This window comes from Bufo bufo, chromosome 1, assembly GCF_905171765.1.
Source record: "Bufo bufo chromosome 1, aBufBuf1.1, whole genome shotgun sequence".
Taxonomy (NCBI): Eukaryota; Metazoa; Chordata; class Amphibia; order Anura; family Bufonidae; genus Bufo; species Bufo bufo.
In genome coordinates this window covers 170,164,371-170,236,459 of record NC_053389.1, presented here as the reverse complement: position 1 = coordinate 170,236,459, position 72,089 = coordinate 170,164,371, and positions in this window count along the sequence as shown.

Below are 72,089 nucleotides of genomic sequence, written 5' to 3'. Positions count from 1 at the left end.
TGTGCAGGGCCACAAGGGGGGAGAGTAGTCTGTGACCGGTCTAATCATCAGGTCAAGCCGGTCCGGACTAACAGAGATTTTTACCTGACTTTGGGAAAAAGAACTGTCGTGAAGAGTGCGTCCCTGAGGATGGAACAATTCAGGAGAAGGGAGCACGGCTGCAGTGTAGATGGATCTGGGCCATGCAGAGCAAACATCAGATGTTTTGCATGTGGTGGCCTAGGTCACATAGCGAGACACTGCAAAACAGATAGGAACATAACACACAGGACAGGAAACCAAGTCACGTGTTTCAGGTGTGGGAACAAAGGACACATTGCAAGGAATTGCCCTTGTGCAAGTAATTGCAATGTGTCCAACAGTATCAGCCAGGTAACAAATTGTGCAGTGGGGTCTAGTCAGCTGGGCCATAACGGGGTTACCTCTCGGTAGCATCACCAGCTGCTGAGGAGTCAGTGGCCAAAGCTAGGCTAGGTGACACCCCTGTACTATTTGTTACACCGTTTGTTCCCTGTGTATGTCCATGTTGTGTGTTTTTGTTATCTGTTGGTAAGTTTTATTGATGTTGATGGTGGTAGTCCTTGTCTATGGATGTGTTCTACCATGCTGATTTATGTAGTGTTGTAAGTCCCGTCTGCTGTCTTTGTTTCATTCTGTGTCCCCTTGGAGTGGAACAGTGTTATACTGTGGATCGAGAACTTATAGGTTCGCGAGCAGATAATATCACACGGGAAATCCTGCTGGTCGGGAGAAGGCATAAGGACCTTCTCCATGCAGCACACAAAGGATGATGTGATATTATTCTGGGCAACCAGGGTCTCAGATCGATACGGATGGCGCTGTTGTGCTCCAGGTTTTCGGTAGAGCTGTGTTACACTGGGGACTGGGGCGGACAGACAACATTGGTGTAATGTTGTGCTGCGCACTTAATTCTAGTCCGAGCAGGCAGCACAGCTCTGATAGGGATTGGACGCGGAATGATTGGCAGCAGAGCGTGGACTGTGTTCTTGTGTTGTGGGGTCCTGGGGAGTCGGGGCATGACTATGCCATTGGTTCTGCGGGCCTCCACAAGACGGGATCACAGGGGGAAATCAGCCTGGGTACACATGAGTGGACAGGGATGCGGTGCCATCAATAACAAGATGGTGCTTTGTCCACAGAACTCCAGTTATCCTAACCTAGTAGGGTGGCCATCCTTATCTGTTGGTGCAGAGGGATGTGTAGCAGAGGATGCGATCCTCTGAAGGTAGGGTGTTCAGACACCAGTGTTGGGATAATGAGGAGCCCTGTGAGACAAAGGGCAGCCCAATACCTTTCTTTACCCATGGGTCAAAGGTATTGGTGCTGGAAATTTTCACATTTAATTGCACTGTTAGGGGAGAAATTCCCCTGGGAGCGCCTGGTGTTTTCTTCTGCCATAGGTGTGATTTTATATGGAGCGGAAGAAAAACCCAGGAGATGCCACAGAAGAGGCCAGCTATTCCCCCTGACACTTTTGTGAGGCTCCAGAGGATCCCACTGGATTTTGGCAACTAAGCGACCTCTGTCTGGAGGTGTTCTAGAGATGGACAGTGCCACAATCCAGCGGGAGCATTATTTAAGGCTCTGGAGGAAGACTTGGGAGACGTTCGGGTGGAAGAACTTATCACTTGTTTCACCCAGTGAAACTTCTTCTGGTTCTGGTCATCGTAATCGGAGGGTCAAGGGACTTACTGACCAAATACACCATAACCAGACAGAACTTTACAGAATTATCCGGAGGAGGAGGCTCAGGACATAACTCAAACATTGTTCCTGTAGCCGAATATTGTATGGACACACTTTGTTTCCTATGAGGGTTCGGGACGTATAACTTGTACTACCCTGAAACCCCATAGCACATTGTATTTATTGATTTTGTTTGTCGGTTGATTGTGTACCCATGGACACTCTAGGTACAAATGTGTGACAGCCTATATTTGGCTGTACACATTTGCATCCTATAGTCGTTTCTCATTGACACAGGGGTCTGCGACCTACCTGTGTCTTTGGAGGTGTAGAGATATGCCAGGTTGCATGAGTCTCTATGGGTACACATACATATAATGATTTTGGTGGTGTTGGGAGGGATGTGACATGTGTTTTGTGTGAATAGGGACAAGGTTAGGTCACGATAGGGACAGGCATCATTCATTTGCCACCTTGAACCCTGGAACGGTGAGGTTCTTAAGGGAAGGGCTGGAGGTGTAGTGTGGCGGAGGTGTTCTCCGCAGTAGAATTTAGGTACTATGACATCACTGCTTAAGAGTTTGACCTTCCTTGTAAAGACCTATTAATCTGTCCACGGGAGAACCGCTTTACACTTACCAAAACACTCAATCTTCTTTCTCCACATACTTTGAAAATGAGGTAATTTCACACATTATCCTTTTGCACATAACAAAAATTACGTTAGTATATCCCACCTAATTCTATGTATTTTGAAAATATAAGACCCCCATAGTAATAATACATACTAATACGTTTCACTGAATTAAACATATAAATGTTGCATATGATGTCATAATACAATAATAAGCCCCTTTTCTATTCATTAATAGAAAAAAACATCTTTAGAACATTCCGTCGTTTGTCCATTGTCTTTTGTAAAGGCATGAAGTGTCTTTTATGGTACCTGTTGGAATCCGGACAAAAACACAGAAATATAGTGGCAATACTGGAGGAGCGGCTCAACCCCTAACACTGTAGCGTGTTTTACATTGGGGGAGCAGCCCCACCGCATGTGGACCGCAGCAAACGACTATCCCCAGCAAAAAATGCATACGGTGGAGGATGTCGGCGCGGTCCACATGCACCACAAGGGCATCCTACACAAAACGGAGCATTGTGCGGATGTAAATACAATCATATAAATCACAGAAAAAATGCACCAAACGGATATGCCACTGACTATACTGGCTAGTCATAAATGCAGATATTAAAAGCTGAGACTTTCGCCAATATATTCCTGTCAGAAAAATATCGGAGCCCATCATTGCACCACGTCACGGTCACTCAGCATGGCAAAGGGTCCTACCACTACGCTACCTATGGTGTGAACACGGTCTGAAGGCGATGTAATCCAGCTCGCAGCCAGGCTTCCACACAAACGCCTAGCAGGACAACTAGTGCAATGTGAACAAAGCCAAGACTGCAAGCCACGCCCATATCAGACCCTGTGATGGAGGTCACCAGGTGCAAAAGAGTGTTTGAATGCCAGGTAACGGCACATACACTACATATGAAACAAGACAAAAACACAGAAATATAGTGGCAATACTGGAGGAGCGGCTCAACCCCTAACACTGTAGCGTGTTTTACATTGGGGGAGCAGCCCCACCGCATGTGGACCGCAGCAAACGACTATCCCCAGCAAAAAATGCATATGGTGGAGGATGTCGGCGCGGTCCACATGCACCACAAGGGCATCCTACACAAAACGGAGCATTGTGCGGATGTAAATACAATCATATAAATCACAGAAAAAATGCACCAAACGGATATGCCACTGACTATACTGGCTAGTCATAAATGCAGATATTGCCACTATATTTCTGTGTTTTTGTCTTGTTTCATATGTAGTGTATGTGCCGTTACCTGGCATTCAAACACTCTTTTGCACCTGGTGACCTCCATCACAGGCTCTGATATGGGCGTGGCTTGCAGTCTTGGCTTTGTTCACATTGCACTAGTTGTCCTGCTAGGCGTTTGTGTGGAAGCCTGGCTGCGAGCTGGATTACATCGCCTTCAGACCGTGTTCACACCATAGGTAGCGTAGTGGTAGGACCCTTTGCCATGCTGAGTGACCGTGACGTGGTGCAATGATGGGCTCCGATATTTTCCTGACAGGAATATATTGGCGAAAGTCTCAGCTTTTAATATCTGCATTTATGACTAGCCAGTATAGTCAGTGGCATATCCGTTTGGTGCATTTTTTCTGTGATTTACCTGTTGGAATCCCCCACAGTTTACAACCTGGGAATGTTTATGTAAAGATTTCTAAGGGCTGTTTCACACGAGCCAGTCCATTGCGGGAATCAAGCTCCGTGTGTGAGTGTCATCCTCCACTCTGGACTTGCAGGAGCGCACGGCATTATCATGATTTATAATGCTATGTGTCTCTGCATGGCCTTTTTCCACAGAATCATAGTGACATAAAGCTGTCAGTATGATTCTGTAGAAATAAGGTCAAGCAGAGGCACATAGCATTATAAATCATGATAATGCCGTGTGCTCCTGCAAGTCCAGAGCGGAGGATCACACTCACACACGGAGCGTGATTCCTGCAATGGACTGGCTCGTGTGAAACAGCTCCAAAGCTTTCCTAGTAATTCTCTGTCCAAGAAGATTAAACTTGCATTGACCTTCTAGAAAGCAGACAAAAATCACTACCATAATGTCCATATACCAATCTGTAAAGCAAGATGCATAGGCCTTTACAATATTGAGTCTTTTCTACCCAATATTTCTGACAAATCCCCCCCCCCCCTTCTTCCCATGTTATTCAGGTGTATAACTTTAGACATATCTGGGATGAAGGTCAGAAGAAATGTCATGTCCACCAAAAAAATATATATATACATTCTTACATCTCTTCAAGGGGAAATTGAGATATATTGTATTTTTTTCAATGGATATCCTTGGATCCAAACTCATAAAGATCTGAGATAAAATCTTCCACTCCGTCAATAAGAATCCTGGAGCATCTTGCAACATCATTCCTGATAAAGGACCCGGTTCGATGGCAGGTTCAGTCCTAAACTGGGCATCAAGGATCAACACCATCTATACGATAGCTGTGTCTTTTGTAGTCTCTTGGTGAATCAACGACTTGGTTTGGACTGCCACTCTTTTCTAGTAAAGAAACCAAGAGTATGAATACATGTTCTTTTCAATTGATATTTACAGTCTCCTAGCTATACTACGTACAAACATTTTGCAAAGAAGCACAAGGTTTGAAGAGCTGTAAGCTAAGAGAAAATATCAATTCAAATCATTTATCACATCATCTTGTAATACTTATTAAAGGGCTTCTGTCACCCCACTAAACTGATTATTTTTTTTTTGGTTACTTATAATCCCTATACTGCGATTTATGCATACATACTGTAATTAATCATTTTGGTTCTGCAGATTCTGTTAAAAACGTACTTTTAAAATATGCAAATTACCTTGCTACCAGCAAGTAGGGCGGCTACTTGCTGGTAGCAGCCGCATCCTCCTATCCTAAAGACGCCCCCTCCGCATGTTGATTGACAGGGCCAGCGGACGGGATCTTTCTCTGCTCTGCGGAATGCCTTTAGAAGTCTATAGCCTGCATAAAAAAACATTTAGTTACGCTGCCTTTTACTTATCTTCAGTGACCATCCCCTTTTACCATTATTTATGGGACCTACCTGCTCTGACTAGAGATAAGCGAATTTCCTATTTTGAAATTCGTTTGCGCTTTGTTTTGGTGGTAAAAGCAGAATTGCGTTATGGATACCACGAATCAATACGGAATTCTATAACGGAATGCCTTTAGAAGTCTATAGCCTGCATAACGGATCCGTCCCTTTTCCGTTATGCAGGGGAGTCCTCTCCTGCATAACAGAAACGGGACCGATCCGTTATGCAGGCCATAGACTTCTGTTATGACAGAATGAGTATGCATTCCGTCATAGAATTGCATTATGGTCTGTATTAACGGAATCCATAACGCAATTCTGCTTTTACCACCAAACGAAGTGTGAACGAATTTCATAACATGAAATTCACTCATCCCTAGCTCCGACCTTGGTTTTTTAGCATTTATATGCTTTAAAAAAAAAAAGTGGGATTTGTTTTGCTCTCTTTCACCACCTACTGTTATTTTTTTTTACAGATTTTATTAAGCTATTTGTAAATTTTAAAGGCTACAGCTAACCCCTCAAAATTGGATTTTTAAAATTCACTTTTTTTCATTTATTGTCCTTTTTACAGTAGCTGTAAGCCATGTGGGGTTTAATTTTAGCCATTGTAGGGGTTTAGCTCTTCTCCGGGGGTGATTCACACAAATATCATCGCCAGACACCAAGTTTCTGGTCCAAACATCACTTTATTTGGCTCCTCAGCAAACCAACCATAAATGGTACAAAATAAACACCTGCCCGGCTGGGCTCTAACTAAACATATAATATCCTGACTCACCTAAAGTCACAGTTCACACCCTGTGAACTCATGCGGCTTTGTCAGCCAATGTCCCACAGCCTCCTGGCTGTACAGAGCACAGTACGCCCACTGTCTCCAGTTCAGTATTTCTTGTGGGGGATTGGGGCTCAGTAGTCTGCCTGACTATGGCCCTGCGACCCTCCCAGGCGTCGCTGCGTCCCCCAACTCCAGGCTATCTCCCAGCCTTGTGGTCCCTCAGCCTTGCCCAGCTGAGACCACACAGACAGAGCCTCCAGGCCTCTGTCCACAGGTAACACACTACCCCCTTTCTGACACTCTGGGAGGTGCCTTATGCCAGGCTGATTACCTCCAGCTTCTCTCACCTGTGGTGGAACAGGGGTGTGGACCACACTATCCACCCCTTCCTTGCCTCTAACCTGAGTGAGACCTGTCACTGTCTCACACCATTTATACTTGTTACTTACAGGAATACATTTTGCAGTGCGGCATAGAAGGGTTTAATGTGCCGGCATCTGTGTTTTCACCGATGCCGGCGCATACAGCAGAGGTCCGGCTAACGGGAACAGCCGGTCCCCTGCAGCTGATCGGGTCTCCTGCAGCTGATCGGGTCTCCTGCGCCCGCCCGATCAATAATTACCCAATGTGGATTTAAAGCTTTCCCATTTATCTTCAGTATTATGCATATGCCTCTTAATAAATTAGGCGCAACTTATTACAGCGAAGGGGGATCAAGACTGGCATTCGGGTAATGATCATTTCCCCAGGGAATGATCATTACTTCCCTTGCAGATCCTGCACCGCTGCTGTCCTTGTTGTCCCAACCAGGATCTGTTTACCCAGCTGCAGCTAGCAAGGGTTTTTCTTTAAACTGCACTTTTATAATAATCCATGTAGCACATTCTGCTATTAAATAGATTGAATATGATTTGTGTTAACTATAAATGTATTATAATTCCACTGCACAGCATTGATTTCACTGCAGATTTGACCCTGCCCATCTGGTAAGAACAGAGGAGGAATGTAAACCACCGTCTTGCCACATGTGAGCTGGCAGGTGCGCTGGTGTTTTGGCTGCAGTTCACTTAGTAGACAGGAGCCTCATGCTTCCTTTTATATAAAACACTCATCACAATGTGGGTGGTATGTGCAGTATCACCGGGCGATAGTCATAACAACCTCTGTTTCCTAATGAACTCATTGTGCTCTTGAACATTAATTTAAAGCGAACAAGTTCTGTCTGCGCTCAGCACCTGTTCCCCTTTGTTTGTCCTCTCTTATATGACCTCAGCCATTATTTTACTATTATTTCCTGTGGGTGTGGAAGGGGACACGCCGGCAGGCCCTTCTCACTTACCATTTTCTACGCCTGTTTTAGGCATAGAAAATGGTCTAAATATAAGACAGCAAGGAAACGGTCTTAGATTTAGAACTGGCGCTGGATGCGCCAAAGTTATGGATAGGCCTGCGCCTCTTCATAACTTCAGACGATCCACCGCCAGATATAGGGGTTATTAAGACCGGCAGTGTGTCTTACCACCAGTATTTTTAATGGTGTTTTTCCCCGATGTTGAAGATGATATGAAAATGCCTGAAAACGCTTAAGCTGATATCTAGAGTTGGGGTTGTCACCAGCAGATTAAAAAGGTGTTCCTGTTTTATGCAGATGAACTTGGTATACTACAGTTCATATATTATTAGTGTACTTTGGGGGAGATTTATAAAAACCGGTGCTAAGGAAAACTAGCTTAGTTGCTCATAGCAACCAATCAGCTTTCTTTCCTTTTTCTAAGTTTTTCAGTTCTTTTGCCATCAGTTTATAGGACCATTATTGCTTACATACAAAGGCTGAAAACTGTTACAAACCTACGGCTGCATTCACACGACAAAGAAAAACAGCTGTGGGATGACCCGGACATCGTCCCTGACAAATTGGAACAGTAGTTTTGATCAAAGTGCTCCGGTGCTCTTGCCGAACACATCGGGATGTTCGGGTGCTCTACAGAGCACCCGAGCATTAAACCAGGCACCCCCTGCTCTGAAGAGAAGAGGGTGTCTGGTTCACATAAAAAATGTCTCCTAGTGCACAACGCTGCCATTGTAAGGTATGCTGATTGTATCTGTCTCATGGGTAGATTGTTGACTTGCACATACCAGGCTTTTGGCAAATAGCCTTTGTGTGGTTGTCTATTGTACGCTATAGCTAATGGGAGTCCAAGATGCATCCAGACATCCTCCCCATGCTGTTTCCAAACCAATTTCTAACTTTTTTCTGAGAACCAGACACCCTCTCTTTTTCAGAGCAGGGGGTGCCTGGTTTAATGCTCGGGTCTCCCACTGATTTTCATTCTGTTCAATTGTGCTTAATTATACACAGTATTCGGCCAAACACTGCGATGTGCCGAGCATAGCGATGCTCGAGCCAAACTGCTGTTCGGCCGAGCATGCTCGCTCAACACTAGAGAACAGGCATGCATGTTGGTGAAAAACGACTCCACCCAGGGGCTGCTGAAGGTGCACCTAATTAATAACAAGGCACACGCCCCGTCATAAATCATGCGCATCTTCCGGCAGCAAAGCCGGAGCAAAAGGGGAGGAAAAGAAATGACCCTCTATATGTTATATTTGAGTTCATGCTTGTGTTAGTTGTTTTACAACATCAGGACAGTGTAACATGCTATGTTATTGCTCTGCTTTAAAAAAAAAAAAGAGAAAAACTAATTTGTGAAATGTTTTATAACAGCCTTGTCATATCTGTCATGGATCCTGTAAATGTGTAACCCATAACACCATGGCGAGCAAAGCATTACCCTTGCTTGAAGACAAAGCTGAAAAGGGGCAATGCTGCGATAGACGGAGACAAGTTGCAAAATTTGGTTTTATATATCCCCTGTGGCGTTGATGGAATGTTGTCTAAGTGTGAAAAATGGGCGAATCAGCTACAAACACCGCCAGAAGTCAATTAGAGTGCCTTTGGTCATAAGGTCACATAAACATACTCAAGTACTCGTGTGAAAAACCCTAAAACAGAAACAACACAATTGATATGAACAAAAACATGGAACATGATGCCATAGTGGAAAAGGAGTCACAGCCGTATGTACAATATGCACCCATGGCACCAGTGTCATTTTCTGTTATATCACAGAGTCATATAAGAGTATATAAGAAAATTAGAATACTATATAACATCAATTAAAAAGGATTTTTGATACAGAAATGTTGGCCTTATCAAAAGTATGTACAGTATATGCACTCAATACTTTCGTGTCGGACCAGGCTGTCTAGGGCCCACCTTACGGATATGTCCAAATATTACCTTGCCTAGCAGAAAATAGCCGCAAGACACTAGGATGATTCATTATGGGGTCTCTGCAACAACTTTGAGTAGGCAGAGTCCTGGGAAAGAAGAATGTTGGCCTGCCTCTGTACCTATAAGTCATCTCAGCCACATGATCGTGTCTATAATAATAAACAGGGTAGTTTCTTAAATATTTCATCCATTTTTTTTATATGAACTTAGGTTGGTGGAGGTGCTGTATACTGCCTATCTATATGTAGTGTGGTAAGTCTACGGTGTTATTTGGCACTTGAGGTGGGAGACAAGGGGTCCACCAGGGGATTCACCTATTCCCCATGTGGGCCAGTCTGAGCCTGCAATACTTGGTTGGGGCTCCTTTTGCATGAATTACTGCATCAGTGCAGTCAGTGGTGTAACTAGAGTTCTATGGGACCCAGGGCAAACTTTAAATTGCCCCCCCCCCCCCCCCCGAACTATAGGTTTGAATGCGTTGTAGTAGAATATTAAATAGTAGAGTTAGGTGTTTAATTTTTATAAATTTTATTTTTATTATTTTGCCCCCTCTGTATATGTATCCATTTTGCCCCCTCTGTATATGTATCCATTTTGCCCCCTCTGTATATATATCCATTTTGCCCCCTCTGTATATATATATCCATTTTTCTCCCTCTGTATATATATCCATTTTGACCCTCTTTAAATATATTCCATTTTGCCCCCTCTGTATATATTCCATTTTGCCCCCTCTTTATATATATTCCATTTTGCCCCCTCTGTATGTATTCCATTTTGCCCCCTCTGTATATATTCCATTTTGCCCACTCTTTACATATATCCATTTTGCCCCCCTCAGTTTATATATCTATTTTGCCCCCTCTGTATATATATATATATATCCATTTTGCCCCCTCTGTATATATATCCATTTTGCCCCCTCTGTATGTTTTCCATTTTGCCCACTCTTTACATATATTCCATTTTGCCCACTCTTTATATATATCCATTTTGCCCCCCTCAGTTTATATATCTATTTTGCCCCCTCTGTATATATATCCATTTTCCCCCCTCTGTATATATATCCATTTCCCCCCCTCTGTATATATATCAATTTTGCCCCCTCTGTATATATATTCATTTTGCCCCTCTGTATATATATATATTTCCCCCCTCTTTATATATATTCCATTTTGCCCCCTCTTTATATATATTCCATTTTGTCCCCTCTGTATGTATTCCATTTTGCCCCCTCTGTATATATATCCATTCCCCCCCCTCTGTATATATATCCATTTCCCCCCCTCTGTATATATATCAATTTTGCCCCTCTTTATATATATTCCATTTTGCCCCCTCTGTATATATATCCATTTTGCCCCCTCTTTATATATATTCCATTTTGCCCCCTCTGTATGTATTCCATTTTGCCCCCTCTGTATGTATTCCATTTTGCCCCCTCTGTATATATTCCATTTTGCCCACTCTTTATATATATCCATTTTGCCCCCTCAGTTTATATATCTATTTTGCCCCCTCTGTATATATATATATATATATATATATATATATATACATTTTGCCCCCTCTGTATATATATCCATTTTGCTCCCTGTGTATGTATTCCATTTTGCCCCCTCTGTATATATTCCATTTTGCCCACTCTTTATATATATTCCATTTTGCCCACTCTTTATATATATCCATTTTGCCCCCTCAGTTTATATATCTATTTTGCCCCCTCTGTATATATATATATATATCCATCTTGCCCCCTCTGTATATCTGGTCGCATGGGTGAATAAAGGGTCCCACTTTTTTCACTAAACGGATGTGCCGCGGTGTCTTTCTTCATTCTATATATATATATATATATATATATCCCTTTTGCCCCCTCTGTATATATATCCATTTTGCCCCCTCTGTATATATATCAATTTTGCCCCCTCTGTATATATATCAATTTTGCCCCCACTGTATATATATCCATTTTGCCCCTCTATATATATATATTTTCCCCCTTCTTTATATATATATTCCATTTTGCCCCCTCTGTATATATTCCATTTTGCCCCCTCTTTATATATATTCCATTTTGTCCCCTCTGTATATATTCCATTTTGCCCCCTTTGTATATATATTCCATTTTCTGCCCCCTCTGCAGGGACGTAACTACTATAGCGGCAGACCATGCGACTGCTATTGGGCCCAGGGCAAGAGGGCGCCCAGTCTTGGGATTATCTCCTCTTCTACTGGAGATGAAAACTTGTTCAGGACTCTACCCTCTAAAGGAACAACTTTCAGCAAATGAGGCAGTGGAAAAATGGCCCAAGGGTCATCTAAAAGGGTTTAGGCAGAAACCCTTCTGTCCTGTGTGGGGGGCCTGGTTTGATCCTTGCTATGGGGCCCTTATTTCTCTTTGTACGCCACTGCCCCTCTGTATATATTCCATTTTCTGCCCCCTCTGTATATATTTCATTTTTTGCACAGTATTTTTCATGATTTTGACCCCGGGGCTGGGCCCCCCAGTATGAAGGATTTTCTGCCAGATTGTGCCATATGAGGGCAGGACACGGCGGTGAGCTGTCGTGACTCATGTCGACCATCAAGTGCGGCGTGCCACGGTGTGCACAGCCGCCACTGCCAGGTGCCCCCCGTGAGTATGAAGCCGGCGGACCGTGTGACATTACACATTCAAGAAAAATACTTACCTACTCTGCTCCGCTCCGTCTTCTCTTGTACTTCTCTCAGGCAATCCCGTCATCCAGCGTGTGCCGCGTCTTCCCTCGAGGCAAGGCGCTGAGGTCACGGGTCTCTCAGGATCATCTCAGCAAGAGATGCAGCACTAGAGAGGTTATGGGTGGGGGTGGGGCACCGCCGGCCAGGCACAGGGGCCCGGACTGCCCATTAAAATCATTTGCGGCAAGTTGTGGGACTGGGTCCCGTCCACGTCCCCCGCCGGGCATCCCTGAGTGCAGTGTGGTATGGAGGCGATCAGCCTGTGGCCCTGCTGAGGTGATATGGAAGCCCATGTTGCTTTGATAGTGACCTTCAGCTCATCTGCATTGTTGGGTCTGGTGTCTCTCATCTTTCACTTAACAGTATCCCATAGATTCTTTATTTTTAGGTCAGGCGAGTTTGCTGGCCATTCAAGCACAGTGATACTGTGGTTATTAAACCAGGCATTGGTACATTTGAAAGGTGCCAAGTCCTGCTAGAAAATGAAATCAGCATCTCCATAAAGCTTGTCAGCAGAGGAAAGCAAGAAGTGCTATAAAATTTTCTGGTAGATGGCTGCACTGACTTTGGACTTTATACAACACAGTGGACCAACACCAGCAGATGACTTGGCTCCCCAAACCATCACTGACTGTGGAAACTTCACACTGGACCTCAAGCAACTTGGATTGTCCGCCTCACCACTCTTCCTCCAGATTCTGGGACCTTCCAAATGAAATGCAAAATTTACTTTCACCTGAAAATAGGACTGAGCAACAGTCCTGTCCTATTTCTCCTTAGTCCAGGTAAGACGCTTCTGACGTTGTCTGTGTCATGAGTGGATTGACACAAATAATGCATAGTTGTAGGTCATGTTCTGGATACGTCCATGTGTGATGGCTCTTGAAGCACTAACTCCAACCGTAGTCCACTCCTTGTGGATCTCTCTGAAATTCTTGAATGCCCTTTTCTTTACAGATTTCCATGTATATGTTTGGATATAGCACTCTGTGAACAGCCAGCTTCTTTAGCCATGACCTTTTGTGGCTTCCCCTGTGTAGGGTTTTCTGGACAACTGTCCACAGTCTTCCCTATGATTGTGTAGCCTACTGAACCAGACTGAGGCTTAAGAAACCTAAGAAAAACATTTTTTTGTGTTGATTAGCTTATTAGAGTGTGACACCATGAGTCTACAATATTTAACTTTTTCACAATATTCTAAGTTTCGGATATCCTAACTTTTGTGTTTTCATTAGCTATAAGCCATAATCATTAAAAGAAATAAAGGCTTGAAATCACTCTGTGTGTAATAAATCTATATAATATATGACATGTCCTATTCTGTTCGGCAAAATGCGGATCATTGTCCCATTGAAGTCAATTAGTCTGCAAAAAATGTGGATGGCACACAGACTTTATCCAAATTTTGAAGATCCGCAATTTGCAGACCTCAAAATGGATATAGCTATGTGCGTGGGGCCTAATACAGTAAATAGCAATATAGTATGTAATACCCCCACCACATTTCCTTTTCCTCTGTCTAAAGAGAGATGTAGCTATATATAGCTAGCTATAACCACTGAATGCGGGAGATGTTGGACCAGAATTTTACCAACAGGAGAAACAGCAAGAGGTGCTACCAAGAGAAAATGTAATGTACTGTACATAAAAAAAAACTAACAATATTTTTATTTCATGTATAGTACTGTGCAAATCTTTTAGGCGTGCATGCATGGAAAAATGCTGCAAAATAAGAATACTTTCAACAATAGAAATATTAATAGTTTATTTTTATCAACTCACATGCAAAGTGAAAGAACAAGAGAAATCTAAACCAAATCAATATTTGGTGTGACCACCCTTTGCCTTCAAAATAGCATCAGTTCTTTTAGATACAATTGCATTAAGTCAGGGATTTAGTAGGATTATAGTCAGGTTTATGATTAATCAATTATACCAAACAGGTGATAATGATTTCAATTTTCATATAATATGTAGGTTAAAACACAGTCATTAGTTGAAACAGAAACAGCTGTGTCTGTGTAGGAGGCTTAAAACTGGGTGAGCAACAGCCAAACTCTGATACAAAGGTAAGGTTAAGCAATATCATGTCACATGTCATCAGAGTTGCCAACCATCCAGAAATTTCTGGACAGTCTGTAAAAATGGGTAACTTTTTTCCTGTGTCTGTGAAAAAAAATAGATGTGTTCATGATTTTTTTGAAGCTGGTGGTACTTGACTAGATTATTTTGCTGATAATTATTATCATTTTACAGCTTACAGTAAATGCTGATAAGGAGTTCTTATCAGTATATTGAGCTACAGATATGTATTACTTATAATCTTTATCATTCATTATAGTTTTCCAAGTTGTCCGTAAAAAAACATTGGTTGTCTGTGATTTTGGGATAGGTTGTCCAGAAAAAGAAAAATTCTGGTTGGCAACCCTGCAGGTCATACACCATGGCAAGACTGAGCACAGCAACAAGACACAAGGCAGCTATATTGCATAAGTAAGGTCTCTCCCAGACAAAGGTCTCAAAGCAGACTAGGGTTTCAAGATGTGCTGTTCACATTCTTTTGAAGAAGCGCAAAGAATATTGAGGACCGTAGATGCTGTGGTTGGTCAATGAAACTTAGTGCAGCAGATGAAAGACACATCAAGCTTACTTGCCTTCGAAATCAGAAGATGTTTAGCAGTGCTATCAGCTGAGAACTGACACAAACCAGAGGGACCCAAGTACATCCATCTACGGTTTGGAGAGGTCTGGTCAGAAGTGGTCTTTATGGAAGAATTGCAGTCAAAAAGCCATACCTTAGATGTGGAAACTAGGCCAAGTGAATGTCAACTATTCATGAAAACATAGGAACTGGGGTGCACGAAAATGGTAGCTGGTGCCACTGAAATATTTGGCTATAACAGAAGGAAGTTTGTTTGCTGATGGGCTAGAGAGTGACACAATGAGTGTCTGCAGGTAGTGAAGCATGGTAGAGGTTCCATGCAAGTTTGGGTTGGCGTTTCACCTAATGGAGTTGGGGATTTAGTCAGGATTAATGGTGTCCTTAATGCTGAGACATACAGGCAGATATCATGCAGTATCATCAGGGAGGCATCTGATTGGCTCCAAATTTCGGACAATGACCCCAAACATACAGCTAATCTTATTAACAACTATCTTCATGCGTAAAGAAGAACAAGAAGTCCTGAAAGTGATGATATGGCCCCATGGAGCACTGATCTCAACATCATCAAGTCTGTCTGGGATTACAAGGAGAGACAAAATTATCTGAGCAAACCTACATCCACAAAAGATCTCTCGTTAGTTCTTCAAGATGTTTGGTACAACCTCCATGCCAAGTTCCTTCAACGACTGTTTGCAAATGTACCTAGAAGAATTGATGCTGTTTTGAAGGCGAAAGTTGGTCATACCAAATATTGATTGGATTAAAATTTCTCTTTTGTACGCTCATGCCCCATTTTCCTGCACTCCATCGTGGTCACATGACATTTTGTACTGTGTTGGTTTCCTATCCCGATAACATTACATCTACGGCTGAGGTGGAGCAAGGCTTGTAAGGCTCTGTCCTGTAGACAAAACATCATCAATGACCTTGCCTTTCAGGGTGGTATTCTACTCATTCTTCTGGATACTGTCCTGTAAACATGATGTCAGCAATGATGTTGGGCCTTAGAGCAGTGTTTTTCCAGCAACGCTTCAAGCAGGCTTGGATCCAGGGCTGCCATCAGGACTTACATTGCTCCCCACAGGCAAACTCTGCCCCCCCTCCCCCCATAAATAACATGTCCACTATATTGTATGGGTTATTATGATTATAGGGATACCAAATACAGTTTTTTTCAATCAATAGTTTTTTATTAGTTTCAGACACAGGAACAATGACAGTTTCTAGTAATACTCATAAGTTGTCACAAGTAATAGAAAACAAAGAAATATACTTAAAGGGAATCTGTCACCTGCTTTTACCATTTTAAGCTGTCACCATCGCCATGTTCACTAAAGTACCTTATTTCCAGCAGTCTTCTTCTTACTTTATTTCGTTTTGTCCTTTTGATAAAAAAGCCCTTTTTATGATATGCTAATGAAGCTCCAAGGTGCCAAGAGGGCATTTTTTTCCCTCTCCGGTGCCCAGTGACGCCCCCCTGCAGTGCCCAGCCCGCCTTAATTTGAATCCCAAGAACGCCTCCTGATCCTCAAATAACCTCCCACACCCCGGCCAAACGGTTCCGCCCCCTCCCCACGTCATCGTCTACCTTCTAGAAATGCCCCGTCCTTCTTCCTGTCGGCGGCCAGAAAACTCGCGCTGGCGCAGTACCGCCTGCGGCCTGCGCGATCATCAACCTCCTAAGGGCAACAGCGCTCAGATTACATCACTGGACTCTGCGCATGCCCAGTGAGACTTTTGAGGCTGTTGCCCTCAGGAGCTTGATGATCGGGCAGGCCGCAGGCGGTACTGCGAAGGCCGCCGACAGAAAGAAGGACGGGGCATTTCTAGAAGGTAGACGAGGGAGGGGGCGGAACCGTTTGCCGGGTTGTGGGAGGTTATTTGAGAATCAGGAGGCGTTCTTGGGATTCAAATTAAGGCGGGCTGGGCACTGCAGGGGGGCGTCACTGGGCACCGGAGAGGGAAAAAAATGCCCCTCTGGTCACCTTGGAGCTTCATTAGCATATCATAAAAAGGGATTTTTTTTATCAAAAGGACAAAACGAAATAAAGTAAGAAGAAGACTAGTGGATATAAGGTACTTTAGTGAACATGGCGATGGTGACAGCTTAAAATGGTAAAAGCAGATGACAGATTCCCTTTAACTTAGTTTTCCTTTTAGGGTATAAGCATAATCCCTATATAAGAGTCAAACAGAAGGGATCATATATTTGGAGGTCCTCCAAATGTTCCAGAGCTTCTCATACTTAGGATAAGAGTGGTTGGTTAAGGCTATTGCACGTTCAAAGAGACATGTAAGATTCACCCTGGATACCACGTCCGCTTTTGAGGGCACATCAACACTCTTCCATTTGCAAGTAATTGCAATTTTTGTAGAGAGGAGAATGTGGGCGACGACTACCCAGAGACAAAGGGGGATGTCATCAATACCAATAAACAAGATAGCTAATGCAGGAGCAGGATGTATAGTATTCCCCAAGAATTCCGAGATCAGAGAAAAAATCTCTGTCCACAAAGGTAGAATTACTGGGCAGTCCCACAAGATGTGAATGAGACTTCCCCTTTGACCACAGGCCCCCCAGCATAGATAAGAGACCTCAGGGAACATGTGACTCAGCCTCTCTGGAGTGAAGTACCATCTTAAAGTCGATTTTATGAAAGACTTGTAATTGGTCACACAGGTAATGTATTTTGCCATGAAACTTAGAGCACCTTGCCACTGTGTTGGAGGAAACGTCTTATTAAGTTCACTCTCCCAAGAGAGGAAGAGGGCAGTCTTGACAAAGGTGTTCTTATTGTTAAGTATGATGTATAAAGGGCGTAAGGGGTCGGGGTAGCGGCGGGCCTGGACCATAGCTCAAAAAGTTTAATATTTGCTTTAACCTGAGGAGGTGGTGATGGTGAATTCACTAAAATAGTTCAAGAGGGGCCTGGATGTATTTCTAGAGTGTAATAATATTACAGGTTATAGTTACTACAATTCTGGAAAAGGGTCGTTGACCCAGATTGCCTGATTGGAGTCAGGAAGTTATACCCTAAAATGAGGAAAAATTGTCCTCTACCTCATGTTTTTTTTTTTTATTCCTCTTAACCAAATCTGCAGGATAATAGGCATAACTGGATGGACAGATGTCTTTTTTCAGCCTTACAAACTAGAGAGGGTTCTCTTTCTCTGGAAGATATCTCTTTGCATGCTATATGACTCACATGCACAATATACACTGCATGTCCACAAAAAAAGTCGCCACCTGGATTTAACTAAGCAAATAGTTATAAGCCTCCTATTGGATAATTACTGCATGGGCGATTATTTTTCAGTTGGCAATAAGTTATTTAACCCCAACTGGTGCAATGAGTTGCTTCTCATTTCTTAAACAACCATGTCGAAACACATCTCGTGGTCGTGGAAAAGATGTTAGTCTGTTTGAGAAGGGTCAAATCATTGGTATGCATCAAGCAGAGAAAACATCTAAGGAGATTACAGAAACTACTAAAATTGGGTTAAGAACTGTCCAACGCATTATTAAAAACTGGAAGGATAGTGGGGACCCATTGTATTCGAGGAAGACATGTGGCGGGAAAAAAAACCTGAATGATCGTGATCGGCGATCACTTAAACGTTTGGTGAAATCAAATCAAAGAAAAACAACAGTAGAACTTAATAGTGAAAGTAAGAGCATTTCCACATGCACAATGCGAAGGGAACTCAAAGGATTGGGACTGAAGAGCTGTGTAGCCGTAAGAAAACCACTAATCAGTGAGGCAAACCAGAAAAAAAGGCGTCAATATGCTAGGGAGCATAAAGATTGGACTCTGGAGCAATTGAAGAAGGTCATGTGGTCTGGTGAGTCCAGATTTACCCTGTTCCAGAGTGATGGGTGCATCAGGGTAAGAAGAGAGGCAGATGAAGTGATGCACCCATCATGCCTAGTGCCTACTGTACAAACCTGTGGGGGCAGTGCTATGATCTGGGGTTGCTGCAGTTGGTCATGTCTAGGTTCAGCAACAGTATGTGCTCCAAGAATGAGGTCAGCTAACTACCTGAACATACTGAATGACCAGGTTATTCCATCAATAGATTTTTTCTTTCGTGATGGCACGGGCATATTCCAAGATGACAATGTCAGGATTCATTGGGCTCAAATTGTGAAAGAGTGGTTCAGGGAGCATGAGACATCATTTTCACACATGGATTGGCCACCACAGAGTCCAGACCTTAACTCCATTGAGAATCTTTGGGATGTGCTAGAGAAGGCTTTGCACAGCGGTCAGAAATATTAGAGTGTGTGACCTTTTTTTTTTGGTGGCGACTTTTTTTTGGGACAGGCAGTGTATTTTAAGTGGTATAAAATAAAATAAAATGAGGCCAATAAATCTTGTAAAAAAAAAAAACATGACAAATGCTCATTATTCTTTAAGCCTTGAAAGAGGACATGTCACCATATTAAAATATGTCAACAGTTTATAAGGGATAAATAGCACTGTTTCCCTGAGCATAGGATTGTTAAGGCCGGATTCGCATCTGCGTTTGGAAAACCAAAGACAATTTGGAAAAACATATAAGTAATCTGTAAAATGTCTGTAGTTCAGTATACTGATAAGAACTGTATACCAGCATTTCCTGTGAGCTGCAAAATGTAAAAAATTACCACCAAAATAGCATAGTCTATTTTGTTCACGGACACAAGAAAAAAGTTGCCTATTTTTACGGACTGTCCAGAAATTTCTGGATGGTTGGCAACCTTGCCTGTATCTATTGTCCTGTCTATGAGCGCTCTCCCCCTTATATTAAGATGTTCTGGAGAAGATAGCATATAACGTGGTCTCAAGAAATTTGCTAGATCACGCTATAGCAGGTCGCTCTGATGATTGGAGATCAGAGCCGGAAACGAACCTTTTGCAGAGAAACAAAGTGGTTGGCAACTCTGTGCCTAATCACCTAAAATTTGTACATCTGGCACCGTAATTTTTGGGGTCCATGTCTCAAGAACACTCCACATTTTTGGTGAAAGGTTCTCTATGAGTTTGCTGAAAAATCGTGTCTGTAAAGGAGTCCCTATTCCTGGGGATAAAGATAGGATCTGCTTGTAATTCTGTTCTCTGTGCACCAGGTGGAGATGCAGATTGAGAAATATATTTTGTGTTTCAGTCCATCACCATTTTCAAGATCACTGCCTAAGGGCTTATGCACATGACTAGGGATGAGCGAACTTGTGTTTTACAAGTTTGGGATTCCGGTTTTATTACAATTTTGATATGGATTCCATTAGCACGGGCCATAACCCATGCCTCCTAAGTGTCCCTCTTTTTGACCCAAGTCCCTCTGCCCCTCTTTGACCCTTAAATGTCCCTCTTTTTGACCAGGGGAATTAATGTATAAATGATGTGCATCAATAAATTTACTAAATTGCTCCTTAGTAAACTATCTGTTTAGTTTCTACCTGTATATTAGACCATAACGTCATTATTTGGTGCAATGTGGATCTTCAAATATTTATAATCTGATGATTTATGAGCTAATACTTAAATGAATGTTGAAGTGCAAGAAAAAAATTGTCCCAGAGGCTCCACATGTTGTAAAAAAATAAAGGAACACACACTCACCTAACCGATCCCCAGCTGCTGCAGTTCTGACAGAGTCACAAATTATTAATTATTCACTAATTATTAATGGGCAGAGTTAGAAGTGTGGCCTATTATGAAAAAAATTGACACGATGCACATTGTTAACCCAATGTTGCCCATTATTTGATGAGGTGCTTGGGGCCACTTACTTTTAATGTGAAGTACATGGGGGTACTAATGTAATAGCACCATGTACCTCACATTAATATTAGGTGATCCCATCTTCTCAAATTATGGCTACTGGCAACATTGCGGTTAATGAGTCACATTAACCCCAAATCTTGCTGGCTGCCTGATACATGTTTTTTGCCTGCCTTTATTTTGAGGCAGGCTAATAATCTTGCAGCGTGTGGGATGGGGTGTGGGACAGGTACCAGCACCGGCTGCCTTTCAGAGCACTAATGGCTGGGGACTGGAGAACATAAGATTTAGGAGGAGGAGTCTGCCGATGCTGCCATTTGCCGCGCACACTAGCTGAGACGGTGCAGCTGTAAACCCTCCCCGTCCCTCCTCCTACTTTAATATTAGCCACATATTCATTGGTGGCAGTGGTGCGGGCAGCTTCAGAGCCCACTCATTTTATTGGGCTCTGCGGCGGCCGCGTCATGGGAGGGAAGCATTCCCTCCCTCCTTTTCCACTGCCTCTGGCCACTCTGATGTGCGCGTCGGGTAACTACACACAGTTTTCAGCTGCATCACAATCGCGCTGTAAGGCAGCACCCGAATTAGCCAGTTTGGCAGCCAAATTAGACACTACTGAGAGAAATCATCTTAATGATTTAATTAGTTGTAGCTGGCGAAATTCTTTGACTGCTTTATGAATGCATGTTTATTGATGCAGTAACTGCATCCCAGCAGCGCTGTGTGGCAGCATCCTGAGGGTGGCATCCGCGATGCGTCCGTTTTTCACTGAAGACTGAAAGGAGATTCTTTGGAAATTAGTGTTCAGCTGAGCAACATCTGTGAATTACGGATGACACACAGATGGTAAAAACAGACACACGGACCAACCACAAATCCTTCACGGACATCTTCACGTTTGAAACACGTATGCTTTTTTTCATGGATGTATCACTGACACAGAAATGTGGACGAGGCTTAAATGCGGGTATGCTGTTGCAAAAACCGAATGTGTTTTATGCCGCATCCAAAACACAGCACATTCGTGCCCTCAGGCCACAGTCACACGTGACTGATTAGCTGCGGATTTGCCGTCTTGGATTTGCACGCCACAAATCCGCAACGCTGTACAGTAGCAGGAAAGCGGTTGAGAATTTGTGAAGGTTCCTGCAGGTTTTTCAGCCAAAGCCAGAAGTGAATTTAAAAGGATTAAGAAAAATATAGGAATGACTTATACTTCTTCTTACTCCTGGATCCACTTCTGGCTTTGGCTGAAAAACCTGCAGGAAAATCTGCCTCTAAACCTTCTTGCGAAAAACCTCTGTATGAACCTACCGTTAGTAAGATGCTGGCACACAGCGCAGTTGGGATGCAGTTGTGTTGCAGTTACTGCATCAAAAAACGTGTTCACAGTTTAAGAATTCAGTCAGTTACAGATAATTAAATCGTCTACATGATTTCTGCTGTGCAGAACACGAGCGTTTAATTAGCTCCTTAAACTGGCTAAAGTCAACTGCACGCAATTTTCAACTGCACTGTGTGACAGTAGATTTGACATTTTATCAACCCTGATACATTAATTCACATTATACATTGTAACAAACCTCCAGGACTGGAGTGAGATTTGGCCACTGATGGGTGCAGTTTATATAGGATTGTCTAGAGCGGATCTGGAGGTATCCACCATTCAGCTGCGAGTATTGATATTTGTACCAACTTTTTCTCTTTTTTTTCATTGACAGCATGTAGGGATCTAAAATGAAGGCGAATTACCACAAAAAAAAAATATACATCAGAAATGTGCAGACCATTTTACTTTATCATAATTAGAATTTGGCCTGCCATTTACATTACCTGTAAGGAAGTAACCGCACATGCTGTCTTTGTGTATTGTACATGCAGTGAAAGCACTTGCTTAAAACAGCAGAGCTGAAGCTTTTGAATCTGTGGTGTGAAGGTGAACACCCTTATTAAGTTCCAGCACTACTATTCAAGCACTGAGCAGAATGTAGATCAGTCACGACTAGTGTTGAGCCAATCAAAGTATCTGAAGTGGACTTTGACCAGAATTTCAGGGAAAATTCGATTCGCCACGAAGCCAAATTTCCTCGTGCTTCGTGGTAACGAATCAATTTTCTCTGAAATGGCGTTAAAAAAAAAAATCATACTCACCTCATTCACTTGAGCGCGAAGAAGCCGCCACAGCCATCTTGCTTGAAGATCAAATGCAGAATCTTGTGTGCGGTGGATCTTCAAGCAAGTGGCCCGCTGCAGCCTCTTCGCGCTCAAATAGATAAGGTACGGTAAGTACAATAATTTTCTTTTAAATTGATTAACCCCTGAAAGGCCTTAATATTAATCTCAGATGTCATTATCAGTGATGAACGTGGCATCTGAGGGGTTCAATAACGGGTTCTGTAAAATGATGTGATGCATGACCTACAGGGAGTATTCATTTATATTACAGATGTAGCAGTTCTAAATTTGAGTGTGATATCACATCACACAAGTCATTGAAAGCCACTGAAAAAGTAAATTACAAGTTTCTTGTCATTATTTACTTAAAGGCTATGGACACTTTTGGAACATTTTTTATTGTTAAATTAGATTTTTTTTCCATTTTGGGCTAAAAATCGTTTTTTCATTTTACCTTTAAAATTTAAGTAAAATTTCAGTCTATTTGCAAACTGTCACTTTCTGTTTACACTGAATCCTGTCATGTGTTGATGTCACTCTCCTAACCACATAAACACTCACTATAGCTAAATTCTAATCATATTGATAAGAATATAGTATAACTGAGTGTTCATGAGCTGTCAGGAATTCAGAAATAAGCTGTCAGGGCTTCTATCTGAAGGGACTCACTGTGAACAGAAAGACTGCTACAGAAACTGTACATAGAAAAGGGATGACAATTTTTAATAGAAACCAGTTGAAAAAATGATTTGTAGCCCAAAATGAGTAACATGCAATAAGTAAAAAAATGAAAGGTGTTAATAGCCTTTAAAGGTGGTTTTCCAGGATTCATATAATGATGACTTAAACTCAGGATTAGTGTTGAGTAAAGTGAGCTTTGGATGCAAAACTTCGGATTAATGCTGTACGGAGATTCGTCTCCGTACAGTATTAGAATGTATGGGCTCTGATGAGCCAAAGTTAGTTATTCACGAAGTCGCGTGTGACTTCGCTGAATAACTTCGGTAGTAGTTTGGTTTCAAGTTTTAACGTGGTTTTCCACTGTAATAATCAATTATTCAACAAAGTAATTTGCGACTTAGTACGGCTCATTGGAGCCCATACACACTAATATTGTACGGAGACAAATCTCCGTACAGTAATATTCCGAAGCATCCGGAGCTCGCTTTGCTCAACACTACTCAGGATAGTTCATGAATATCAATATCAATCAGCTGTTTAAAGAGGCCATCGTAGTAGCTCCATCCACTTCATTTGATCTTGTTTTTTCTTTCTTCTAAAAGTAAAAAAAACGCTCGGTGCACATCATATTTGGTCTACGCAGTTGAGGGTATGCAATATTTTGCTTTTTCAAGAAGGAGTATAGCATACTGATCTACAGTAAGTTTGACTTGTAACACAGCCGTTGAAATATGACCACAACAACACCACCATCTACATGAGGCCTTCTAGTGTGCCCATGAATTCTCCTGGCACTGCATGCATCTCATGAAGCCTTGTTCTCACTGATATCACCAGAAATACTGTACATGGCACAATTAATTCATGTGACTCTATCAGTGTCAGAAATGGACACAGCTGTCTTCCTAATACACTTGTTTTCTTAGCTGCTTTTGACCTGTGCTGCTCTCGACTTAGTAGCCATGATAAACACAATGTTGTTATTTCTCGGAGGTCTCGGGGTGGATGTGCCCTGTGGTTTGCTCCTTTTGTGGCTCCTGTAGCTTTCTGCTTAGTGACCTTATTGCTGTTGATGTGATGACAGGCTCGCCATGTTTGTCCATTCTCACCTGCACTCTGCTCATGTCTCGGAATGTTTTTCAGCAAACTATGCCAGCTTCCTGATCATCACTTTAAACTGATTATTTGTAAGTCTGAGCTTCTTATAATCCCACCTAAGCTCATTTATCTTGACAACCTTTCTATCATTGATCACAATGCTGCCGTCAAACAAACTTGGTAAAATGGAGTGTTACATTAAACTCCACCTGCTCCTCTGTATTCACAATTGGCATTTTTGTGCAAATGCTACGATCATCCCATTGCAAATATAAAAGAATCACAAACCTGCACCTGCCAAGGACACAGAAATGCATATCTCTGGTCATGGGCGCAACTACAGTATATCTGTAGCCGTCAGAGATGATTGGTCCTTTTAGTGGTGAGAAGGCACAGTGGTCAATTCCTGCTATCTAGCCCCTCTATGTGCAGAAGATCAGAAATCTGTTTGCATTACTACAGTTTAGTTTAAATCAAATTTACACTACGCCAATCAGCAGACAATTATTTGGAAGGAGGCATGCAACAATCACCTCTACAGTATGAGGATGAGTGATGGCTACCGCCATCTCTCGTCCTTTTAAAAATTTATCGATTCTGGGTAGCAGATCCCTGTAAAGACAGCACAATCTGCTAACCGGGAGCGATAACTGAGGTGTCCGCATCAAAAATCATTTCACCTGATGAAGTGTTTTGCTTGTTCATTGGGTGATTTGCTGCACCATTACACGGACAGATTATTGGAAATGAGCATTCGTAGAAGGATCTGCCCGACAATTGGGCATTTTTACTCAACTTTATCGGCCACTATAAATTCTAGTTATACCTCCGTGTCACAACAGCTTATTCACAACCTTTTGCTATGACTAATGAAAATGTGATTAGAACCCTATATTTTAAAAATACACCTTAATCGTCTTGATGGACAACACTCGATGGACATTAGGAGCCAATGGGACCTCTCAAGGATTTGTAGTGTATGCCATACCTGGATAAAGGGAACCTTTGAACTATCACAAATTTTGTGTTTATGAGTCCAGTGGGCGGTATCACACAGTGGGCGTCTCCTTCTCCCTGGCTGTAGCGCTGTCCAATCGCAGCAGAGAGCGTCACAGCCAGGGAGAAAAAAACCTCACCTTCTCCCTGGCTGTGACGCTCTCCTCTGCGATTGGACAGAGCTACAGCCAGAGAGAAGGAGACACCCATGGAGAAAGACTCAGTCTCCTCCTCATTGCTCCGATGCTAAAATTAGCATACCAGGCGGGAGAATACAACGGGGGCCACAGCGGGCGAATGGAGCGGCGCCAATAAAAAATAGTAAGTGCAGTTAGATCCCAGCACTATGCCTTATGTATCCTGATACTTAGCTTAAAATCTCTGGACCCATGAAAGGTCCTCTTTAAGTCCATTACAGCATATAACAGAAAGCCGACCACACAGTTTATACAGTTTGCTTCCAATATTTAAAAAATGATTCTTATTATTGTAAATTATATTATATTGTATTATTGAAACTTTCATCTGTAATTTTGATCAACTTTCACTAAACAGAAGGTTAATATTATGTAGCATTGAGACATGTTTAGTGTTCTTCCCCCTCTAGGGAAATACTTACATGGTGTATAAGACTCACTAATTATCTGGGAAAACAATAGCGCATTGTCTGAGTTGCGTTCTTTTGAACTTCACTGTCTTGTCCTGTGCAGCTTGTATTACATTGAGATCCATAAAATTGTTTCAGAAATAAATTGCGCAGTTGTCACCATTGTTAAGGCCTCTATTTTTAAAACACAGAGATTAGTGCAAACCTCTTGATGAAAGGTTTGTGTCACCAGCCTCTTCTATTATTTCGTCCGTCCCCCCCCTTCCAGGTTTAGCTGATCTATTAGGTTAACAATAATTAAAAGTGTGTGTCATGGTATAGAAAGTCAAATACAAATCTGTAAAACTGCTTCCACACTATGTTTTTAGTGTATATTGTTTTGTTAAATTCATTTTATAATGCCAATCTTTTGTTTCAGGATTTTTTGGGGTATTTTGATGGCTTTTGTGTTTTCTTTTTTGATATTTCTTTTTAACAAATAATGTTTCATCACATGGATTTTTTATGAATGCCATATCTTTTTCTACAGGAAAGTGTGTCCTCTCTTCTGATGTTACTTCCTGTGTAGATCAGTTTGAAAAAAACACCATTGTAAGAAACAAAAAACAAAAACAATGTAAAAACCCATTTAAAAAACACAACACACATTGCCAACTGAATTTCGTCTAGCAGGACTAAAAAACCTATGAATGTCTATGGCACAAAAATGCCAGACACCACAACACCACACGCAGAGCATGCTGCAATTTATAAAAAAAAGGCCAATGACCCAAAAACATAAGACAACTAATGAATAATACTACAAAAATGCATGATTGTACTGTGGTTTATAATTCCTATAAACTTATACAGGAGACTGTATTACACTGCCCAATTTTCGCCAGATTATCGTTAACGAGCGTTAGCATGTGTAATATGATCCGGTAGTGTAATTCAGACACTCGATCATCACGCAATGCAAAACATTTGACATGTTAAAAAATAATTGTTTGCAGGCGGCAGATCGTAGTGCCTAATAGCGATCTGCCGCCGCAAAACCACTATACAGCATGGGGATGAGTGATGGCGATTGCTCCTCACCATGCTGCGGAGGAGATTGCTTGATGTAATAGCAGTGGTCTCCTCCACTAGTGAGCAGCTGATTGCCAGGAGGGAACGCTTCCTTCCTGACAATCGTCTGCCACATCGGGCTGTGTAATACAGTCTTTACAGTCAACATCTGGAGGTGGTGTTTTTTGCATAAAGAATACCACAAAATATGCTGGATAAAATGCAGAAGATCACAAAAACAATCATCCTTAAAGGCGTGTTCCCCGGAATAAGGATATTTTATCTAATCACGGCTGCCTGCTTCGATCCCTACAGTGTTGACATCCAGTGCTGCATGTGCATGGTCCAATAACTGGTTTCAGCATTGATGTGACCACAAGCAGCGCGTTACTACTGAAGTAAATTATCTGGTGGCAGGCAGCTGTCAATAGATAAAATTGCCTCATTCCCGGAGAACCCCTTTAGGCCCCATTCACACGTCCGCAAAAGGGTCTGCACCTGTTCCGCAATTTTGCGGAACGGGTGCGGACCCATTCATTCTCTATGGGCCCGGACGTGAAGCAGAGAGCACACTATGTGCTCTCCGCTTCTGCATTTGCGGAGCGCGGCCCCGAACTTCCGGTCCGCAGCTCCGCAAAAGATAGAACATGTCCTATTCTTGTCCGCAGCTGCGGACAAGAATAGGCATTTCTATAGGGGGTGCCAGCCAGGTGTGTTGCGGATCCGCAATTTGCGGGTCCGCAACACACCACGGACGTCTGAATGGACCCTTAAAGGGCTGGTCCAGCAGGATTTTTTTTTTTAAAGAAGATGCCTGGAAAGTAACACTTTAAAAATGCAGTGTTGCTTTCCCTCAGCCAACCAGTGGTCACACCTAGTGATTGGCAGGGTGCTCACATTTCATGACAGGGGAGAACCGATGGAGGATCAGTAGAGCAATAAAAAATAAAAATAAAAGAGGAAAGAAATCAACACATGTTAATTTAGTGTATACAGACATTCGTTGTGTAGTGATGTTATTTCCTATATCTCTAAAAGATTATTAAACCTTTATTGAACCTGTGGCTAATTGCTGTTTTTGGCGGTGCGGGGTGTCGGATCTCGACAGTCCTGGTAAAAACCTTTAGTCCACTGCTGATTTTTAAATGAGCAAATACTCAATTTAGATTTTCTCTGTTCCAGTTGTCCTCCTCTTGTCTTGAGAGGGTGTATTCAGCACAAACCTGAAGAAAAATCTGCCCGGGCCCCTCACAGAGGTGGTACTTACCTCGCTCCCCGACACCCGCACCGCTTCTGATGCCACGACGGGGACAAGCCTCCCTAGCGTCACCATCGCGGCCTGCTATTGGCTGCCCCCCCCCCCCAGCTGCTAGATGTTTTCATCCGCGTGACGGGGAGATGCAGCGGCGGCCGTGCCAGTATCAGAAGCGATGCGGGTGCCGGAGAGCAAGGTAAGTATAATCTCTGTGAGGGGCCCAAGCATATGGGGGGGATCATAGGTCTTGGATAACCCCTTTAAATAAAACCTCACCTCCACTCATCCCTTGCTACAGGTATGTTGCCACTCTGAACACCAGAGATGTAGGAAAGACCCATTCTGCCACAAAGACTGGCCAAATTGGATAACCCCTTTAGATCAAATCTCCTTGGAAAACATCTATATTGAAATATACTAGGAAAAATGAAGATGACTGGTATGCTGTGAGTTGCATCCTGATTATCATGCATAGTGACCTTCTTGAGGTGCTCTCCCCACACTATTGATAAATGTGCCCCCCTGGCCCCAGTGTGTTATTTGTAGTGCAGTGTCCTATGGATGGAAGGTGATGTGGTATGAGTGAGTGTGAGAGGGAGATTACTGCCCTAATGGTGTTTTGACGTATTGTTTCAGGAACAATTTGTGTGACTCAGGAGATTTAGGAAGCAGCTGTTGAGCTTCTGATGCAGAAGAATGAGATGCAGGGCGAGTGGATCATAGCTATGCACCGTGCAGGGGGGATTTACGCCGACTTGTCATATTGTTGTTCACTCTTTGTTAAATTGTTAAGTGGAAAAGGGACAAATGGAAAGTGAACAACAAAAAGGTGTAAATGGACGAGTCAGACGAGTGGCTTGAGTATATTTAGAAAGGCAAGTTGAATGTGAGCAATTGTACACTAAGCTGGAAGGAGGCTCTGGTGTCTGTGGAATACTTTGTAACCTTATTGCAATACCCATAATTAGGCTGCTTTAAAGGTGTGTGAATGAGGATTAATCATTGTGTCATGAAACATTTTGCAAACATAATTTGTCTTGCATCAATTTGTACCACCAAGTGGAGCAACACGTGGGAAAAAGTCCTCAATAATCCTTCAAGGTCCTGAATGTGTATAAAACCTCTGGATATGAGCAAATCTATCTATTCCCGAAATAGTCACACATCACTTTTTGGAGAAATAGTGAACCTAGACCCTTCCACTACCTGTTATGGCTCCTCTCACTACTTGCCCTGGCTCCTCCGCTCCTATAACGCATGCAGTGGTATTTTGTTCTGAAAAATACCTGTACTCATACTGGAACCCAACTGACCCATTATAGTAAAAGGGATCTGGTAGTTGCTGGCATTATTTGGCATATGTCTGATCCGGCTGTGCCTGCTGCTTTTTAAATAGATGGCACACAGGAATGTATTTTGACAATGTAATACCACTCAACTCTCATTTTCTTATCAGTTTCATCAGAGTTTAGCTATAATGTGTGTGTGAGGTCAGGAGATCAGAGATAAGGCTTCACAGGAGTCTTCAGCTGACAGGACTCAGGAGGGATGGAATGCAAATAGACTGATTTTTAACAGCATGTATCAGAAAAACTGGCAATTTTTTTAAGACCAATTGAAAAAACGATTTATAGCTTAAAATGAGTAAACTGCTATCAAACAAGTGTCCCTAAGGTGTCCATAGCATTTAAGCGAAACTCTCACCTCCCACAAGCACTTGCAATACTAAATGCATAGTACTGCTGGAATGGACCCTGAACCAGTAATGAATATGTTAATGGTCACCCCCATTTCTTTTCTGGAAAAGAAGATGATTATCAACATATTAACCAGCAATCCACAGTCCATTCCAGCAGTTCTATGCATGTATTACTGCACTTCATAGTCTGCCCATTCACTTCAATGGAAGCAGTGTTGCAGTAACCTGCTCCATCCACTACACAACGGATGGAGCTGTGTAGTGTCCGCACCTACTTCATAGATACTACAGATTACCCCCTCGGGGGGTGCTTGATGGACCTATATTAAGGATAGGCCACTAATATAAGTTTATATCAATGCAAAAAACTGCTTTCCTGTTTAATTTTGCACCTTTTTAGCTTTTTTCTTTTTTGCAACTCTGATATTTTCAGCTTTCTTTTATAGGTTGCAGTAGCTTATTACATGTAACCAGCAATCAATTGCATCTCTCAGGATTGCATTTCTATCTGCTCTTACTAATTCCTTCCTCCCCTGCTTCACACACAGCCCCAGAGATTTAATTTATAAATAGCACTATAGTATGCAATCTCCTCACCCCATTTCCTTCTTCACTATTTATGAGGATATAAATGAGTGTACACTCCCTTTAAAAAGTAAGATTTTGATCAATATCTCACTGAACACAAGAACAATTTCCCAAATGTTGACAAGACTGAGTTTCTTAGAACATTAGTGTAACCCATAACATGAAAGTAAGGTTCCCCCTTAGGATACCAGAGGTTTTTCTCTTTTGCTTTTTCATTTTTCTTCCCTATCTTCCTTGAGCCATAACTTTTTACATTTTCCGTTCACATAGCTGTATGAGAATTTATTTTTTGCGGGACAAGTTGTACTTTCTAATGCCACCATTTAATATGGCATACAATGCGGTGGAATTGGAAAAAAACCCCGCAATTCCTCCACTTGTTCCCATGGCGATTTGTTTGCGGCAAAACAAAATATTCATTGCATGCATATTGCAGTAATATTTCATTTTAAACGCCCTATTCATTGCAAATACTTTTTGTAGGAGCATTTCAATCCTTAAGTTGTAAAGGTGCCGGTCTTGTGACAAAATACAATGACAATAACAGTTATGTTTAACTCATTATAACATTAGATATTACTTCGGCCTTTTACTTCCTATTTGCTGTCTGCTAGAAAGAAACAAATCAATTTTAACGAATCACCAGGATTGTACAGGGGTTCCTTGGGCCCACCAGAGAAATGTATTCTAGAGTGCCCAACCATCATATAATAAGTAAAATCTAATAGGCTTTGTTTCATAGAAATAGATCCTAGTGGCAAGTGAATGGCTTCAAAGGCGGCTCCAAAGGCAGCTCCAAATCATTTTATTTTTCCTGGACCTTTTGGCATCAGAACCTGGGTCCACTGGAGAATCCTCTGGTACTCTGGTTGGCCAGTCGGACAATGTGTATCACCCTGGCATGTGAAGGGTTATTTTCCACTCAAACAGAGAATAGCTGGCATAGCATCATGGTCATGCTGTCATTGTACTACAAATAGTGGCACATGTGCAGCTCTTTACCACCGGTGCAAATTGTTTTAGTAATATAGCCTATGCCATTATGACTTATAAAGCACATAGCTTAAGTACATATAATGACAGCTTGATCAGCGCTGAGCCCGCTTTGTCATTAGTGTATTTTAAGTATCGCATTTACACTGCGTATCCTTTGTAGTATTGCGCCTTGAAAGAACTATCAAACTTGATACCAAGGGGGTTCGGAAGTGGCATGCTTTAAACAAGGCCATGAAGATATATATAGTAAATCATTGATTGAATTCCAAACTTGTATTTTTCGTCTTTGAGAAGGTGACTGTGGTGATGTACAATAGCCTTAATTGTTTTTGTATTTTTTTTCCTCTTGATCTATTTTTATTGTGGGGGTAGGTTAGCCACTCACATGTTACTATATGGGTATTTTTCCATCAGTTGTTTTTGTCACTATTTTTGCCACAATTTTCATAATTGCTGCTTTCTACTGTAGTTTTATAGGGAATGTGAAAAATGTGGTCAAAAACATGTCAAAACTATTCATGGAAATATGCCCTTCCAGGTTACAGCTAGTTTCACACCTGCGGCTATCCTTTCCGGCAGGCTGTTCCTGCTTAGAACAGCCTACTGGAGTTCTCCGGATCCACCATTGGTGGATACTGCTGCCTGCCTGCTGGACCCCATTGACTATAATCGGGTCCGGCAGAGATCCAGCTGCTACCCTGCAAGTATACTGGAATCGGTCGGATAAAAAACTCTGCACGGAACGTTTTTTGTCCTGCTGATTCCCAGCATTTTATGACGGAACAGCCTGTTGGAGAGGGCAGTCACCAGTGTGAAACTAGCCTAATTCATTCAAACTGTATGTTGTGATACTTGTAAAAAAAATATAGTAGATGGTCTAGGTCCTCTAGGATAACATCTGAGGGCGAGGAGAAGTGGATGACATTGCTGGTAAAACTGCTTAAAGAGGACCTTTTTATGGTATTGTTTTAATTGAAATAAAAACCTTTCCTTGCAGGGTACCCCCCGCTGATGCCCCCACCCTGCCTGATTTTTTTAAATATCGCTCCTACGCCCCGCTGTGCCCCCCGCAGTTTTAGCGCTCAGTATGCTAATACTGAGCATCGGTACAGGGAAGAGGAGACGCCAGGGTTTCTCAATGGGCGTCTCCTTCTCCCTGTAGCACGATCCAATCACAGCGGAGAGCGTCACAGCCAGGGAGAAAAAAAAACTCACCTTCTCCCTGGCTGTGACGCTCTCCTCTGTGATTGGATCGTGGCACAGCCAGGGAGAAGGAGAAGCCCACTGAGAAACACTGGCGTCTCCTCCTCCCTGTACCGATGCTCAGTATTAGCATACTGTGCGCGAAAATTTCGGAGGGGGGGCACAGCGGGGCGAAGAAGCAAAAATTTTAAAAAATCAGGCAGGGTGGCAGCATCAGTGGGGGGTACCCCGCAAGGAAAGGTATTTTTCTCAATTAATACAATACCATGAAATGTCCTCTTTAATCGGATATCTCTTGCTTTGTTATAGATCCGCATCTAAGAAGATTTATGTATGTAATGGGTTTTATGGGATTTTAAAACTTTGGTTAAGTCCCAAAACCCATACTCACCTGTTCAATCCCCCGCTGCTCCACTGTTGCCATTCCTTTGGTCCCTGCCAGTTTTTGTTTACCTGTCATCCGGTGATGACAAAGAATGAGTCTGCTGAGGCAAGAGATTGGCTGCAGCGGTCATGTGGAAGTATGAAGGCATGGTACTCTGTTAGACTTTGGTGTGGAGTGAAGGGTTCAATGGGATGTACTCCTTTGTGGCATAATAGGCACTTTCAAACTCTACTTGAACTAAGTAGAGATTCATATTGGCAAAAAGGTAATATTTTGTACGTGGCACAGGTAGTAATTAATGGGGATATAGTTCCTTTCACGGTACTGTCACAAAGAGAAAACTCACAGAAACTACTATGGTTTCGGTATTTGCAGTTAAGATCGGCACTTTTAAGCATTAAAAAAAAGATAGGCTTAAAATACACATTTCTACACAATTTAATGATTTGATAGGGAATTTGGGGCAAAGGATTAAGATTTACTTATAGCACGATTTGGAGATACCTTCTCTCCTGGACAGAGGGCCTGGCAAAATGAATGCTCAATGATATGCTCGGATGATCAGGAGAAGGTAGTTCAGGATCTAAAATTGGTTTCACATAATTTTAATCACGTTGTGGTGCAGTTTAATATTTTACATAGACTTTATGTTACACCCCTTGGGCTTAAGATATGTGGTATTAGGACCAATTCGAATTGCGGATTATCTCCATATGTTTTGGTTTTGTGCAGAGCTGAAACAATATTGGGGGACTATTCACAAATACCTGGAGGGAAAACTGAACGTGCAGATTCCTTTTACTGCTGAATGTTGGGAATTGGGTGATCTTGCTAAGGTGGGTTGTCAACAATATAAGAAAAATCTTTTGTTTAAGATAATGTTCTTGGCAAGACTCTTGGTTTGCGCGAGATGCTCGTAGCATGAATACATGGCTAAATTTGGTGGATACTAATAAGAGATATGAATATATTTTGTATATGCAAATAAATATTGAGATAAAATGGCTTAGAACTTGGGGAGATTGGAGTCCCTAGAACTTCCTCTTTCCTCCATCCTTCTCCACCTCTCCTCTGTCTTTTTATGGAGAGGTGGTGGTGTAGGGAAGACGCGTCATAGGTGGGTAGGGGGAGGGATTGGGGTGTTTTTCTGGTGGGAAAAAAGATGTTAGACTGGGATGACTGGGCCTTCTGCTGTGTCCAACCCACAGGCTCTGACCTCAGCTGCTGTCAGCTCTGTGTTTCCCCTGTGCCCCCTCCTGTGTGGTCCCTGTGCCCCCTCCTGTGTGCTCCCTGTGCCCCCTCCTGTTTGCTCCCAGTGCTCCCTCCTGTGTGCTCCCTGCGCCCCCTCCTGTGTGCTCCCTGTGACCCCTCCTGTGTGCTCCCTTTGCCCCCTCTGTATGCTCACTGTGCCCGCTGTGTGTGCTTCCTGTGCCCCCCCCCCCCGTGTGAGCTCCCTGTGCCCCCTGTGTGCACTCCCTGTGCCCCCTCTGTGTGTGATCCCTGTGCCCACTGTGTGTGCTTCCTGTGCCCCCCCTGTGTGACCCCACTGTGTGAGCTCCCTGTGCCTCTGTGTGAGCTCCTTGTGTCCTGTGGGCTCTGTGTGACTCCAGGGCACAACCAAACAGCATGCTCATGTGGTGCTTGTGACGTGTCCGTAGTGCGTTCAATTACCACATGGCTGTCTGGGCCATAGAGGGCTCTAGTTAAACTAATGAAGATGACATTGTTTAGGTCGTCTGCTTTGTTAATGGGGGGAAGGGGGTCGTGTTGGAGTATAGATTAAGAACCTGAGTCCAAATTAGCACGGTTTTTTATTTTTCCCAGTACTTGGGGGGAGCAGACCGGGACTGCAAATAAAGGAATCTGTAAAGCTATGTCACACATTGTGGCTGTATCACAGCCATATCCCCCTTAACAGTGTCCTCCACAGATCCCCCATAACAGTGTATTCTCCAAAGATCCCCCATTACAGTGTGTCCTCCACAGGTCCCTCATAACAGTGTGTCATCCACAGATCCCCCATAACAGTGTGTAATCCACAGACCCCCATAACAGTGCGTCACCCACAGATCCACCATAACAGTGTGTCCTCCACAGATTCCCCTATAACAGTGTGTCATCCACAGGTTCCCCATAACAGTGTGTCATCCACAGGTCCCCCATAACAGTGTGACACCCACAGGTCCCCTATAACAGTGTGTCATCCACAGATCCCCCATAACCGTGTTACATCCACAGGTCCCCCATAACAGTGTGACATCCACAGGTCCCCCATAACAGTGTGACATCCACAGGTCCCCCATAACAGTGTGTCATCCACAGGTCCCCAATAACAGTGTGACATCCACAGATCCCCCATAACAGTGTGACATCCACATATCCCCCATAACAGTGTGACATCCACAGGTCCCCCATAACAGTGTGTCGTCCACAGGTCCTCCATAACAGTGTGACATCCACAGGTCCCCCATAACAGTGTGTCATTAACAGATCCTCCATAACAGTGTGTCCTCCACAGATCCCCCATAACAGTGTGACATTCAGAGGTCCCCCATAACAGTGTGTCGTCCATAGGTCCCCCATAACAGTGTGACATCCACAGGTCCCTCATAACAGTGTGTCATTCACAGGTCCCCCATAACAGTGTGACATCCACAGGTCCCCCATAGCAGTGTCATTAACAGATCCTCCATAACAGTGTGTCCTCCACAGATCCCCCATAACAGTGTGTCCTCCACAGATTATTATAATTATTATTTATTATTAAAGCGCCATTCATTCCATAGCGCTGTACATATGAAAAGGGGTATACATACATAATACAGACAATTGCACTAAGCATAAACAAGATGAGTTACAAACTGGTACAGAAGGAGGGAGGGCCCTGCCCGTGAGGGCTTACAATCTACATGGTACAGGAGAAGGACACAGTAGGTGAGGGTGAAGCTGTAGCTCAAAGATGTAGGGAGGGGACAGGTTGTGGACGGCCTTGTATGTATTTGTTAGTATTTTGAACTGAATTAGCTGGGCAATGGGGAGCCAGTGAAGGGATTTGCAGAGGGGAGAGGTAAAAGAGTAACAGGGTGAGAGGTGGATTAGTCGGGCAGCAGAGTTGAGGATAGATTGGAGGTGTGCGAGAGTGCTAGATGGAAGGCCACAGAGGAGAATGTTGCAGTAGTCTAGGCGGGAGATGATGAGGGCATGTACAAGCATTTTTGCAGATTCATCTCCCGCGCATGCGGGAGATGTTTTTGAGTTGGAGGCGGCAGGTGGTGGAAATGGCTTGGATGTGCGGTCGGAAGGAGAGGGCAGAATCCAAGGTCATTCCAAGGCAGCGGACTTGGTTGACCGGGGAGAGTGTGCAGCCATTGATCGTGATAAATAGGTCTGTTGGGGTGGGGGGGTTGAGCAAGATGGGGGAAAGATTATGAATTCTGTTTTATCCATGTTAGGTTTTAGAAAGCGACAGGAGAAGAAGGATGAGATAGAAGATAGACATTGTGGGATTCTGGATAATAAGTGGTGGTGATGTCTGGACCAGAGAGGTAGGTTTGTGTGTCGTCAGCATAAGAGTGATACTGAAAGCCATGGGACTCTATGAGATGTCCCAGGCCAAAAGTGTAGAGAAGAGCAGGGGTCCTAGGACAGTGCCTTGTGGGACACCAACAGAGAGGGAGTTAGAGGAGGTGGTGTGAGAGTGGGAGATGCTAAACGTCCTTTCTGTGAGGTATGATGTGATCCAGGAGAGGGCCAGGCCAGTGATGCCAAGAGATGAGAGAGTTTGCAACAGAAGGGAGTAGTCGACTGTGTCAAAGGCAGAGGACAGGTCAAGGAGAAAGAGAACAGAGTAATGTTTTTTGGTTTTGGCTGTTAGTAGGTCATTGGGGACTTTGGTAAGGGCAGTCTCATTCGAGTGTTGGGGTCGGAAGCCAGATTGTAGCCAGTCAAAGAGGGAGCAAGAGAAGAGGTGAGAGGACAGTTCAGAATAGACATGTTGTTCAAGTAGCTTTGAGGCATACGGAAGAAGTGATATGGGGCGATAACTGGACAAAGAAGATGGGTCAAGTGAAGGCTTTTTGAGGATGGGTGTAATGGTAGCATGTTTAAAACAGAGGGGAAGACACCAGAGCTTAGTGATAGGTTAAAGAGATGAGTTAGGGCTGGGATAAACACTGTGGTGAGGTTAGGGAAGAGGTGGGATGGGATTGGTCAAGTGCACAGGTGGTGAGATGTGATCTGGAGAGTAGAGTGGAGAGTTTTTCTGTAATGGTGGAGAAGTGGGTTTTGGGAGAAGAGGACTGAGCAGTTGTGTAGAGGGTCAGTGGGAACTGTGTACTGAAGCTTTCTCTGATGTTGACTATCTTTTGTTTGAAGAATGCGGCAAAGTCCTCAGCTGAGATGAGAGGGTGGGGGCGCTGGGGGACGGAGAAGGGAGTTAAAAGTGTTAAAAAGTTGTTTAGGGCTGTGGGCCAGGGAAGATATGAGAGATGAGAAGTAGGCCTGTTTTGCATCAGCGGGTGAGGTTGAATATGAGGAGGGATTGGTTGTTTGCAGTGAATTGATCTTTAGAATGGGATTTCTTCCATCGTCGCTCAGAAGCCCTGGAAGCTTGTCTGAGTTTTTTGGTCAGGTTGGTCTGCCAGGGTTGTCTGTTGATTTTTCGGGTTTTGTTGTGTGTGAGTGGCCAGAGCTGTACTTGTTGTGGTGTTATACAGGGTGGTGGCAGCATCTGGGTCTTGGAGGGAACAAATGCTAGAGAGTGGCAGAAGAGAGTCACAAAGCAAGCAAAAGTCGAGATGTTTAAGGTTCCTGAGGGGAGGTGCTATTGTGTATTATTCGAAAAATAAGAGAGCCAGTGATCAGCTATTATCAGAACACTCATCGATCCCCCAGAACAGTATGTCCGCCACAGATGCCCCATAACAGTGTGTCATCCACAGATCCCCCATAACAGTGTGTCATCCTCAGGTCCACCATAACAGTGTGACATCCAGAGGTCCCCCATAAAAGTGTGTCATCCACAGGTCCCCCATAACAGTTTGACATCCACAGGTCCCCAATAACAGTGTGTCATTAACAGATCCTCCATAACAGTGTGTCCTCCACAGATCCCCCATAACTGTGTGTCCCCCACAAATCCCCCATAACAGTGTGTCCTCCATAGGTCCCCCATAACAGTGTGTCATCCACAGGTCCCCCATAACAGTGTGTCATTAACAGATCCTCCATAACAGTGTGTCATCCACAGATCCCCCATAACAGTGTGTCCTCCACAGATCCCCCATAACAGTGTGTCATCCAGAGTCCCCATAACAGTGTGCATGTGCAGCTTTATCTCCATTCACTGCTATGGAATTTCAAAAAATAAGAGAGCCAGTGATCAGCTATTATCAGAACATTCATAGATCCCCCTTAACAGTGTGTCCTCCACAAATTCCCCATAACAGTGTGTCATCCACAGATCCCCCATAACAGTGTGTCATCCACAGGTCCCTGATAACAGTGTGACATCCACAGGTCCCCGATAACAGTGTGACATCCACAGGTCCCCCATAACAGTGTGGCATGCACAGGTCCCCCATAACAGTGTGTCATTAACAGATCCTCCATAGCAGTGTGTCCTCCACAGATCCCCCATAACAGTGTGTCATCCACAGGTCCCCCATAACAGTGTGTCATCCACAGATCCCCCATAACAGTGTGACATCCACAGGTCCCCCATAACAGTGTGTCATCCACAGGTCCCCCATAACAGTGTGACATCCACAGGTCTCCCATAACAGTGTGTCATCCACAGGTCCCCCATAACAGTGTGACATCCACAGATCCCCCATAACAGTGTGACATCCACAGGTCCCCCATAACAGTTTGTCATCCACAGGTCCCCCATAACAGTTTGTCATCCACAGGTCCCTCATAACAGTGTGACATTCACAGATCCCCCATAACAGTGTGTCATCCACAGGTCCCCCATAACAGTGTGACATCCACAGGTCCCCATAACAGTGTGTCATTAACAGATCCTCCATAACAGTGTGTCCTCCACAGATTCCCCATAACAGTGTGTCCTCCACAGATCCCCCATAACAGTGTGACATCCACAGGCCCCCCTTAACAGTGTGACATCCACAGGTCCCCCATAACAGTGTGTCGTCCACAGGTCCCCCATAACAGTGTGACATCCACAGGTCCCGCATAACAGTGTGTGATCCACAGATCCCCCATAACAGTGTGTCCTCCACAGATCCCCCATAACAGTGTGTCATCCACAGATCCCCCATAACAGTGTGCATGCGCAGCATTATCTCAATTCACTGCTATGGAATTTCAAAAAACAAGAAAACCAGTGATCAGCTATTATCAGAACACTCATAGCATAATGGAGGATGACCATGCATGCACACTGTGCTCTCCCTTCACTTTAGGGGCCTGGATGGGACAGTCCCTTTTTTTCAGCTTGTGGTTTTATAAACTGCACCATGGAAAAACAGAAGTTCCTCTGGCCATTCATAATGCGGGGTCCAAGTCCGGATTCCCATTGAAAATGGGAAGGAATAAAAATCCATGCCAAAACTGCATCAAAAAGTGTTTTATAAAAATAGTCAGAAAAAAAACACATAAAAAAAAAAACTGATGCGGACTCTGCATTAAGTTTTTTTTAAGCACAGACAATACTCTGTGTGAACATACCCAAAGAGGCTGCGGGATCAGCAGTTTAAAGTGGAAAGGCTAAAGAGAGATGATGTGGCATTCTACACTGGCATTCAGCTGCTGTGGTTACAATCGCTGTCTGTGCCTACAAAGTCCTGTCAAACTGCTAGTCCAATATTTTAGGATTTGGGGCCCCACTTTAAGTTTTGCCCAGGGTCACCACACTTTGTCTAAAACCGGCCCTGCTTGTGAAGACCTCTTCATGGGATTACTCACGTACTCTTCAGACCAATCTCTGGCTATCATTCCATCCGAAAGAAAAGTGGGACTCATCACTAAGGCTACTTTCACACTTGCGTTCAGAGCGGATCCGTCTGCTGTCTGCACAGACGGATCCGCTCCTATAATGCAGACGTTTGGATCCGTTCAGAACGGATCCGTCTGCATTATAGTTTAGAAAAAATTCTAAGTGTGAAAGTAGCCTGAACGGATCCGTCCAGACTTTACATTGAAAGTCAACGGGGGACGGATCCGTTTGAAAATTTAGCCATATTGTCATCTTCAAACGGATCCGTCCCCATTGACTTACATTGTAAGTCTGGACGGATCTGTTTGCCCCCGCACGGCCAGGCGGACACCCGAACGCTGCAAGCAGCGTTCAGGTGTCCGCTCGCTGAGCGGAGCGGAGGCTGAACGCTGCCAGACTGATGCATTCTGAGCGGATCCGCGTCCACTGAGAATGCATTAGGGCAGTACGGATGCGTTCGGGGCCGCTTGTGAGCCCCTTCAAACGGAGCTCACAAGCGGACACCCGAACGCTAGTGTGAAAGTAGCCTAAAGAGGTTAGACCTCAATTCCATCCTCTATTGCCATCTTGCTGTGCACCATGATAGCCTATGAGAGCGGTGGTGTGAGGTCAATGGAACACCTCTTGCTGTCATTACAGTTCGTTGTTGTTCTCCCAACCACCAGGAGATGCAACGTTGAAAAGTGTTGACTCCTCGGCCTAAATGTCTAGCAATCTGCTGGAGTGATAAACCAAGGTCTTTCAGTTCAAGGATTCTGTCCCTCTCAGTTTGTGACAATTACTGGCATGTCTCAACTGTTTGTTGACTATTGCTTCTCCTTCTCACTTTCTGTCAAAGAGATGTTCTGAGGGCTCCATCTGTTTCACTTTTCTCTTGTTTCCTGTCAGCTCCTAAACACTATTTTAAGGTAAGTTCTTATCAGGTGCCACCGGCCACAAGATGAGCGAGCAGACACTCATTCATTGGTTGAAAATATTGTTGATGCAGCACCAAAATCATTGTTTCTGTGCAGCAGAATGTCCTGTGTACAGTGGCGTTCTGTCAATAGCGGCAGACCACGCAGTTGCTATGGGACCCGTGCGCCTCGGGGGCCCGGCCAGGTTAAATGGCCCCACTCTACAGGACCTTCGGTGATGTCACAGTCATGTGATCAGCCATGTATGTGGGAGGAGTTAGGGGAACACAGGATCCCTGTAGGACTATGTTGGTGGAGAATGCAGAGGTACTTATTATGTATGGAAGGTTTGTCTAAAGCAGGGCTCTGTCAGTGTAACCAGTCTATTGTACAGTTTTCTGTGTGTATCGTGCACACAGTAGTTCTATCTGTGTAATGGACATGTAGCAGAGCTGTGTGTGCAATGTGTATATAGTAGAGTCAGGTGGGCGCTGTGTATGGCAGCATCAGACGGGCCCTATGTATGGCAGCGTCAGGTAGGCGCTGTGTATGGCAGCGTCAGGTGGGCACTGTGTATGGCAGCGTCAGGTGGGCACTGTATATGGCAGCGTCAGGTTGGCGCTGTGTATGGCAGCGTCAGGTGGGCGCTGTGTATGGCAGCATCAGGCGGACCCTGTGTATGGCAGAGTCGGGTGGGGACTGTGTATGGCAGTGTCAGGTGGGAGCTGTGTATGGCAGCGTCAGGTGGGAGCTGTGTATGGCAGCGTCAGATGGACCCTCTGTATGGCAGCATCAGGCGGGCGATGTGTATGGCAGCTTCAGGTGGGTGCTGTGTATGGCTGCGTCAGGCGGGCCCTGTGTATGGCAGCGTCAGGCAGGCGCTGTGTATGGCAGCTTCAGGTGGGTGCTGTGTATGGCAGCGTCAGGCGGGCCCAGTGTATGGCAGCGTCAGGCGGGTGCTGTGTATGGCAACATCAGGTGGGTGCTGTGTATGGCAGTGTCAGGTGGGTGCTGTGTATGGCAGTGTCAGGTGGGTGCTGTGTATGGCAGTGTCAGGTGGGTGCTGTGTATGGCAGTGTCAGGTGGGTCCTGTGTATGGCAGTGTCAGGTGGGCGCTGTATATGGCAGCGTCAGGTGGGCCCTGTGTATGGCAGTGTCAGGTGGGCGCTGTGTATGGCAGCGTCAGGTGGGCGCTGTGTATGGCAGCAGTGGTCTTATGTTTAGTGTATGATGTTGGTTAAATGTAAAACTGTCTACAGTACATGCACATACATGGTGCAGACACAGGAGTTGAGCTTGCACCATTACCTGCTGGTGTCCGTTATAACATGCAGGTGACACATTACTGCAGCTGGCAGGATTGGAGCTAGTTCCAGATCTGCCATTGTAACACTTTAGAGGTTGTGTGCTCACATAACAAACATAACACACCTACAATTTTATTAAAAGTATAAAAAAAAAGACAAAAAACACTTCACAAGCTTTTTTTCTCATCAATATCAGATTAAACCCCACACACCAACGGATCAGCTACAATAATTCAATTTTTTATTGCAAGTGGTTGAGGGGGGGGCCCAATTCTGAGTTTTGTTATGGGGTCCCATGATTTCTAAGTACGCCCCTGCCTGTGTAAACTGCAATCCGCTGCCTATAAACTATGAATCTCTATGGGTTGGAGAGACTACAGTAGCCATCACTAATGATGGACGAACATCAGCCGGGACGATTCGCGAACGCCATCAAATGCTCGCGAACCGCAATTCTGCGGGGGCCCCATTCACTTTAATGGTAGGCGAACATGAAAAACATTCAGGTCATATTTACAGTCACCAAATATTTACACAAATTATGGACAGTGACATACCAGAGGGGGATCAATGGCAAAAATTCCCCCAAAAAATATGTATTTTAATCAGGGGCCATTTTTATGCGTCTTAAAGGGAAACTCTCAAAAATATACTGTCACGGGGCGCCAAAGGCGCACTCTGTCTCCCATCAGCCGCAGACCTGCTGCTTAACTTCGGGAGCGAGGATCTGCGTTTGGCCTCGTTCCCAGGGCGGCTTTGCTAGCTGGGAGGCTCCCTGCTCCTAGGTCTGCCTTGAGTGCCGAGCTGATCACTCGGTGCTCGACTTGTCTGTTTGTCGGTCATGTGACACTGGCCACGTCACATGACCCTCAGACCCCACTATAAATACAGGCAGCCTGCTGGTCACAGGTTGCCTGTTAATTCTAGGTTCCTGGCTATTTGTTGGACTACTGAATACTCACCTGATCCTGTTCCCTGACGATCCTTTGCCTGCTCCTCCTGTACTGTGCATCCCTCCTGGTATTGTGACCTTGGCTCCCACCTGACTACTCTTTGCAGACTCCTCTGGTACTTCTCTACTCTCCTAGTATTTGACCCCGGCTTCTCCTGACCATTCTTTGCTTAACCCTTTGTACTGCATAGCTATCTTGGTTCTGACCCGGTCTGTTCACGTTCTGTATTTTGTCTTGGCTGTCTTCCCTGCACATATCCTAAGTAAGGGACTGTCGTCCAGTTGTCCCCTGTCGTCAGGACTCGTGAGGCAAGTAGGCAGGGCCAGGGGTGAGGGTGGAGCGCAGTGGTCACTCACTATCCTTCCACCTGTGTGTGTGTGGACGTGACCGTTACAGATTAACAGGCCCAATAACCACTGTATCATGAATCCTCTTGTGACCCTGACTGACCATGTCTCTAACCTGACACAGATGGTGCAGAAGCTAGGAGAGAAACTCTGTTCTTTTGAGTTAGGGCAAGGTTCTTCCACTGCTCAGCCCTCCAGTTCACATTTTGAGCCCTAGATCAAGCTCCCAGAACCCTTTTCTGGAGACCGGAAGAGGTTTCTCTCCTTTAAGGAGAGTTGCAAACTCTACTTCCGTTTGCGCCCATGTCCTCCGGTCCCGAGAGCCAACGCGTGGCTATTATCATTTCTCTACTACAGGGTGATCCCCAGGACTGGGCATTCTCGTTACCTCCTGGGGCCAGTTGTCTAACTTCTGTGGAGGTTTTCTTTCAGGCCCTGGGTACCCTCTATGACGAACCAGACACGGCCCTGGTAGCCGAGACGGCTCTTAGGGCACTGGTTCAGGGCCATCTCCCTGCGGAGGAGTATTGCACCCAATTCAGACGATGGTGTGTCCCCTCAGGATGGAATGAACCAGCCCTGAAGAGTCAGTTTAGGTCTGGTCTGTCTGATAATTTAAAAGATCTATTAGTCAGTTATAAAATTCCTGAGACCTTAGAGGAGATGATGACCCTAGTTGTCCGACTTGACCGACGAGTTAGAGAGAAACGACAATAACGACAGTTCTGTTCTCAGATGGTGGTCCAGCCAGAGGCCTTTTCCAGGGACAACACTGAGGTCTCCACCGAGGAACCCATGCAGGTTGGCATGACCCGGGGTAATCTTCGTCGCAGATGCGGAGAGTGCTTCTACTGTGGAGATCCTGGCCATTGGATCAACAAGTGTCCTAAGAGGGTCCTCTCTGACAAGTCTCCTAAGGCAAGACAATCTAAAGACCAGGTACACCCTGATTTTTCTAAATGTAAGCTTTTGGTACCCATAACAATTTCTCTGGGGGTTAATAAGTGGCCGGGTAAGGCCTTTATTGATTCCGGTTCAGCGGCCAGCTTTATTGACTTTGAATATGCTAGTAAATTGGGTATTCCAATGTTTGCTTTACCTACACCTATCCATGTCATGGCTATTGATGCTACTCCCCTGATTGGTGGTATGGTGAGGTCATATACCTCTGAAATTTCTCTAACCGTGGGTGTGTGCCACTCTGAAAGATGTTCTCTTTTAGTCCTGGAGAACCTACCGGTTGAGGTGGTACTAGGGTTGCCTTGGCTCCGTTTACATAACCCCACAATAGATTGGTCCAAAGGAGAGTTGGTGAAATGGGGACCTAATTGTGACTCATGCTTGTCTGTGGGTTTCAGTAAGGTCTAATACATTACCCTCAGTTATTAAGGAATATTCTGATGTATTCTCATTCCCTACTCCAGAGGTTCTACCTCCCATAGACCTTATGATTGCGCCATAGAGCTAAAAGAGGGTGCCAAATTTCCTAAAGGGCAAATTTATAATCTTTCTAAGCCCGAACGCAAGGCTATGGAAGAATATAATAAGGAGAGCCTTGCTAAAGTGCATATTAAACCTTCAGTCTCTCCTATAGGAGCAGGGTTTTTCTTTGTTAAGAAGAAGGATGGTGGTCTTAGGCATTGTATTGATTAAATAAAATCACTGTCCAAAATAGATACTCTCTCCCATTGATTCCGGATTTATTTAACCAGGTTCTGGGGGCAACCTGGTTTTCCAAGATTGACCTGAAAGGGGCATACAATCTAATCCGAATCAAGGAGGGAGACGAATGAAAGACAGCGTTCAATACTCCGATAGGACACTTTGAATATCAGGTGATGCCTTTTGGACTCAGCAATGCCCCAGCTGTGTTCCAAAACTTAATGAACGATATTCTTAGGGAGTTCTTAGGTAAATTTATTATTGCCTATCTTGATGACATTTTGATATTCTCTCCTGATTTAGAATCTCATGTGTCTCATGTCAAACAAGTATTAGAGGTGTTGAGGGAGAACCAGCTATCCGCTAAGCAAGAGAAATGTGTCTTTGGTGTACAGGAGATACTGTTTCTAGGGCATGTTCTGACTCCTCACGCCTTTAAGATAGATCCTGGTAAGGTTTTGGCAATTAAGGAATGGGTAAGGCCTTCATCCTTAAAGTCCTTACAATGGTTTTTGAGTTTTGCTAATTACTATCGTAAATTTATCATGAATTTTTCTGTAATTGCTAAACAATTGACCGACCTTACTAAGAAAGAGGCGGATTTGGAGAATTGGTCTGCCAAGGCCATTTCTTCATTTGAAACATTAAAAAAGGCATTTAGTAGCGCTCCCATTCTGATCCAACCTGATCAGTAGAGACCCTTTATTGTGGAGGTGGATGCATCTGAGGACGGTGCAGGAGCAGTCCTTTCACAAGGTTATTAAATGGGCATTTGAGGAGTGGAGGCATTTTTTGGAGGGGGCAAGGCATCGGGTAACTGTTGTCACAGACCATAAAAACCTAATGTTTCTCGAGTCTGCTAAGAGGTTGAATCCCTGGCAAGTCCGATGGGCTCTGTTTTTTACAAATTTTGATTTCTCCATTACGTTCAGGCCAGGAAGTAAAAATGTGAAGGCAGACCCACTGAGGCACCGCCTGAATCCATCCTACCAGCAAACATCTTCTTAGCGGCTCTAACCCAGGATATCTCGGCTTGCATTAAGGCTGAACAACATCTGGCACCGGCATCCACCCCAACAGATAAGTTGTTTGTTCCCGTACAATTTCGTCTCCAGCTGTTGGGAGAGTGTCACGATTCTGCCTTTTGTGGACATCCGGGTTTTGAGGGCACTAAGGATCTGGTTTCTAGATCCTATTGGTGGCCCACTCTGACCAGGGATGTCAAGTCCTACGTGTCAGCCTGTGAGGTTTGTGCCAGGTCTTAGACACCTAGGACTCGCCCCCGTTGGTGGTAACCTACGACCCCTACCCATTCCCAGTAGACCCTGGTCCCATATCTCGATGGACTTTATAACTGACCTACCGCTGGCGGAGGGTAATACTGTCGTTTGGGTAGTGGTCGATAGGTTTAGCAAGATGGTTCATTTCATTCCCCTGTCTAAACTTCCAAATGCAAAAACCCTGGCGTCTATTTTTGTGAGAGAGATTGTTAGTTTACATGGCATCCCGGAAAATATAGTTTCTGACAGGGGTGTGCAGTTTGTGTCCAAATTCTGGAGGGCCTTCTGTCAAAGATGTAAAATTTCATTGTCTTTTTCTTCCGCCTACCATCCTGAGAGTAATGGGCAGACTTAATCAGTCTGTGGAACAATTCTTGAGGTTGTATGTTGTTGATGACCAGCTATTATGGGTCAAATTCCTTCCGTTGGTTGAATTTGCTTTTAATAACCATGTCAATTCTTCTGCTGGGGTCTCCCCTTTCTTTTGTAACCATGGTTTTCACCCCCATTTTCATTCTGGGTCGTCCGTCTCCTCCTCTAACCCTGAAGCGGATAAACTCTCCTCCGAACTGTGCACAGTTTGGGCCCTGGTTCAATCGAACCTAGAAAAGGCTCAAAGTTCTTAAAAACTCAAGGCCGATAGGAGACGTTCAAGGGGGGTGAACTTTCAGGTTGGGGATAAAGTATTGTTGTCCTCCAAGAATCTATCTCTCAAGGTAGCCTCTAGAAAATTTGCTCCTCGTTTTATTGGACCGTATAAGATCACGGTGGTGATTAATCCGGTATCGTTTAAGTTGGAGCTGCCCGAGTCGTTCCACATTCATAATGTATTTTATAAATCTCTACTTAAAAAGTATTTTGAACCTGTTGGTACCCGCCAGGGAGGTTCATGCCCCTAGACTTGTTAAAAAATTTCATTTAGAACACCCTGAAAGGCCATCGCCTGAAATCTTGGGTCCGGTGGCCCCTCGTAAAAGGGGGGGGTACTGTCTCGGGGCGCCAAAGGTGCACTCGGTCTCCCATCAGCAGCAGACCTGCTGCTTAGCTTTGGGAGTGAGGATCTGTGTTTGGCCTCGTTCCCAGGGCGGCCTTGCTAGCTGGGAGGCTCCCTGCTCCTAGATCTGCCTTGAGCGCCGAGCTGATCACTCGGTGCTGGACTTGTCTTTCTGTCGGTCATGTGACGCTGGCCACGTCACATGACCCTCAGACCCCACTATAAATACAGGCAGCCTGCTGGTCACAGGTTGCCTGTTAATTCTAGGTTCCTGGCTATTTGTTGGACTACTGAATATTCACCTGATCCTGTTCCCTGACGATCCTTTGCCTGCTCCTCCTGTACTGCGCATCCCTCCTGGTATTGTGACCTCGGCTCCCACCTGACTACTCTTTGCGGACTCCTCTGGTACTTCTCTACTCTCCTGGTATTTGACCCCGGCTTCTCCTGCCCATTCTTTGCTTAACCCTTTGTACTGCGTAGCTCTCTTGGTTCTGACCCGGTCCGTTCATGTTCCATATTTTGTCTTGTCTGTCTTCCCTGCACATATCCTAAGTAAGGGACTGTCGTCCAGTTGTCCTGTGTCATCAGGACTCGTGAGGCAAGTAGGCAGGGCCAGGGATGAGGGTGGAGCGCAGTGGTCACTATCCTCCCCCCTGTGTGTGTGTTGACGTGACAGTTACATATACCCTGCTGGAGCCTAGAAACATTTTATTTTAGGCCACCGGAGTACAGGCCCCAAACATTAGGCATTCACCGGACATAAAACATCAAGTGATTATGTGGCTGGAGGTATATTAGACGGTCATAGGAAATCAATTTTATTGCAGGCCAGTGGACTACAGGCCCCAAAAATTATTCATTCCCCGTACAGAAAAAGAACAATTGATAATGTGGCTGGAGGTACATTAGGCGGTCACCGTATAACAATTTTACTGTTGGCCAGTTACATTACAGGCCCCAAAAATTATGCATTCACCGGACAGAAAACATCAAGGGATTATGTGGCTGGAGGTATATTAGACGGTCATTGGATAACAATTTTAATGCAGGCCAGTGGAGTACAGGCCCCAAACATTAGGCATTCAATGGACAGAAAACATGAAGTGATTATGTGGCTGGAGGTATATTAGACGGTCATTGGATAACAATTTTACTGCAGGCCAGTGGAGTACATGCCCCAAACATTTGGCATTCAACGGACAGAAAACATCAAGTGATTATGTGGCTGGAGGTATATTAGACAGTCATTGGACATCAATTTCACTGCAGGCCAGTACAAATAAATGTCAAATACATACTGTATATTTAAAAGAACTTAAAATATTAATTGGATTAAAAACAAGGCTAATGAAATCCTCCCTCTTGAATAAACCCTAAATGATAATAGGTGAAATTCTATAACACGTGGTCGTCACAGGTGTTGAATTCCTCCGAGGCCCCAACAATTAGGCATTCACCGTACAGAAAAGATCAAGTCATTATGTGGCTGGAGATATATTAGACGGTCAATGTATATCAATTTTACTGCAGGCCAGTGGACTACAGGCTCCAAAAGTTATTAATTCACCGTACAGAAAATAACAAGTGATTATGTGGCTGGAGGTATATTAGACGGTCAATGGATATCTTTTACTGCAGGACAGTGGACTACAGGCCCCAAAAATTATGCATTCACCGTACAGAAAAGATCAAGTCATTATGTGGCTGGAGGTACATTAGTGTAATGACCGGCATCACGCAAAGGGAGGGAAATGGGAAGGCCCTGTCCAAGGGAGAGGGAAAGGTGGTGACCCCTGACTCACCTTGCGGCTGGCACCTGACTGCCCTGACGTCCCTAGACGGGTTCCTCACCCGTACGCCGATCACGTGCCTAAACCCTGGCTTTCCCTAAGATGAGCCCTGTGTAGTGAACGGGGCGGTGGGATCACTAGTCTGCACCACTGACACTAAGAGGAAAACACCAAGGAGAGGACAGACAATACAGACAAACATATAATCCCAGGTGGGCGAAAACAGCAGACCACCAAGGCCCAACAGGGATCCGGAGGGTAACGTTCTGGAACAACAACCAGGGAACACAGCTACACAGCTCCAGTGGGTCAGTATAGAAGTCCAGGCAGGAAGCTCTATATCTGGCAACCAGAGAAGTGGGAGATGGGAATATAAGGAGGTTGGGATTGCTGGACAAGAAACAGCTGACGAGGAGAAGCTACGGATCCCTGAGTGAGCCAAAAAGGATTGCAAGGCAAACCCAGAAAGCTACCATTACGAAACAGCACTGTCTTTGTACATCGAACGCGCAGCCACCCGCTGCGACTTCCTGAACCCGGGTATAACGGAGTCAGACGTGGCTCTTGGCACCCTCGTGACAATTAGGTGGTCACCGTATAACAATTTTACTCTTGGCCAGTTAGATTACAGGCCCAAAAAATATGCATTTACCATACAGAAAATATCAAGTCATTATGTGGCTGGAGGTACATTGGGCGGTCACCGTATAACAATTTTACTGTTGGCCAGTTAGATTACAGGCTGTCACGGGTAGAGTCACGGGAATCAAGATAGAGCGGAGGTGCACCCCCTGAGCTGCCACCCGGTCCCCTGTCTCTGCCTACTTGCACCACCCGCCCTATGTGATGGAACTGGGCGACAGTCCCTAACCTACTAAGTGCAAGCAGAGAGAAAGAGACATCAGGGAAGAGGACAGCCACTGAGAAGTTACAATAAGCGGACAAGAGGTAGAACAAAAACGGAAGACGAGGCGGGTCAACTAGCCGAGGTCAGTCCATGAGGTCACGTCAGAACAAGGGAAGAGGCAAAGACAAATCCGTAAACAAGCCGAGGTCAAAATCCGAGAGGTAGCGTCAAGGTAAAGGGAGCAGGCAAAAAATGGTGTCAAGAGGCGGATCGAGGTTAAGTTCCAGAGGTAGCTTAATAGCGATAAAGTACACAGCCTATAGGACGAAAATCACAGGCAACCTGTAGCCAGCAGGCTGCCTGTATTTATAGTGGGGAGTGAGGGTCATGTGACGTGGCCAGCGTCACATGACCGACAGACAAACAAGTCGAGCAGCACCGAGTAATCAGCTCGGCGCTCAAGGCAGACCTAGGAGCAGGGAGCCTCCCAGCTAGCAAGGCCGCCCTGGGAACGAGGCCAAACACAGATCCTCGCTCCCGAAGCTAAGGAGCAGGTCTGCGGCTGATGGGAGACCGAGTGCGCCTTCGGTGCCCCGTTACAGTACCCCCCCTTTTACGAGGAGGCCACCGGACCCAAGCATTGTGGACGAGGTTTCTCAGGGTGTTCCCGGTGAAATTTTGCAATTAACCTGGAAGCATGCATCCTAGACATAGGTATCCAGGACCTCTCCTCAGGTCTAAAACCTTTCCAGTGGACCAGGTATTGAAAGGAATTTCAAATCTTTCTGACATCTATTATTTTAGGAATAATGAATTCCTCCTGACCCTCAACCTCCACAGGTGGAGGAGGTTTTTTAACCGGAACCACTGGTGACACATATTTCTTAAGTAACGACTTATGGAACTCATCTTGTATACGGAGGGAGTCGGGTAGCTTAAGTCTAAAAGATACTGGGTTAATAAGCTCAATAATATTGTATGGTCCAATGAAACGCGGCGAGAATTTCTTAGAACATTGTTTCAAAGCAAGATTTTTAGTCGACAACCACACCTTATCGCCGAGTACAAAATTTACTCCCTTGGAACGTCTCTTATTGGCGTGTTTACACTGGGTTTCCTGGGCCTTTTCCAGGTTCGATTGAACCTGTGCCCAGACTGTGCACAGTCTAGAGGTAAAATAATCTGCCTGCGGGTTGAGTGAGGATACAGAGGGATTAGAACTAAAGCGAGGATGTAAACCACTGTTACAAAAAAAAGGAGACACCCCCGTGGAAAAATTAACCCGATTGTTGATGGCGAATTCTGCCAACGGGAGGTATCTCACCCATAGGAGTTGATTATGCGATACATAGCACCTAAGAAAAAGCTCCACTGCCTGATTTAACCGTTCCGTCTGCCCATTGATCTGTGGATTAAAAGCAGACGAAAAGGACAAAGAGATGTTGCATCATCTACAAAAATCCCTCCAAAAGCTAGAAACAAACTGAACGCCTCTATCAGAGACGATATTCTCAGGGACACCATGCAGATGTACCACATGTTCAATGAACAAGGATGCTAAGGTCTTTGCATCAGGGAGCTTACTTAAAGGAACAAAGTGCACCATCTTGCTAAAACGGTCAACCACTACCCACACCACTGACTTCCCCTCAGAGAGGGGCAGATCAGAAATAATATCCATGGAGATGTCAGACCATGGCTTACAGAGAATCGGTAGTGGTTGTAGTTCACCAGCGGGATGTGTTCTTGGGGTCTTAGACCGGGCACAAACATCGCAAGCTAAAACATAAGACCGTACATCTTTAGACAAAGTGGGCCACAAGAAAGACCTCAGCAGCAATTCCTTAGTGGCAGCAATACCTGATGACCACAGAGCACGGAGTCATGACATTCACCCAATAATTGAACACGAAAGCATTCAGGAACAAACAACTTATCTGCCGGTGTTTGTGGAGGAGCAAGTTGCTGAGCCTGTTGAATCTCAGAGGAAAGATCCGCAGAAACTGCTGCCACAAAGATGTTTGTTGGCAAGATGGTTTCCTTGGGGTATCAGGAGGTTGGACGGCATTAAAACTCCGGGACAAGGCATCTGCCTTAACATTTTTACTTCCTGGTCTGAAAGTAACAGAAGAGTTAAAACGAGTAAAAAAATAGGGCCCATCTGGCTTGTCTAGGATTAAGGTGTTTGGCCCCTTAAGAAACACTAAGTTCTTATGATCAGTGAGAACAGTAATACGGTGTCTAGCCCCTTCTAAAAAATGCCTCCACTCTCCTCAAATGCCCATTTAATGGCCAGTAACTCGCGGTTTCCAATATCGTAATTTCTCTCCAAAGGAGAGAACTTGTGAGAGAAGAAGGCGCATGGCCTTAAATTTGTGAGGTTAGAGGACCCCTGTGAAAGGACGGCCCCCACACCATCCTCTGAGGCATCAACCTCCACCACAAAAGGTTCCTCGGTATCGGGCTGAACCAAGACTGGAGCCATTTGGAAACAATTCTTTAGGGTATCAAAGGCTCGACAGGCCTCCAACGACCAGTTAACCAGATCCGAACCTTTTTTAGTTAGATCCGTGAGGGGTTTGGCAATAACAGAAAAATTCTTTATGAATTTACGGTAAAAATTGGCGAATCCTAAAAAAGTTGGAGTGCCTTTAAGGAGGATGGTCTTATCCAGTCTTGGATAGCCTGAACCTTACTGGGATCCATTTTAAATGAATGAGGAGTAAGAATATAGCCAAGATAGGGGATCTCTTGAACTCCAAATACACATTTCTCTAATTTAACAGACAAATGGTTCTCCCTGAGGATTTTAAGAACCAGTCTGATGTGAGACACATGAGAATCCCAGTCAGGTGAAAAGATAAGAATATCATCAAGATAAACAATCATAACTTTGCCAATAAGTTCTCTAAAAATATCATTCATGAAATTCTGAAACACAGCTGGGGCATTGCAAAGACCAAATGGCATAACCAGATACTCAAAGTGTCCCTCTGGAGTATTAAAAGCAGTTTTCCACTCATCTCCCTCCTTAATACGAACTAGAAGCACCCAAAATCTGGTTAAACAAATCAGGAATCAACAGGATGGAATACTGATTCCTAATAGTAATTTTATTCAAATTTCTGTAGTCAATGCAGGGCCTGAGACCACTGTCTTTCTTTTTAACGAAAAAGAATCCTGCTCCCAGGGGAGAGGTGGAGGGCCTAATATGTCCTTTCTTGAGACTCTCCTGGATGTAGTCTTTCATGGACTTGCGCTCAGGACCAGACAGATTATAAATCCGTCCTTTAGGAAATTTGGACTCAGGTATCAAGTCAATAACACAGTCATAAGACCTATGGGGAGGGAGAGTATCTGTCTCAGAGGTGTAAAAAATATCTGAATAATCAGCATTAAAATGAGGAATATCTGATGAGACCCCAGCTTGAACTACGGTTAAGCAAGAATTTCAGTTAGGCCCCCATCTCTCTAACTCGCCTGAACTCCAGTTAATGACCGGATTGTGTTGCTGAAGCCAGGGCATACCAAGGACTACCTGAACTGGAAGATTCTCTAAAACAAAGAAGGAACATTTCTCAGAGTGGCAGATCCCTACAGATAGGGTAACCTCCGGAGTACGGAGTTTTATTGTGCCCCCTAGCAGGGGGGTAGAATCGATGGCGACAACCTGGATCGGGGTGGGTAATTCTAGTATAGGAATTCCCATCTGATCAACGAATTCAGCATGGATCCTATACAGAGCCTCACCGAACATGTGAAGGGTCATGCTCAAATAGTACAGGAACTTGGGGAGAGAATACAAGTTCAGGAGACCTTCCAAACTCCCCCTATTCTTGCTCCCGCCACCGTTCAGGTGGAATCAATAAAACTAAAAGCTGACCCTGAATCTACAAAGGCATTTCCTGACCCCTTTAAGACCCCAAAGGCAATAGAAACAGGCAGCAATAGTTTACTTCTTACCACCTCCAGGAGTACCTTGTCCTTGAATCCCTCAGACTTGGATGATTTTCCAGAAGGCGGAGCTTTAGGACACTGACGGGTCCAGTGTTCGGGATCCCCACAATAAAAACAAGAGCCGCGACGACGACGTAGTTCTCTTCGCGTCATTCCGAGTTGCATGGGCTCGTCCGAGTTGGCTTCCATCCTGGGTTCAAGGGGGGAGTCTCAGGTTGAAGAAGGGTATGAGGAGAAAACAAATGCTCCCGCTGTCGTCTATCTCTGATCCGTCTATCTAGTCTGATGGCTAGCGTCATGGTCTCCTCTAAAGAGTCAGGACAGGGATAACAAACCAACATATCCTTTAACTTTTCAGTCAAGCCTGCCCTAAATTGACATTTGAGCACTGGTTCGTTCCAGCCCGAAGAAAAACGCACCACTTGCGAAACTGCGTACAATAATCCTCCATGGGACGATTTCCCTGAGTGAGGGCCTTAAGATTGGATTCTGCCACAGAGGCTCGGTCAGGTTCATCATAAAGAACCCCTAACGCCTGGAAAAAGAGGTCCACAGAGCTAAGACAAGGGGAATCTGGTGGTAAAGAAAAGGCCCATTCCTGGGGGTCCCTTGAAGCAAGGAAATGATAATACCAACCCTCTGTGGGTCAGGGCCGGAGGAGTGGGGTCGTAGTCGAAAATAAAGTTTACTGCTTTCCTTGAAAGCTAAAAAACTTTGGCGGTCACCCGAAAACCGATCAGGCAATTTAATGTGAGGTTCCACCTGAACGGTGGCGGGAGCAAGAATAGGGGGAGTTTGGAAGGTCTCCTGAAATTGTATTCTCTCCCCAAGTTCCTGTACTATTTGAGCATGACCCTTTACATGTTCGGGGAGGCTCTGTATAGGGTCTATGCCGAATTTTGGCCTATGATTCTGTCACGGGTAGAGTCACGGGAATCAAGATAGAGCGGAGGTGCACCCCCTGAGCTTCCACCCGGTCCCCTGTCCCTGCCTACTTGCACCACCCACCCTAGATGAGGGAGCACAACTGGGCGACAGTCCCTAACCTACTAAGTGCAAGCAGAGAGAAAGAGACAGCAGGGAAGAGGACAGCCACTGAGAAGTTACAATAAGCGGACAAGAGGTAGAACAAAAACGGAAGGCGAGGCGGGTCAACTAACCGAGTGATCAGCTCAGCACTCAAGGCAGACCTAGGAGCAGGGAGCCTCCCAGCTAGCAAGGCTGCCCTGGGAAGGAGCTCAAACACAGATCCTCGCTCCCGAAGCTAAGCAGCAGGTCTGTGGCTGATGGGAGACCGAGTGCGCCTTCGGTGCCCCGTTACAGTACCCCCCCTTTTACGAGGGGCCACTAAGGAATTGCTGCTGAGGTCTTTCTGGTGGCCCACTTTGTCTAAAGATGTTACACAGGCCCCAAAAATTATGCATTCACGGTACAGAAAAGTCATTATGTGGCTGGAGGTATACTAGACTGTCATTATATATCAATTTTACTGCAGGCCAATGGAGTACAGGCCCAAAACATTAGGCATTCACCGGACAGAAAAGATCAAGTGATTATGTAGCTGGAGGTATATTAGATGGTCATTGGATATCAATTTTACTGCATGCCAGTACAAATGCATGCCAAATACATATGTTTAAAAGAACTAAAAATATTAAATTGTAATAAAAACATGGCTAACGAAATCCCCCCTCTTGAAAAAAAACCCAATGGTAATAGGTTAAATTTAATTAAACGTGGTTGTCGCAGGTGTTGAATTCCATGCCTCATTCATTTTTAGAAATGTGAGGTAGTCCACACTGTCGTGAGCTAGGCGAGTGCGCTTATCGGACACGATCCACCCTGCTGCGCTAAACGTCCTTTCGGACAGGACACTCGACGAGGGGCAAGCCAAGAGTTCCATGGCAAATTGTGCCAGGTCTGGCCACAGGTCAAGCCTGCACACCCAGTAGTTAAGGGGTTCCTCGCTTCTCAGAGTGTCCACATCAGCCGTTAACCCTATGTAGTCAGACACCTGTCGGTCTAGGCGTTCCCTGAGCCTGGATCCGGAGGGCGGCTGTCGATGGGTTGGCTGAAAGAATGATCTCATATCCAAAGTGACTAACACATCTTCAAACCACCTTTTTTTTGCATACAATGTAGGACTGGTACCCACAACTGTTTCTCTGTGGGTGGAAATTTCTCTGCGAGCGCCCGCAATGGCAGAATGCAGCATCTCTCGAAGCAAGGCCTGGAAATGCAACATGTCCGCCATTTTGTGTTTGTACTGGGGGTCTAAGTACGTTGCCACCCAGTACTGGTCCTTGCCCTTTATGCTTTTTATACGGGGGTCCCTCTTCAAACACTGGAGCATGAAGGCCCCCATTTGCACTAAATTGGAAGCGGTGGAGCGCCCTGTCTCCTGCTCATTGCCCAGGAGAATGTCATCCTCGGTCTCCTCCCCCATCTATGGAAGACACCAGGGATCCCAGAAAAGTTTAAAGCCTGCTCTTCTTGCTCCTTCTCCTCCCCCCAGGCACCATCCTCCTCTGAATCCTCTTCAGACTCCTGCTGACTTGTCTCAGATGGAGTAGCCCCCCCTGGGAATTCATTCTGCATTGTGACTTCCTCATCTTCCTGCTCCTGCTCCTCGACGGCTTGATCAATGACACAACGCAATGCACGCTCCAGAAAGAAGGCGTAAGGTATGATGTCACTGATGGCGCCCTGGCTGCGACTGACCAGTTTGGTGATCTCATCAAATGGCCGCAGAAGTTTGCATGCGTCGCACATTAGCAGCCACTGGCGCGGTGAAAAAAAAACAAGCTCCCCAGAACCTGTCCTGCCGCAGAGTTTGTACAGGTAGTCGTTAACGGCATATTTCTGCTGGAGCAGCCTATCAAGCATATACAAGGTGGAGTTCCAGCGCGTCGGGCAGTCACAAATAAGACGTCTGACGAGCAGGTGGTGTCATCGCTGAATGTCAGGAAGGCGAGCCATGGCCGCGTAAGATCTAAAATGGGCAGCAAATTGGCACCGTTGTCGCACACCACTTTACCAACTGTCAAATTGAGCAGGGATAGCCACTGATCGGCCTGTGACCGCAGAGCTGAAAGCAGTGCAGGAACGGTGTGGCTCTTGGCTTCCAGGGACAACAGCCGCAGCACAGCATGACAACGTCTCACCTGGCACATCGAATAGGTTCTGGGGAGCTGGGGGTGTGCATTGGAAGAGGGGGTAGCAGTGGAAAAGGAGGAGTCAGCCGAGGAGGAGATGGAGGATGGAGTAGGAGGAGGAGAAGAAGAGGCAGGCCTAAATGCAATCCGTGGTGGTAACACCAAATCCACACGGGTGCCACGGGTTGCATGCTTGACAGCCATCAGAAAGTTCACCCAGTGGGCAGTGAAAGTTATGTACCTTCCCTGCCCGTGTTTGCTAGACCACGTGTCTGTGGTCAGATGTATCTTGGCACCGACACTGTGTGGCAGAGATACATTCACTTGCCGCTGAACATTGCCATATACCTCTGGGATACCCTTCTGGGAGAAATATTTCCTTCCGGGGACGCGACGACGGCATGGTGGAAGGTGGAGTGGAGGACAAATGGGAGGAGAGAGGAGAAGGAGAAGAGGCAGGACGTTAAAAAAAGCCCACACTGCGGAGCCATGTGCCGACATCCTGGGAGCGCCATATGTGACTGTGCATGGTGGATGACTCGCTCCAGATACATTTGCAGTCTGCTTTTTGACTCCTGTGCACTGCCTGCCTCTCCTCCCTATCTGCTGCTCCCTCTCTCCCTCTGAACTCCCCTTCTCTTCCTCTCACCCACGTGACTTCCATTGACACGTCATCATCGTCACCTTCACCACCACTGACATTAGAGATCTTGGAGTAGGCAGCAACAGTGGGGACCACCCTCCTTGGGCTGATCTGGGTACTGTCGTCAGACCGCTGGGTGGCGGCCGTTGCTACCTCCTCTTCCTGATCCGATGCCAAGAATGGCTGCACATCGGTAAGGTCTGGAAATGGATGGGAAAATAATTCCTCTGACTCGAGTGGAGGGGCTATGGTGGTGGTGGTGGTGTCTTTGGGGGTGCACATAGCAGAGAGTGAGGAGGGTGCTGATACAGAGGATGAAGATGGTGCAGAAGCAGAAGGCTGAGTGAGCCACTTAACCAACTCTGGTGCGTCCTTTGACATAATCGCACGCACCTTTTCCAACTTCCCACTTAGGCTTTCAAAATGACCCTTTGACAAAGTCCCTATAGAAGAGCAGTATTTGTGGAAGCAGGTATATAGAACCCCTTAATGATTATTTGCTGGAAGCAGGAATATCAAACCCCTTAATCAGTTTTTTAGGGCAACAGGTATATTACACCAGTTGCAATTAGTTGTTCCAATAGCGTTTGTCCCTCTGTATAGCTGCGGTATCGCAGCAGAACCGCACACAACTGCTGCACAATACAAATGCACTATATAGAAAGTATATTATAAGTATATCACACCCCTGCCTCAATCGTTTTTTTGGGGGGGGCAACTGGTATATCACACCAGTTGCAATTAGTTGTTCCAATAGCTTTTGTCCCTCTGTATAGCTGCGATATCGCAGCAGAACCGCACACAACTGCTGCACAATACAAATGCACTATATAGAAGTATATTATAGGTATATCACACCCCTTCTTCAATCAGTTTTATTTGGGGGCAACTGGCATATCACACCAGTTGCAATTAGTTGTTCCAATAGCGTCTGTCCCTCTGTATAGCTGCGATATCTCAGCAGAACCACACACAACTGCTGCACAATACAAATGCACTATATAGAAATTATATTATAGGTATATCACACCCCTGCCTCAATCAGTTTTTTTGGGGGACAACTGGTATATCACACCAGTTGCAATTAGTTGTTCCAATAGCTTTTGTCCCTCTGTATGGCTGCGGTATCTCAGCAGAACCGCACACAACTGCTGCACAATGCAAATGCACTATATAGAAATTATACTCTGCTCAAAAAAATAAAGGGAACACTTAAACAACACAATGTAACTCCAAGTCAATCACACTTCTGTGAAATCAAACTGTCCACTTAGGAAGCAACACTGAGTGACAATCAATTTCACATGCTGTTGTGCAAATGGGATAGACAACAGGTGGAAATTATAGGCAATTAGCAAGACACCCCCAATAAAGGAGTGGTTCTGCAGGTGGTGACCACAGACCACTTCTCAGTTCCTATGCTTCCTGGCTGATGTTTTGGTCACTTTTGAATGCTGGCGGTGCTTTCACTCTAGTGGTAGCATGAGACGGAGTTTACAACCCACACAAGTGGCTCAGGTAGTGCAGCTTATCCAGGATGGCACATCAATGCGAGCTGTCTGTCAGCCTAGTGTCCAGAGCATGGAGGCGCTACCAGGAGACAGGCCAGTATATCAGGAGACGTGGAGGAGGCCGTAGGAGGGCAACAACCCAGCAGCAGGACCGCTACCTCCACCTTTGTGCAAGGAGGAACAGGAGGAGCACTGCCAGAGCCCTGCAAAATGACCTTCAGCAGGCCACAAATGTGCATGTGTCTGCTCAAACGGTCAGAAACAGACTCCATGAGGGTGATATGAGGGCCCGACGTCCACAGGTGGGGGTTGTGCTTACAGCCCAACACCGTGCAGGACGTTTGGCATTTGCCAGAGAACACCAAGATTGGCAAATTCGCCACTGGCGCCCTGTGCTCTTCACAGATGAAAGCAGGTTCACACTGAGCACATGTGACAGACGTGACAGAGTCTGGAGACGCCGTGGAGAACGTTCTGCTGCCTGCAACATCCTCCAGCATGACTGGTTTGGCATTGGGTCAGTAATGGTGTGGGGTGGCATTTCTTTGGAGGGCAGCACAGCCCTCCATGTGCTCGCCAGAGGTAGCCTGACTGCCATTAGGTACCGAGATGAGATCCTCAGACCCCTTGTGAGACCATATGCTGGTGTGGTTGGCCCTGGGTTCCTCCTAATGCAAGACAATGCTAGACCTCATGTGGCTGGAGTGTGTCAGCAGTTCCTGCAAGACGAAGGCATTGATGCTATGGACTGGCCCGCCCATTCCTCAGACCTGAATCCAATTGAGCACATCTGGGACATCATGTCTCGCTCTATCCACCAACGTCACGTTGCACCACAGACTGTCCAGGAGTTGGCAGATGCTTTAGTCCAGGTCTGGGAGGAGATCCCTCAGGAGACCGTCCGCCACCTCATCAGGAGCATGCACAGGCGTTGTAGGGAGGTCATACAGGCACGTGGAGGCCACACACACTACTGAGCCTCATTTTGACTTGTTTTAAGGACATTACATCAAAGTTGGATCAGCCTGTAGTGTGTTTTTCCACTTTAATTTTGAGTGTGACTCCAAATCCAGACCTCCATGGGTTAAAAAATTTGATTTCCATTATTTTTTTTTTGTGTAATTTTGTTGTCAGCACATTCAACTATGTAAAGAACAAAGTATTTCAGAAGAATATTTAATTAATTCAGATCTAGGATGTGTTATTTTTGTGTTCCCTTTTGAGCAGTGTATTATAGGTATATCACACCCCTGCCTCAATCAGTTTTTTTGGGGTAACTGGTATATCACACCAGTTTCAATTAGTTGTTCCAATAGCTTTTGTCCCTCTGTATGGCTGCGGTATCTCAGCAGAACCGCACACAACTGCTGCACAATACAAATGCACTATAAAGAAATTATATTATAGGTATATCACACCCCTGCCTCAATCAGTTTTTTTGGGGGTAACTGGTATATCACTCCAGTTGCAATTAGTTGTTCCAATAGCGTTTGTCCCTCTGTATAGCTGCGGTATCTCTGCAGAACCGCCCACAATTGCTGCACAATACAATTGCACTATATAGAAATTATATTATAGGTATATCACACCCCTGCCTCAATCAGTTTTTTTGGGGGGCAACTGGTATATCACACAAGTTGCAATTAGTTGTTCCAATAGCGGCCAGATCGGGTTTATTTATAGGGTAGGGGGTGTGTCCATGTGCTGAAATGTCTAAATTGGCTGTCCTGTCCCACCTGATGGATGTGTCATGGGTCAAAGTTCTGCAAAATGCAAAAGAATATGGCGCTGGCGGACATCGCCATATATTCGCCTGTTCGGCGAATCGTGAATGAGCAAAGTTTGCCGTGAAACGACCGTCGGGCGAACCGCAAGGCCATCTCTAGAAATCACTAGTCACCATACAGAGGAGATGATTGCTCTATGTAAATGTAGCTCTCTCCTCTGTAATTAGCAGGCAATTATCAGAAACTAACGACCTTCAAGTAACAGATCCATGAAAGGATCAAGTACAAACATTGCCTTATTGTTAAAATGTAGCTTTATTCATGAATACATGTACAAAAAACACACAAGAAAGGGATACTGACCACAGGCTATCTGTAGAGTATAGCAAGTCAGCATTAACAGATCCTGTCCCTTTAAATACTCATGAGCAGTAATATCAGTATGTAGTTAAAATGTTAAAAAGATACTGGGCACTCTCTTAATACAGGAACCTCACAGTTTATTGATAATACAACACATACACAATTCATATATTACTACTTAAAACGATAAAACATACAATCCGGATATTAAAAGGTTCCTCAAACTTTTGGTACCAATAAGAACATAAAATGAATAAAAAATATATAACCTCTGGGTATTTGAGTGATGAAACAAGTCTTATAGTGTAATGTCCATCCAAATTGATTTGGATATAGTAGAAATCGTTCTTTGGAATATTTTGCACAAAAATCTCCACGGAACGAAATGGCAATACAGCTAATGATGCAGTGATTTATTGATGCGGCGTCTCGCTATTACTCACTGTTTCGCTGTAAAAATTGTGCTCCGCCGCTGTGTCGGTGCTTTGAATTCGGGGATGTCTTGTGATGGTCACAATCCCTTGTCTGTGTTTGCGGCGCCGCTCCGTGAAGTCTAAGAGCCGGCACTTGGATAAATTTACAGCCTCCTTTTTCCGCGCTGGGCTTGCTGTGCAGGTGAGCGTAATAAGCTCATACAGCCAAGCTTCAGAGAGTGGGCGTCGGGTCTGCGGTTGAAGACAGGAATAGTTCCGATACAAGCGGTATTTTAGCACAAACAATCCAAGTCCATCAGGGGGTCCTAGCACCAAACGCGTTTCGGGGTCTGTTGTTACCCCCTTCCTCATGTAGTTAAAATGCATGAAAGCTGAGGCTACAAACAATGTAGGCAACGAGTCACCACCAAAGTATCAAGTATGAGCTAGAGATATGGAATGCATAAGTGTAAAAAAAATAATACAAACCCCTGTAGTGAGCACAGGAAAGAACCATGCAGTCCAAAAATGTATTTCGACAATCTGGCCTTTGTCACTCCGAGACGAAGCTTAAAATGTACCAACATTTGCAAAAAAGTACCAAAAGTTTGGTGCAAAATATTGGCATAAAGTAAGTCAACAAGCGAGATGCACCAAAAGTTATCCAACATGTGCTGCTATGATATATTTTGAGCATCTTCTGCCATGCTATTCTAGTTTTAAGGTGGCTTTAATAAATCAGTCCCAGTGTTTTCCACATTCACTTGCATAGCTTCACACCGTGCAGTCTTGGTTTAGTTTTTGATGTGTTTAATTTTTTTGCTGCTTGTAAAGTTCAACTTGTCGTCCTTGAGAAAAGAACGTTCTGTTTTTCACATCAGTATTTGTTCGTTTTAGGGCTCATTTATACGACCGCGCCGTGTTTTGCTGTCCGCAAATTGCAGATCCGCAAAACACGGATGCCGCCCATGTGCGGCCCATTATATAGGAATTCCTTTTTCTTGTCTGCAAAACGGATGGAACAATGGATGCGGACAGCACACTTTTGCGGCCCCATTGAAATGAATGGGTCCGCACCTGTTCTGCAAAATTGTGGAACGGATATGGACCCATTCATACGGTCGTGTGAATGAGCCCTTAGTCAGCCCCTAGTTCTATCACGTTTCAGTTAGTTTTCGTTCCCATCATATTAATTTTTACTCAGAAACTTTGATAAAAACAGTGCATTTATTGGATACTGTACTGCCTCTTTAGGAACATTTTATGCCAGAAGTCATACATTTTCTTTCAGTTTCATGCCTGTCTATTTTATATTTAACTTCATAGGAAAGCATGGAAGTCTGTGCTATTCCATCCAGCAAAAAAAATAAATGATACAGTATGACACTTTCTTTCTTTTATAATCCGTCAAAAAATCTATTTAAAGTAATAGGAGGATTCATTAAGGCCGGGGTGGGGAACCTTTTTGCTGCCGAGGGGCATTTGGATATTTGTGACATCATTCGCAGGCCATACAAAATTCTCAACTTAAAAATGTGACTGCTGTATTTGGTCAGTAAGTTACAGAAATTGTGCTTCAATTTAAAAAAATCTAGAGCGCTGTATTTTTGCAGCACAAAATGGTGCCTGCCTTATATATAGTACAGGCCCCATTTTGACCACACATAATGGTCTAATTTTTAAGTTGAGAATGTTATGTATTTAGTTTTTTATTTGGTATTAATGGCAGCCAAGCTAATCCCAGGAGGGTCCAGAGAGGGTTCCTTCAGCTTTTACTCTCCCTGCCACTGTCCCTGCTTCTTCCTTCGCAACTGTCCCTGCCTTTGTCTGTTTCTCAGCCTCAGATCTGCCCCCCACCAACATCCGCCTCCTATCAGACCCCCCAGCCTACATCAGCCTCAGATCAGATCTGTACATTGTAAGCCCTCACGGGCAGGGCCCTCCCTCCTTCTGTAACAGTGTGTAACTTGTCTTGTTCATGCTTAGTGCAATTGTCTGTATTATGTATGTATACCCCTTTTCAAATGTACAGCGCTATGGAATGAATGGAGCTTTAAGAATAAATATTGATAATAATCTCCCAGCCTCATATTAGACCCCAATCAGACCCTCCCTAGCTTCAGATCAGTTTCCCATTAGACCCCCAGCCTCAGATCAGGCCCCCATCAGACCCCCCAGCCTCAGATCAGACACCCAGCCTCAGACCAGAGCCAGATCAGACCCCCAGTCTCAGATCAGACCCTCATGAGACCCTCCCCAGCCTTAGATCAGACCCCCAGCCTCAGCTCACACCTATATCATACCTACCAGCCTCAGATCAGCCCCCATCAGACCCCCCAGCCTCATATCAGACACCCAATAGGCCCCCCAGCCTCAGATCAGACCCCCACAGCCTCAGATCAGACCCCATCAGACACCCAGCCTCAGATCAGACCCCCCAGCCTCAGATCAGACCCTCCCAGAACCTCTCCAGCTCCGACGGTGCTGCCTCTTGGCAGATTCACTTACCCTCCCTGTTCTTCTTCCCGCCACGCTGTACTGTGACCTGACAGCGCACAATGTCAGGTCATAGTGCGCGTTTATGTGTACTACGCCCTGACACTGTACCTGACAGGACACAGAGCGGGCCCGGAAGAAGACCAGGGAAGGTGAGTACAGATAGTGCAGTACCTCCCGCTACTAATGACCACTTCCATAATGGAAGCAGTCATTAGCATTTTCACAATATGTTCTAGCAGGGGGCCGGGTGCCACATAAAATGATCCGTATGCGGCCCGCGGGCCAGAGGTACCCCGCCCCTGCATCAAGAGATGTTTGAAAAAAAAGCCTCCTACTAACACTCAATCACTGGTCAAACAATCCAAGCTCCACCCTTTTCACTATATTCACCTTATTTCTAGAGAAAAATGGGAAAAAAAACTGATCTGTCATGAAAGCTTACATCAATTTGCATACTTTTTGGAATGAATCCAGTTTCAGTAAAAAATCTGATTCCATGCTGGAAATAAAAATGCAGCCTTGTTTTTAACAGGACAAAAAGTGCTGTCTTGCACTTTTTCCAGAAAAATAATAGAGACGAGAGGATTTTATTTTTATTTTTAACATTGAAGTCAACGAATGACTGATAGAAATGGAAGTTGTTCTGTGTTTGTATCCATTATTCAGTCCTTTTAAGAGATCCATTTTTTCCATTTTTCCTGTGACGGAACTGAAAAACAGAAAACATAATGTATGTGTGCAATATTTCACATATATAAAATGTAATATATTTGCAAATGCTTTTTGTATCATTTTTTGTATCTTTTGTACATGAATTTTGAATTCATAATGATCATAGAGCAGAGTATTATGGGACCACATACAGACTCCAAGAAAGAACCACTAGGAAGGAAGAATAAAGGACTGGAGGTAATTTTGTGTATCTTTATATAGATTGCAAGGAGCAATTTGATATTTTTTATGGCATCTTCAGTTTTTTCTTCTCATGACTATCCAACGATCGTCTGTTACTAGTATTTTTAACTGCACCCAAGTACAATATGATCATCATGGCTTCAAATATATACGGCAAGGGATGTTAATCTCTTCCTTCGACTGCCTCCACAACTGGCAGACTGTGATGTAAAGTAACTATCTTAACTTTCCCAACATACTTCTTGGTCTACGTGTTATGTAAAGTCATTCCCCCTAGTGTGTGTGCAGACACTTCTCATTGTTTCACCCCAAGGGACCTACACTTTGAAGAAGGACTTAGCAAAAAGTTCCTATGTTACAGATACAGGCACTGCTTGGCCGGCTCTTACATTCCTCATTCTTCTGAATACAGGGAATTCCATGCATTGTCTTACAGCTACATGCGTAGCAATTTAATACAGACAATGACTGTTATTGTATATATTGCAGACAGCAAACTTTATGGACCGACAAGGCTTTGTACATACAGTAGATAATATTAGTGACTGAGGGTGATTTTTGTATCATATGACTGAGATTGGCAGACTTCATTATCCAAGATAAGAGGCCAAATAACCCAATTATATGTTTTGTACACCATCTTTAATAAATTAGTTCCATTAATTGGATAGGGGTTTGTGACCTGTAACTATGAGAAACAGAACCTGTATTGCATAATTGTAGACCAATCTCTGTAATAGTGGTTTTACTTGTAAACTTAGACTAGACTGTGTAATCATATTCCAAATTTATCACAGTGTCTCATGCTGAATGACAACTTTGGTGGACCTTCAGACTATTTAGTCTGCTGGACTCTGAAGCATCTTTAGACTATCTAGTCTGGTGTCTAGCAGGGCCGATCCTACACGGGGTGCAGTGGGTGCCCCGCACCCCAGCGCTGTCACCCGAAAGGCGCCGAGCGAGCCGCCGGGACTTTTTTTTTTTTGACTTTTTTTTTATTTTATTTTATAATGCCCGCAGTGGCGTAGCTATAGGGGTCGCAGCGGTCGCAATTGCGACCGGGCCCCTGAGTCAGGGGGGCCCACAGGGCCCCCTCAAGCCAGGAGAACGCAGCCGCAGCTGAATAACTAAGATACGATTTACAGGGGGCGGAGCGGAGGCCGAGAGGAGAGGCCCTGTGTGACGCGCACTGTGCAGGGCAGCTGGGCAGGCGAAGTGAGGAGGAGGGGCCGGGGGGAGCGGCTTCAATTGAGGTGCGACGCAGGACTTAGTCACGTACCTCACTGTGACCTCCTGCGTCGGATCTCGCGAGATGACGCGGCGCGGGAAGGCACAGTGAGTGAGGCATGATGACCGCCTGTACCAGGATGCCACAAGCTGTGAAGGAGAGAGAGGTAAGTATTAATTATTATTATTTTTTTATGTACCCTACGTTCTACCCTTATTGCAGAGGCACTGGGGGCACGAGAGGAGGACCACTGACAGTACTCAGTCAGTGGACATCATAGTATTAATAAGAGTGGAGACTGGAGAGACTACCATTATATTAATAATAAAGAGGGGGCTATTATATTAACAACGAGGGGGACATTATATTATTAATAAAGAGGGGGTCATTACATTAATAACAAAGAGGGGGCCATTATATTAATAAAGAGGGGGCCACTACATTAATAACAAAGAGGGGGTCATTATATTAATAAAGAGGGGGCCATTATATTAATAACAAAGAGGGGGCCAATACATTATTATTAATATAATGGCCCCCTATTTATTATTAATATAATGTCCCCCTCTTTATTATTAATATAATGGCCCCCTCTTTATTATTAATGTAATGCCCCCTCTTTATTATTAATGTAATGCCCCCTCTTTATTATTAATGTAATGGCCCCCTCTTTATTATTAATGTAATGGCCCCCTCTTTATTATTAATGTAATGGCCCCCTCTTTATTATTAATGTAATGGCCCCCTCTTTATTATTAATGTAATGGCCCCCTCTTTATTATTAATGTAATGGCCCCCTCTTTGTTATTAATGTAATGCCCCCTCTTTATTATTAATGTAATGGCCCCCTCTTTATTATTAATGTAATGGCCCCCTCTTTATTATTAATGTAATGGCCCCCTCTTTATTATTAATGTAATGGCCCCCTCTTTATTATTAATGTAATGGCCCCCTCTTTATTATTAATGTAATGGCCCCCTCTTTATTATTAATGTAATGGCCCCCTCTTTATTATTAATATAATGTCCCCCTCTTTATTATTAATGTAATGACCCCCTCTTTATTATTAATGTAATGGCCCCCTCTTTATTATTAATGTAATGGCCCCCTCTTTATTATTAATGTAATGGCCCCCTCTTTATTATTAATGTAATGGCCCCCTCTTTATTATTAATGTAATGGCCCCCTCTTTGTTATTAATGTAATGCCCCCTCTTTATTATTAATGTAATGGCCCCCTCTTTATTATTAATGTAATGGCCCCCTCTTTATTATTAATGTAATGGCCCCCTCTTTATTATTAATGTAATGGCCCCCTCTTTATTATTAATATAATGTCCCCCTCTTTATTATTAATGTAATGACCCCCTCTTTATTATTAATGTAATGGCCCCCTCTTTATTATTAATGTAATGGCCCCCTCTTTATTATTAATGTAATGGCCCCCTCTTTATTATTAATGTAATGGCCCCCTCTTTATTATTAATATAATGTCCCCCTCTTTATTATTAATGTAATGACCCCCTCTTTATTATTAATGTAATGGCCCCCTCTTTATTATTAATGTAATGGCCCCCTCTTTGTTATTAAAGAGGGGCCATTATATTAATAATAAAGAGGGGGCCATTACATTAATGATGAAGAGGGGGCCATTATAATATACAGGGGGAATAATATTATGAGGAATGGGGGACTACCTGTCTGGCTCTAGCACAGTATTGGGGGGCAGCAGGATGAGTTGTTGAGACACCAGGAAGGAGAGGATGAGAGTAAAGTGAGGAACCTAAAAAATAATCTGTGAAACTCTGCAGAGACGAGAAGCGGCTGAAAGAAGGTGTCATGGCGGTCTTATCTCTGGATGAAGACGTCGAGGAAAGTCTACATCACAGGAGACGTCACTGGATGTAACAGGTATGGTGCGGCATTCTCCTGTAATAATATTACCCATGCACATATCTGTTTCTCGGTAGGGTAAGGGGTATATAGAATTTGACCCACACTGCCGCATCCGGCCCCAGACTTCAGGTAACACTCTGTTCTGAATTCTGGGGCCTAACTAAGGGGTATCAGGGGACATTATTATACAGGGGTAATATAACTTATATTACCCCTGTATAGTGTACCCTGATACCCCTTAGTTATATTACCCCCTGTATAATTTACCTGATACCCCTCAGTTATATCACCCCTGTATAATGTCCCCCATAACAGTGTGTGTTATCCACAGATCTCCCATAACAATGTGTCATCCACAGATCCCCCAAATTATTTTAAAAACCTGCTGTTTCTCTAGATGACCTTATGTTTATGGTAGTGGTAATAGAGTCTCAATGGTCTATAAAAGCAGCTACACTATTTTTACAGACCTTTGAGACTCTATTAACACTACTATTAACTATTAACATAAGGTCATCTAGACTAGAAAAAGCAGGTTTTTAAAATTCTTATTTTTCCCATTTAGGTGTTAGAGCAATCTAATTAAAGTTATGTTTTAACACCTAAAGAGAAAGAAAAAATAAATAAAAACCTACGGTTTCTCTAGATGACCTTATGTTGATAGTAGTGTTAATAGAGCTTCAATGCTTTGTAAAAATAGTGTAGCTGCTTTTATAGACCCTTGAGACTCTATTACCACTACATTGTAAAGGGGAGGAGTTAGTAAGATAACCACGCCCATGTGGGGGCGCCAGAAATATTTCTGCACCCAGGCGCCTGTGACCCTAGGATCGGCCCTGGTGTCTAGCAAGCCACATGCCCATCTCACGGTTTGTGAAAAACAGCCCATGTGAGGGCCACATTTCCTGCACTAACAGTGGCTTGACTGACCCAAACTATTCACTTGAACAGGAAGGAGTCATCCCATAATAGAGTGGCAAGCTGTAATTACACTGCTCAGTACTGCAGTTACGATGGCGAGCAGGTAAACAATGAAGAGAAGGTGGCGCTTGTCTCTTCAAACAGCTGATCTGCGGGGCCTCCCACCGATCTGATATTGATGACCTAGATGAACAATAGAAAAAAAGTGGACAACCCTTTTAACAAACAGCTGGATCATGAGCTCAAATAAAAAAAAAACTCCACTCACCCAATAACATTCCGTTTCAGCGCTCTCGTACCCATTCTTCGGCTGGTTGAGGTGCCTGCTGGACCGGAAGTGTCGAGGTCCTGTGAATACTGCTGCCAATCACTAGCCTCAGCAGTCATGTTTAAAGAAGGGGGGGGGGGGGGGCACGTTACAGATATGTCCAGGTTCAGCTCTGAAACTGGACAACCCCTTTTGAACTTTGGACTTTTGTGGACATTATATTTGCCCCTGTTTCTCCTATGTAAAATCATCAACTCCTTACCTTATTTCACTTTAAATGGTTAACTTGCATTGACTTATACTATTTAATACTGTGCAACTGCATCATATATATATATACAGTACAGACCAAAAGTTTGGACATACATTCTCATTCAAAGAGTTTTCTTTATTTTCATGACTAGGAAAATTGTAGATTCACACTGAAGGCATCAAAACTATGAATTAACACATGTGGAATTATATACATAACAAACAAGTGTGAAACAACTGAAAATATGTCATATTCTAGGTTCTTCAAAGTAGCCACCTTTTGCTTTGATTACTGCTTTGCACACTCTTGGCATTCTCTTGATGAGCTTCAAGAGGTAGTCACCTGAAATGGTTTTCACTTCACAGGTGTGCCCTGTCAGGTTTAATAAGTGGGATTTCTTGCCTTATAAATGGGGTTGGGACCATCAGTTGCGTTGAGGAGAAGTCAGGTGAATACACAGCTGATAGTCCTACTGAATAGACTGTTAGAATTTGTATTATGGCAAGAAAAAAGCAGCTAAGTAAAGAAAAACGAGTGGCCATCATTACTTTAAGAAATGAAGGTCAGTCAGTCAGCCGAAAAATTGGGAAAACTTTGAAAGTAAGGGCTATTTGACCATGAAGGAGAGTGATGGGGTGCTGCGCCAGATGACCTGGCCTCCACAGTCACCGGACCTGAACCCAATCAAGATGGTTTGGGGTGAGCTGGACCGCAGAGTGAAGGAAAAAGGGCCAACAAGTGCTAAACATCTCTGGGAACTCCTTCAAGACTGTTGGAAGACCATTTCAGGGGACTACCTCTTGAAGCTCATCAAGAGAATGCCAAGAGTGTGCAAAGCAGTAATCAAAGCAAAAGGTGGCTACTTTGAAGAACCTAGAATATGACATATTTTCAGTTGTTTCACACTTGTTTGTTATGTATATAATTCCACATGTGTTAATTCATAGTTTTGATGCCTTCATAGTCATGAAAATAAAGAAAACTCTTTGAATGAGAAGGTGTGTCCAAACTTTTGGTATGTACTGTATATATATATATATATATATGTATATTGTCATTTGCACTGTGTTTGCACAGCACTGACATAAAGGTGCGTTCATTGGAGGTCTGATCTCTGGAAATCCCACCAGTTCCAACTTACCACGTAAATGGGTGGGAGGTAAGGAAATATGTGTGCACATGTGGCTCCCTCTCTACAGGGACTGGGGACCTTTTTGCCAGCAGTCAGACTGCACTGATTGTACATTCATGGCATAGCTAATTGACAGGCCTCCGTTCCATCGGTGGAAGGCATAACATTTGCCCTTGTACAAATAATCAGTCTTTTAAAAATGTTGTATTTCCTACCTGTAATTAAAAAGAAGTGAAAAGATGACAGCATTTCTACATTCCTTCATGTACAGCTTTGATTAACTGCTATGAGGGACATGCAGAACTTGCATTTGAAAAGAATGTAAATCTGTCCGCCAAGTTTTTCCCTCTTTTTGACTTTGATTGATAAATCCCTAGAGGTAAGTTCTATTTACAGCATTTGCTGAAATAATATAACCTGTGCATACTGTGGATGCTTAGAATGGTAATTGTCTTCAAAGCTGATTATTCTGCATGACAATATGTAGAAAATGGAGAGTTCTCCATTCTCCAGTTGACTTTAGTGTATTACTGTATATTTGACTTAAAGGGGTATTTCTTCCTCAAACAATTATGCTACAAATGTCAGATAGGTGCGGGCTGCACCTCTGGGACTTACACTCATGTGTAAAACAAGGGTAGCCTGGCCCTGACCCCATCCCTCTTGTATGAATTTTTTCCCACCATAATGAGCAATTGAAGTCACAGTGTCAACTTGATTATCCTCAAGATGAGTTGTTTCAGGGAGCTGCTGCGCTCAGTGGAGCTCTGGTGAGCATAGAGCCATACATGGTTTAGTGGCTGTGTTTGG